The sequence below is a fragment of the Cinclus cinclus genome, chromosome 4 (assembly GCF_963662255.1).
Source record: "Cinclus cinclus chromosome 4, bCinCin1.1, whole genome shotgun sequence".
Taxonomy (NCBI): Eukaryota; Metazoa; Chordata; class Aves; order Passeriformes; family Cinclidae; genus Cinclus; species Cinclus cinclus.
In genome coordinates this window covers 54,870,704-54,942,792 of record NC_085049.1, presented here as the reverse complement: position 1 = coordinate 54,942,792, position 72,089 = coordinate 54,870,704, and the positions used below count along the sequence as shown (strand labels likewise).

General features: G+C 42.4%; 1 protein-coding gene across 1 annotated transcript; it reads left to right on the top strand.

Annotated features, from left to right (window-relative positions):
• Positions 1-18,641: 18,641 nt before the first annotated feature.
• Positions 18,642-65,118, top strand: NUAK1 (NUAK family kinase 1). Its single transcript, XM_062492109.1, has 7 exons — positions 18,642-18,935; positions 41,813-41,933; positions 52,180-52,331; positions 53,605-53,670; positions 59,480-59,599; positions 59,894-60,026; positions 61,071-65,118. The coding sequence occupies exons 1-7, from the start codon at positions 18,642-18,644 to the stop codon at positions 62,222-62,224; spliced, it is 2,040 nt and encodes a 679-aa protein (XP_062348093.1). The 3' UTR covers positions 62,225-65,118.
• The last annotated feature ends 6,971 nt before the right edge of the window (positions 65,119-72,089 follow it).

Here is a 72,089-nt window from a genome sequence, read left to right as displayed (position 1 = left end):
TCTTAGCACATCCATTGAGGATTCCACATTCTCAAGGTAGTTTTTCAGTTCTGTCTAATGTGTTTAGCATTTAAAAATAAGATATGCATGAAAAAGAGCAGCTTTTCCATTCAGAAAGGAGATATTTGTATTGCTAATAATAGCCCTAGTAAGCTTTTGTGACCTTGAGATTGATGGTAAAATAATTAAGGTTTGCCAGAGTCTGAATCCTTACATATAATTAACTGAGGTGACAATAACCTCTTGGAGCCTTGCAAAATACCTCTGTAGTTGAATGCATTCAGTGATCGAACTGCATTACAGCATCCCAAAAGAATGTCACAGCCTCTTAGTGACTGCAGTTTGGGGACACTACTGGAAAATGCCCTGTACCCCCTAAGTCACTGGTTTTAAAGCCACAGCAGCTGTAAGATAGCAGGGTGACTTCTCCTGGCCTTCTCTGGGTTCAACAGAACCTCCTTTGATTAAGTCATTGTAAACCTTCCAGAGTGTATTATCACACAAGAACATTTGGGTTATCTGGTAACAACATGGGGTAAAACTAAGCTGTGGAGCTGTAGGAAGTGAGGGTGCAAGATACAGTTGTCCTTTGTGTCACTGCTCCCTCCATCCACTGGTGTGCAGTCAGACACCAGACCACTTACCCAAAGGAGCTGAGCAACCAAAGAACAGAGAGGGACAGAGAGGAGGGATGCTCAAGCAGTGAGGCACACAGCAGAGACAGCCATCAGTCTGCATGGCTGGTGGCAATATGACACCGCTGACATTTTAATAATGTTAACTTTCAGGTGTTTCTGTATCCTCTCCCATCTCTTGTAGAATCACATCTTTCATGGGACATGATCCAAGGCCTATGGACATTGATAGATACTTCTCTGTTGACTTCCATGATCACTGGAGTAGTGTGTGTGGCACAGCAAGAGGGGAAGGTGAAGTACCAAATAGGATACCTGCTGCTTTCCAGCCTCCAGCCCCATGATATATTTTCTAGTGTTTGGGGTCCTTTATTAATTTAAAAATCTTCCCAAGGCAAAGAATATTCTCTTTGTCCTCTCAATTATTTTAGTATGGGTAAGGAATACTTATAATGAAGTTGGCAATACATATGGGTGTTATTTGTTAAATATAACCCTTAAAAATAGTTTTTGGTTCAGGTCATGGAGTAAGATCAAGGACTTTAAGCATTGCAACTTAGTGCTCCAGAAGTGCTAGTAGCTCCATAAATGCAAGACAGGAATCACATGTTTGAACTGCCTAGAATTCATGTATTTTTCCCAAAGTCCACAGAAGCCACCAAGGGAAAGGTGAGGGGTTGCACTCTCATCTGGTTCAAAGGATTACTACTGACATGTAATCTTGCTGTTGTTGTGGATGATCTGCAAGTACTTTTAGCAGAGAATTATGTGTCTCATATGACATCTTTGGAACCTGCCCCTTGCAGCACACCTGCTGACTCTTGCTTATCGTGGCTCATGAGCCAGGTCTGCCCCAAACACCAAACAGTTGGAGTAAAGGTTCAATCTATCCAAGACCCCTACAACTTTGTCCTTTGTTCAAATCCTGATTTGCTTTCACTTGCCTTCACAAAGCTCTTCAGTTTCCTTAGGTTTACTGTTTCACATTTATTAGAACTGGTATAATTACTACTTTACCTATAAAATTAATTCAGTATCAGAGCTTCTGTTTCAAATGGTTGCACAGAGCTAAATCCCTATTTGCGAAAGTATTTGAACTACAAAAAGAAGCACACCTATTAAAAAGAGTTTTCAGAGTGCTGTTTATTGTTCCTTTCATTTTTTTTCATGTCATCTTAACAAAAAGTTCTCTTCCTCCTGAAGAGCAATGAAATAAATCTAAGTTCGTACAGACTTCACAGCATGACCTACATTCAGGAATAGGTGCGCTTTCTTGCAAAAAGGGAATTAATAAAATATGTACTGTAGTGAGTGAAGCTCACTCAGTGTTTGCATTTTTTCCTGAACTGTTTAGATGCAGCCCTGATTTCAACACTTTCTGGACAAAATCTAGAGATAAATTTGTATTGGGGTGGTGGCTGAGTCTAGAGATCAGCACTTGATACCTGCAAAAAGGAATCAAGAGTGCAACATGGAAATGTCCATCATCAGGTGAATCTTGCTTGCCTCAGTATTGCTGCCTGCAAAATGGAAGAGAGTTTTGGAGGTTGCAGCTACACTGTACCTTGAGTGTGAGCCCAAACCTCCTTTATACCTAAGGCATTTGGGCAAAAGCCTGTGCTTTGGGAGTGGGGTTAACTACAGATTGGGTCAGAAGAACCCAGAGGAGCTTCTTTATTTCCTTCCCTCTCTCCCCACCTGCATTCTGGAAAGCAGAAACAGGGAATTACTATGGTTTTACACAGGCAAAGAGAGGCTTGAGGGCTCAAGCTACCAGCTAAGTCTCCCAGCAGCAAGTCAAAACTCCTAGCCAAAGTGCTGACTCCCAATTCAAAGTACTTAGGTCCCTCTGAAGTTTGTACTGAATAAAGATAAACACATCCTGAAGTGCTTTGTTTATACCACAGGGATGGGCTTGACACAGGGACCAGGTTTGAGAGAGGAGTTCTTCACTACAAATGAAAAAAATCTAGTCACTGGGTGATTTATTAGTCTCTCTTCAATGATACCTTTGTTTTAAGAGGGCTTCAGTTACCCTCTGCTGGCTGGAATTTTTCATTTATGTTGGAGAAGTATTGCTCCTTGACTTGAAAAATTACTTCCAGTGAGCAATAAATGATGTGGGCCTCATCCTGTGGCTTTGGGCATGACAGCTCACCACCGGTCACTTTGCCATGGGATCCTTGTCATTCTTTCTCTGTTTTCTTTTTCTTGCCTTATGCTGTACAGATGTTTGTAATTAACTCTTCTTTTTCTTTTTTTTCCTTTTCTTTTTTTGTTTTTTTTAGAGTTTCCTTGTTACATCTCCCTCTGTTCCAGGTTGTCAGCTATGGGTTTCCCTGTATTTGAATCCCAGACATTCCTCATCAATGTGCTTGTTGAAATGCTTTTACTGCTGGAAGAAAACCTTTTCTCACATTGTTTCCTGTTCATGTGGTAGAGTGAGTCCTTGCAGTTAAACAGAATTCCCTTTGAGGAAAGATCCTAAGGGCAGGGAAAGGCTCAACACCACCAATTAAACTGCTTTCAAAAATAACAGCAACATTTTAGGTGTAGCTGAAATTCTTGTACATTTTGATTTTATTTTCACATTTCTGACAATGAAACCTCTGTCTGGCTGTATTTCTGAGTCTCCTGTGCAGTTATCAAGGAAAAGGCTGGGTGTTTTGGCAGATCTCTAATGTAGGTTCTATCAGTACGTTTATTTAAAATGTTTTCTTTAATATGAGTCCCGGACTTGTGGTGAATCTTAATATTGCTCTGCCTTATAATAACCCTTGGTAGGGATCTTTGGGGTCTGTTTGTTCTTGCCCTGTCTTCTCCTGCTCCTTTCTACAGAAGCATTTGGCAAAAACAAATGCTGTATTTCAAGGCAGTTCAACTCCACTTACTCTTTTCAAATGAAACCGTTTGAAATGAAATTTTGAAATGAAACTGTTTTAAAGTGGGGTTTTTACTTATCAAAGCAACTCTTGCATACTTACAAACAAGAAGAAAACAGCACATTGTTACGACCTGTTACTGTGTCAGGATGTTAAATATTTGTCGGTGAGTAAGCAGCTGTATGGGACACCTTCCCAGAGCACTTGGTACAGCAGGGTGCACTGCTCTATCCCTGTCTGCTCACCCTCCTGCCCTGCCTTCACAGCAGATGGCAAAGGAAAACTGTGGCCCCCTTAGGAGCAGGTGTATTGCTGAAGCCCCTAATTCTGCAGCTTGTTTTGTTGAGATCAGAGCCCTCTCTCATCACTCTGACAGTGTAAATGCACTTTAAAGGTAAAGCAATTCCATAATAAGTCAAGAACTATTACTGAAGTTGTTGGGTAGAACAGGTCTGGCAGTGCCTGTCATTGAGCCAGACATGTTGATTAACTGCCTCTTGCTTCCCAAATGCCATTGTGTTCTCAAAGTGGGGCAGAATTTCCTGTTTGCTGCAATACATAGGGAAGCCAGCTTCTGTCGACCAAGCTTTCTGTATAAACATGTACAAGTCTTCCCAAGTCCAGTAACATTTCTAGCTGATTTGCCTGTTCAGATTTGGACAGATCTTCAACACTTTGATAATGTCTTCTGACAATGCCTAAAATTTTGATTTTTCCTTATATTCCATTACATCCTTATATAGGATAAAGAGAGTTGTGCCAGGGGACCCTTCCACAGTATTCAGCTCAGCTACTGCAATAGCAAAGAGCAGTACTCACTCCTGTAGGAGCAACCTTGTCTCTTGCTTCATGCAAGATTTAGGCTTCAGCTTTCTGCTGAGCTTTCTTCAAAGGCAGCCAGGGAGAGCAAGGTTGCCAAACCTCACTGCAACCTTAATGGAATTCAGTCATCCAATTCCTCACAGCAGCTGTGAAATCCCACTCTCAACTCCATATCTTGTTCTTTGCATAATATTCACACCCCCATGCTGCAGCCTGGCTAGTAAGTCCCAAGGTAGCACCTTGTCTTTGGTTGTCTTAAAGGGCTGCCATTTAGGTTGACGTGCCCAAAGTGAACACAGGAAACACATCAGATTAAAGAAGGAAATCAAGAGAAAATCAGATAACAACACTCATCCTCATTATCCTAAAAGAAATGAGACTAGAGAACAGAAGGAAATGAGATGTAGAGAACAGAAGGAGCAGCCACCAACTAAATAGGTCAGGTTGCCAGCATGAGGCTGTTTAGACAGAGATAGCAGGAATGGTGATCAGATATGCAAAGCTTTTGAGATGTAGATTTAAATTCCCCTGGTCAATGGCTCCAGATGTTCTCTAGTCTAGGAAGGCAGAATTTTTTCCACAGGAATCCCGATTTCTCCTCCAGGTTTCATTAAACATAAACTTTTCATGACTGCCCTTAACATGAAACACAGAAGTCTTCAAACTAACACCTGTTGCATCTATTTTTATAAGCTGTGGGACCTACCAGTTCTACAGAGGATTCAAGAATTAAGCACAGTTAGTAACCACAAAGGTTTTCTATTAACTTTATGTTTCTTTTCCTTTCAGAATTTGGGACTATATAGCCTATATGAGCTACCTGCTACTCTTCCTGTTTGACATAAACCTCTTTTTGTTTTACTTCTTTAAACTTGGTACCAGATTCTGCTCATGCTTGTGCCCTTGTAGAACCAAAATAATTCCCTGGGAACTAATGGTGGAACCCAGGTTCTCTCTAGGGTAAGTGAGAATAGGAGCTGGCCTTTGTCAATTCAAATTTACCTTTGATGCAACTTCACTGAGGGTGAAGGAGCTGCCATGAGGGTATTTTGGCCTCACTGCTCCATGACACTGAGTGTTTACTGCAAGCAGCAAATGGAGCACTGTCCAGCCAAACGTGGTGAGTGCAGGAGGTCACATACCTCTCATAAAGCTCTGGAGCTAAACTGGGTCAGTGGAGGCATGTCAGTCCACACCAGGTACAGAGGGGTCTGCGTTGTTCACATGAAGCAAGAAACACGTGCGAATGCATCCATCCAAACCTGTAACTGGAACTGACAGAGGCAAAGGGAGCTCCCTGCTCTGCTCTCTCATCAGATATCCTCGATAATAACCCCTGACAGAGAAAGCCTCTTCCTGGGCAGCTGCGGATTTAATTTTGGTCTTTGTCCAGCTCCAGCAGCTCAGATCTCTAAAGGAGTGGATTTTCTATACAATAGGGGTGGGATGCACCGAAGCGTGAGCAGGAGGCGGGACACCAGGTGTCTATGAATGAGCTAACCAGGAGCCTGAAATGCCTCCGTAGCCCTCCCCTGCCCCTTGTTCTGCCCTTGGACTGTAACACGGAGCAGCACAATGAATCACTATTAGCCCGGTGCAGCTGCGAGAGGTCAGGCCCTGCACTTTTGTACTGGCATCTTTAATTGAGGCTCCTCAGGGACTCGTTTTTTAAACCAAGGAGAGCTAATGCTCGAGCTATCGGGGAAAATTACATCAGTTAGTGAGAGGACAGGCTTTTAGGAAAGGCAGCTCTCCTACCACACCCTCTGTGTGATGCTTAGGTAGCTTTTTCTTCCTTGGTCTCTTTTAAGTAGCCTGTGTAAAGTCAACAGTGCAGATCTGTTCACCAGATCTGTTCAGCAGTAGAGATTCTGCCACTGATCTTCAGGAATGCGAAAGTTAATAAACTTAAGAAAGCTTTTGGTGGCACTTAGTGCAAAGTTAAGTCCAGAGACACAAAGTCTGACAGTAAAAGAGACGTGTACTTTTGCTAACTGTGTCATAGGGAGAGTTCAGATTATCTTCATTCTAGTCTAAGATCCTGGTTACTAAATATTAAGCCCTTTACTTAGGCTCTGATGCTTTACACTGCTGCCTGCTACCTGCACACTTCTATTTTGTACTTAGTTTTTTTGACACGACCCACGTTATTAACTGCCAGCTGTTTCTCCAGGGAAAGTCAGGTTATCCAGCCAATCCACAAGGAAGAGAAAGGATGCCTCATGCATGTGAAACCCCTCTGTCTCCAGTTTTCAGGCAATTAACAAGCAGCATTAATGAACTTCTAGGGGAGGTAGCTCTTCCTGTTTGGAATGGTGGAGTTGTGACAGTGGCAGGAGAGAAATGCTAGTGAAGGCAACATGGCAATCACTAGCATCAGGAATGGGATATGCACTGGGGAAAACCATTCACTCTAAGGAGCAGGTACTGGATGTGGGCACTGAACACCTGGTTGCTTTCTGTTTGAGAATATGCAAATCTGAAGTACATATGAAAAATCAGAGGAACAGCACCTGCAGAAAAATTACAGAAAGGAAAGGAAAGGAGACAGGCTATGAAAGTTGTCGTCCACCATCTGTGCTGAAAAGAAAACATAAAAATTTTCACCACTTATATAAATTAGTATTATTCCTACCAAAGTGGAATTACACTGGCATAAAAACAAAGAAAAGTGTGGTCTCATAAAGAACATCAGTCTCTGGATTAAATCCATTACTGGTGTAAACAAATGCATTCCACAGACCTCAAAGGATCATGCCTGCTTGTACACACAGTGAATTTGGTTCATTTCCCCCAGAGGCCTTTTTCCATTTTAAGTGTAGTGTGCACACAGATGGCCAGAGCTACAATGGGGTGTCCAGCCCTGTACTAAAACTGTCAGCCTGATTTCAGCTTGAACGTAGTGCTGTGCTCTGCTGGGATTATATTTTTAAAGTTACACGGAAACAGTATTTCAACTCCATGTGAACTTCGACTTTTAGATCCTCAAGCATCAAGATAAACATAAAAGGGCTTTTAATATTGATGGCTAGTGTTGACAGGATCCCTCCTATAGCTGTTAAAGCAATATGAGCTTGCATATCTTCATACAGATGGATATGTAGATATTATTGTTTTTATATATTCATATATGCATGCTGCTGTTTGATAGGTCATGGACACACATGCACAAATGCAAAGAATTATCAATGATTATAAGAATCCCTCAGAAATTAGACTCTGCCATGTGTTTTGCCTCAATTTATCCATCTTCCCTCAGGATCAATCTGCCCTTCTTTTCAGAAGTGCTGAATAGCCACTGCTCCTGAACACTGGCAAACATGCATAATCACCTCCTCTGAAAACCACACTGAGCTCTCACAAGCCTGCTTATGATGGGTCCTGATCTTTTGGTGCTTCTCTTCAAAAGAAAATTTTCCCTTTATTTGTCAGCAGGATTGTACTGGAGTTCAATAGCCATACCACTGGCAGCTGCTGTTTCTGAAATGGAGCTGTGCAAAACGTCACCTCAGGTCCCTTTCATCTTTGCCTGCCATGCTAAGAAATGTATTTTTGAAAAAATATCTCCATCATTAGGAATGCTTACTGCATTATGCTGCTTTTCCAAACAGTGGCACCTCAAGCATCCTTGGCTGTGTTGCAAGTTTGCAGGCAGGCAAACAGAATGGCCACTGAGCACCTGCTTTTTTAATTACAGAAGCATTAGGTGGTGCAGAAGAAGGTGGCCTTTAATTCCTCTTGGGGCTATTTTCACTTGGGCAGCCCCCCTGAAGGGCAGAGATACCTTTGGTCCCTGCCATTCCTGGTGGTAGGAGGGAGCGAATGCTGCTGTGGCACTGCAAAAGATCAGTGATGAACACAAGCCTCAGTGTCCTGCTTTTTGGCCAGAAAATGAGTGGGGATCGTCGGCTGAGACGTAATGATACCTACAACTGATGAACACAGCAATTAAAGCACGACATGTTAGCTGAGAGGAGAATTGCACCGTGTGCCTTTCTAAGGCTAATCACCACAGGCACAAAGGTTTTGCTCCCGCATTCAAACCTGCTGAAATCTGTTTTACATAGATGCAGCCTGATGGTCTGGTCCCAGGTGCAGTACTTTTAGTCTTTCCATGAGTCAAATTTGTGGGTTCAAAAAAACCCGTGACCAGGACAATGCCAGTGGCTTTGGCTCCTAAGGCAGATGCTTCTTTCGTCCTGAGGACCGTGTTGGAAGCCAGGTTTTATAGGAGACATCCCAGGCAATACCTTTGACTGGAAGTCCCTTTGCAGTGGGAAGAACCTGAGAAACCAAGATGCTCAGTTTGCAGGCCTCTCTCCATCATAGGAAAACTGAAGGCAAAGGAACCCTCCTTGAGTAGCAACCCTGAAGGCAGAGCAGCAACAACTTACAACATATGTAAGAGTTTCACTGATAACTTATCACTGGCAAAGGGCAATTTTACACCAGGAGTCTTTCATGGTGCCAGGAATCAGCCCTCATATTTATTTGTGATTGTACACCCTTCATAGTTGTTCAAACCTGATTTATAAATTCACATCTATTTTTTTTTTCCAGGAGAAGAAAAGTAAATTCTGCTAAAAAGGCAGAATTTGCCTACCACATGCCTACCCCTGATTCCTGATACAATTTCCCAGTGGAAAAAAAAATCTCAAAGAAAGACCTGTCTCTCACTCTGTGCCTGTAGCACTCCTAATACATCCCAGTCCTGGTTTTCACGGCTCAAGACATCTGCTCAGCCACACAAAAACCAGATAAGCATTAAGGTTTTGTCAGTCTTCTCCTGACAACTTTGAGTGCAAACACACCTAATATTGTCTTCACCCACACTCTGGTCAGCTTCAGTGATGCCAATCCCAATTTACATCCAGGTTTACAGACAGAAAATTTATCATAAATCATATTTACCACTTACAAGACTGTAAAATAGTTGGAAAATGTTGCTGTGAGGCACTGCTGAGGCTGGTTTCGCAGATTTTTTTCCAGTGATGCTCAACCACATGGTGGTGCTACAGAAAGGGTCTGCTTTGCTTTCTAAATCAAAGCAGGTTTCTTCTCTGTCATCAGCAGTAACCAGAGATCACATGAGATAAAGAAGTGGCAAGAAGCACCTTTCTTCCTTTCTGTTTTCTCATTTGAGTATCATCATTGCAATAGTCAGGTTGAAATCCTAAAAATCCAGCTATTTTATTTCTCCAGAGAATGTGTGTGTAAAGTTACAATTTCAGCCAATTCACTTCTTCTGTGGGACATTTGATCTACATATTTCCAATGGAGCTGAAAATTGGAGGAGAGATGGTGTCCTGGGAGAATTCACCCATCTAAAAATGAATGTGCCCACACTACACTTGTTTTTCTTGATGACCCACGTATGATTTTTCTTTTTCTCTGTCACTAATGCTGGCAGGAATCAAGCAGATTGCATGTCCAAGAGCTCACACCACAGTGACATAGAGCAGAGAATGTGTGTCACTTGGTGTAAAACCAGTGAGAGCTGGGCAATGACACCCCTTCATTTCCTTGGAATACTCCACACATATTTGTTAGGCACCAACTGGTACACAGGGATGAAAGGTGAAACTCTTTTTTATCAAAGGGCAAAAAGGTGATGAAAACCCTGACGGAAGAACGAATTGAGATTTGTGTCTAGGTTCTAAGGGAGGAAATGTCCTCAACAAGCCTGCTGCATCTGTCCCAACAAATGAGAGTGGGCTGGGGACTGAGGGAAGGGAACAGAAGGATGAGACAGAAGACTTCAGACAGTATCATGATGAGGGGGGATGCATATGGAGAGAGAAGATAAGTAATTTCCAGATGTTTTGCAGCAGCATCTGGTTTATTCTAGGCAGCATAACTGGTATCATCTTCATGAGCTCCAGTGTTGGCAAAAGCTCCTGTGTCTGGAGCCCTCAGAGAGATTAGCACGAGCTGAGGTAAAGTGAGAAGGATTTGGTCTTGCTAAAACAATGGTAAGTATGCAGAGGTCATATTGCTCCTCTAATTAAATTTGAGTACTTTTTTCATCTTACTAACAGACTTTCAAACATGGTCTTTGAAAATAACTGTCCTGTTCCATTAAAAATAAATTTGTTTCTTTCTTATAATACAATTAGTGTCAGCAAAGCATTCTGCAGATCTGAGAAGATTTATTTCTGAATAATTCTTGGGAGGCAGGAAGGAGCATACTAGTTCTTTAAGAGAGACAAAGAGACACAAGTTTAAAACAGTTTTTAGGCCCTGGGCCAGATTTTCTGATTGGCCATAGATCATGGGCGAGGTGGAGGCATCTCCTCAAACCTCTGTGGACTTGCTGGGGAGAGTGGCTCTTTCCTACAGCTAACAGTGCCCAAAATGTTGTGCACTTTGCATTGATACAGGCAAGCTGGAGGCATCGATGTGTTGCCTTGCTTCTCCCTGGGGGATTGGGACTGAATCTTAAGATCTGTGTTGTCTTTTTGGGATTGTTGAACTGTGACTGTCTGTGGTTTCAGTGCAGGCTGGAGAAGCCTGGAGGTGGCTGTCACGTGGACCAGCTAGCATCAGCTCCAAAGAAAATCACCTGTCAGAACAGCAAAAACATGTTCACCCATCCTTAAAGTCCTCCACCCCAGGTCTGACACTCACCCTGCTGTGTGCCCAGCAATGAGGACGGTGCTGGAGTCAGAGGGGCTGTCACTCTTGGATGACAATGCGCGAGGAGCTGGCATCCTCTGCTCCCCTATAACTGCTATGGGGATTTTAGAAATTTGCAATTCCCTTTGGGCTGCATGAGAAGCACAAAGGAAACACAGAGAATCACAAAACCCTCCCCCTCATGATTCCCTAGCCAGCAAAATGAAATTTTCATGCATAATGAGGCTTTGATCAAGCTTGTCACTTAGCCAATTTGCTATTGATTTAAAGAGTCCTCTCTGCTAGCAAACAGGCATAAAGAATGGGATTTTTAAAAGATCTAATAGAAAAATTATACTTAGTTCTTGGGCATCTATACACAAACAGATTAATTTTCCATTTAACTGCTCTTTGTAGCTTGCTGCCTGAGAATTCTGGGTATGTCTTTTTCCTGTGAAAGTCATGCTGGATTTTTGGTACACATCCTAAAGCCATAATATTCTAATCACTTGCCATAAAATTATTATGTTGCCATTAACATTTTTTTTATTATTTGACCTAATTTTTTTTACAAGTCATAGAAAACACTATTTTCTATCGCCAGGAAGTGGCTGCAGACAAACGAAAAGTAAACAAAATAAAGCTAAAGGAAGTTGGCAGTCTCTGTGCTGAACCTATTTTCTAATTTAGTATTGTTTTGACTTTGACAAATTAATGATCAGTGAAGGAAAAATACAGCCAGTCTTACAGCTATGAATTCCAGTATTTCAGTGGGAATTTAAAGAGAGGTGGGGAGGATGAGATGATTTCTCCATGTCAGGTTGTAACCCTAGCATGGAGTGTGTGGCAAGGGCATGGAGTCATCCAGTGCCCCCTACAACCCCTTTCCAGGAGGGGAAAGCACTGCCTTTTGAGAAGCCATCATTCAGTCCTTTCTCCCCTTTGTCATTGGAGGGCAAAGAGGTTATCAGCCAGCCTGCAGCACCTGTGGGCAAAGAGGGACTAGAGAGCCATGTTGTCATCCATTCCCTATAGATTTGTGTCCCAACAGGAGTCAGGTGGCACCCATGTGCCCACTCGATTTGAGCCGCACACCCACACTGCCAAGGGAAGTGATGCAGGTTATCAGTCAAAACATCTTGCACTTAATCTTCTTTGGTCTAAAAATTATGACTATTTAAGGAAAAAAGAGATACTTTTATCTCTGTCTTTTTAAAATTTCCTACATTATTAGAGCCTCTTTAACCTTATATTTCCAAGAAAACTGGTTATGCACCAAAGAGCAGCATGGAAAGAGTGATACAGTCTAGACACTGATCCACAGACCTCAACATAAAAAGAAATCACTTGCAAAACATACTCTTGGTTTTCTACACAAAAGCCACAACTAAGGCTATTACCTCTCTCCTTGTAGGATCAACCCAGTGGCTGTGATATCTCCACTCAATCGGACTGGGCAGGAAATCCCAGAGTCCTGGAGGGATGTATCTGCCCCATCTCATCCATGAGTCATCCAGGATGAAGGGGTCACAATGGCAAAAGGTCACGCTTCCCCATTATGTTCCCACACAAACACGTCTGAGTGAAGGCTCCCCGGCGCAGCCCCCAGCAGGATGACACCCATTCCGTCACCACCTTGGCTGCAGTTCCCCTCCCCTCTCTGCCCTGCTGCCTCCTGGCCCCAAACCACCGCAAACCAGCCCTTGACTGCACAGCTCCACCCTTTTCCCACAAGCACCACGGAACACCACCTGTGTTTACAGGACAAGAGCCTGTGGCTTCACCACCAAAAGCCAACAGGAAGACACCTCGCTTGCCGGCACCGTTGCACCAGGCGAGTTGGGGCTGGAGGAACTGAGCCATGGTGGCCGGGGATGACCACTCGTGGTGGTGCCTTGGAGGAGCTGGTGTGTATGAGATATGCTCACAGCAGTTGTTCCCGGTGTGGGAGCTGGCTGTGGGGAAAACAGGCTGGCTGCAGATCTGGCTTCCTGCACACGGCCTAATGGGCTGATGGTGGAAAGCGATGCCCTCAGTCAGTCTCTCAAAATAAGGGCAAAAAACCAGAAACGGCGGAAGGGACGGAACTGAGGGCAACAAAGGGAAGTGATGAGGGAAAGGGAGCGTGCTGCTGAATGACTCAGTTATGTTTTAAATGTCTTTTTTTGCAGTTTGCATTCTTGGAATGCACAATCCACTGACCGTTACCCAGTGCAGTTCGCTGCTCACACTGTTGCAACTTGTACATGAATTTTAATCATGAAAGGATTAATGTGAAGGGAGAGGGAGGGAGCCGGTAATTTGGATTGTATTGCTAATACATTCAATAAAATTAATATAAATTAACACCACAGAAAGAACATCTAAACTGAATGAGAAATAGGAAAGCAACAGAAGAAGGAATTGTCTGTGCTTAGTCCTTCTCAAAGTTGTGCAACAGAAAACATGCTGAACCTCAACCACTATATTTCAGTTTTGTCTTCTGTGCAGTTCGGGTTGTTTCTTCTCACTTCTCTGGTTTTGAGGGCCCCAGGGTAGCAATAACAGTGGGGAGTTTTGAGGAAATGTTGACTGTAGAAAAGAAGATTTTTTTTTTTACCATGTGACATAAGCATACAGGAACACGTGCACATGTAAACAGATTTTCAGATCTGGAGATGTACATTGAGTGGGTAGCTGCTATCCTCTGTGCTATGGATATCCCAACAAAACATACCAAGCAGCAGAAGAAATGGAACAGTATTACAGGTAAAAATTGTAACACAGTAATTCTCTAAATTCTCAGGGAAAGCCACGGAAGCAAAAGCTTGAGGCTTGGAAATAGAATTTTAAAAGGTATTTTATGGACATACAGCTCCTCTCCTATTCAAAGTCTTACAGTCTTATGAAGAACACCAGTCTCAATTCTGGATCCCCCTCCAAAAAGGCATTACAAGTATTCCTCAGTTTCTTCACTGCTCATAAAGCTCTACAATGGGTCTGGGATCCAGATTTGGAGGGCTTAATTTCACTCAAGTCTTTACTCTCCCTTCTGTATGGACATCTCAAGAATCCTAGTACCAAAGAACAAGAGGAGACATATGAATTTAGATGGATGTTGTAAGCCCTGACAGTGATTATTATTTGACTGAAGTACTGTTTTAATAGTGAACTGACATGCCTGGATGCAAACAAGACACACCTCCAAAGACCACTACTTGTCAAAGCAAAGGTTTTTTTTATATGGCTCACTACAGAGAGAATCAGCATTGCAGTCTTAATCCTGAACTTTCTTGACTCCTGCAATTTTCAAAAAGCATGCAATTACAAGGATTGGATGTGATCTGCCAGGGTAGATAATATACAGATACCTGCCACAGCAACCAGATGGATGCCAGCTGTCTCTGCCAGCACTGCTTTCTAAAGGATAATCCCTATCCTTGAGTGGAAACATTAGCATGCTTTCACTTCATCAGATCAAAAATCTGTCTCTCAGCAGGTACTTAACACAGAAGAGACAGTTCCATTGAGAGAATGTCCTCCAGTTTTGCCTGCCAGTATCTTCTAATGACTTGAAAGTCATGTCATCTTTAGTTCTGCAGTCTGGACACTGCTGAACACTAAATCTTGCTCCGGCAAATGCATACACCCATACTTAGCTTGATCATCAAACGTGAGCAGTCAAAGCAACTCAACTGACTTAACTACGGTTATGTTTTTCTCCACGTACAGATTATAGAGCTCAGAAGAGAGGACTGAAACCCAAGGGAGCAGCATATTAGTATCCAAGAAAACATGTCTGTTGCATCCAGGAATCCCTTTAGTACTCATTTCTCCTCTTTCCTCTATCTTACACTGTAGGGAACAGTCAAGGAACACATTCCAGCTCTTCAACAGCCCCCCGGGGGCCGAACTCTGTAAGGGTGGTAACAACACTGTTACACAATTCACAAACACTGGAGAATGATGACGAGCAGAAGGTCTGAGTACAGATGATACCATCTCACCAAGTTAAGTTGCCATGTGCATAATCCTTGCACAGAGAATGCCTGGCCTCGGTGGGTAAATTAAGTATTTTAGAAAATATCTCTGATATCCTATTTTGTTTTTATTTAGCTCAATACGTGGTAGGAATTAACAGCAACTCTATGAAACTCATGTCTCATTACAGAAGCTGTCAATTTTTTGAGGAGCCCTAAATATTTGACTGAGTCCTATTAAATCAGTGGGCTTTTTAATCCTGAGTGTCTCTATGCCAGATAGAAAGTAAGTTGTGCTGTTTTGAAAGTTCATGGCAAAACTAATCCTAAAAATGCACTGAATTTTATAATAATTTTTTACTGCTCTCATGTTGCAATCTTTTAAGATCATTTTCCAACCCACACTGACTTCAGGAAGGTAAGCCTACTGAAATCAATGGCTTTTTGTTGTTATTGTGATAATCCGTATAGTTTAGATTTGGTACAACATATCCTCCAATACTGTTTTGCAAATTAGAGCCTAATCCTATTTCCTTTGAAGCTGGTTAGCAGAAGTCTGATGGTTTCAATGGGAGGACAATTCCTTTTTGTGAATAAGAAAAAGCAGTTATGTAAAATAATACTGTCAGAAATTAAGAATTCCCTAGTGGTGTCTATAAACTCAGAGAACTGAAATTCTCACCAAATGTTTATCTCAGAAACAATGAAACACTACATGTTTTACATGGACTTGCTTAAAAGTGAAACATCTCTATATGTTGGGGATACATTCAAACTTTAATATTTATCATCATTTTCAATTATCATTGCTATTATATATGAGCACAGTAAGTTTCTTCTGTCCAGTTTCAATTTACATATCTGATTTACTCAATGCCCACTGGCTTCACATTTAAGAGCATGGAAATTTAAAAAGAAAAGTGGTATTTCTAATGCTCCAATCACAATCCAATATACAGCAATGATTTATGACATATTTCCTAGAAACTGATGATTCCCATGAAAATGATGATGTATGCTTCCAAGCAGCTAGAAGGGACCACTCTCGGGGATATTAACAATGCTCATGAGTACAACATAATGAAACCCATTTTCATCGTGGGCATTCATGCTTTTCTGCTATTCAAGAGGTATAAAGAACCTGAATGCAGGCTATACTGAGTTTCAGCCTGAAGGGAGCTTCCAGACTGTCTGACAACCACAGCTGGACACTGCCCTGCTGCCTCTGGGGGGCCCCAGCCAGCCCTGAGCTGCTCCTGCAGCACGGTCAGCTAGCACAGGTCAGAGCAGCACCCGGGCTGCTCTGCTCTTTGGTGGGACTAGGGCTTGCACTGGACATGCAAAACCACCAGGCAGTTGTCACTGTCATCTTGACAGACTGCTGCACCCCTGGCACCCGGCAAGACTGGGACTCTGATTTAATCTACTTAAGTGAACACAGAGGTAAACACATGCCAGGACAATTTTTCACTTCTCCTGGCAGTCAAGGGCACCCTTCATGTTCTCTGTGTTGCCTGCCCCTCTCCTAGATCCCTCCTGCCTCTTGCTGCTGCTGCACTCCCTCACCTGTGCTAGTCCCTGTTTGCAGCAGGTCTGTCCTGCATTCCTACACATGGATGTCTCTTGAGGTATCCCCTCAAACATAAGAAGAGCTATGTAAGTGTATTTCAAACTGGGAGCATGGAAATCAGCCAAGGCAGTAGCAGATGTCCCTCTGGCCCACTCCTGCATGTTCAGGTAGCCCAGGCATTGGTTTATTCTGTGCCAGCTGGGAAGAACGCAACAACACTTCAGAGCATTAAAATAAAACAACAAAAACATCCAATCTACAAATGTCATCTTGCCTCTTACAAAGAGAAGGCCACAGAATTTTTGTGCTTTCCACATTTAAAATAAAGGAAGGGGCTACAGGAAGAAAATGTGTGGTTTTCTTTAACAACAATGGAGTGAACTTTCCCTTACCTTTCCTGCTTTGGAATAGCCACTTTCTGGTGCATTCTGTGAAAGAGCTGTAAAATTTCATGCTCCCAGACTTATACCAATATCAGGCTTCCAGAGATCAAGAAGCCAGCACAGGAGATCATTCTTCTGACTGCTGCAAGATTCTTTCTGTCCTCTTCAACCCCTGTGGCATGGTGCTGGCTCCTGCCAGGAAAAGGGTACTGCATTAGGCAGACTTGCCTTAAGCCAGCTGGACACTTCTGCTGATCCTAAAGTGAAGGCGTAGTGATGTAATTACAGAGAAACTTCTGTTTTCAAGTTCAAGTCATTAAAGCTAAGGCTGCAACCTCAGGGCAGAATGTTCATGGTCTCAGGAAGAAACCTTGCAGAAGTCCAGCTTTACACACAGGCCCAGTGAGTTAGAGGAACCAAACAAGAATCTTCACTGAAGTTGGTGCCCAGGTATCACTCCATCACCTTGACACTCCAGAGTAAGTTGCCTTTGACAGACCTGAGCCTTTGCAGGATCCAGCCAGTCTGAGCACAAGGATCAGCTTCTGTGCTAACATTCCCCCATCTAACTGGAGGAATGCAGCTATTGGCTCCTGAAATTCTGTGCCTTGATATCGTTGTGACCACAAAGCAGAACTCAAGATTTCAAAAGGTCTGTGTGTTATCCTTGCAGAGCAGATGATCCCAGCTGTAACCTGCACCTTAAGAACAATCACTGGGGAAGAGACACTGAACCAGGGCTCTCACTTGAAATTGCCTTTGTGTTGGTCCAGAAGACTAGCCATAGTGGAGATTGCCAGAACGATTCCACCCCATGGAAATTTCCCATTTCTGCTACAAGCAACCATCTGCCTTCTCTGGCCATGCTCTTGGGGATGGCTTATTTTCTAAAGGGAACATCTGATTCGTCTTACCCCTGGCAACAACTTGTATGTCAGTATCGGTTTAAGTTTTGCAGCTGTCTTTGTGAAAGAAATAACCCTTACTTTAGAATGAAGAAAGCGTAAAACCGACACATTCTTTGTATTTCAAAGATTCTGCAAGCAGACACGAGGCGTTCCTCACCTCTTGGCTCAGATTTGCGAGTCCACCACAGCGGGACTGGGCCCAGGAAGGTTTCTCACCGGCAAAAACCTTGTGGAGCAGACAAACAGTGCCTGCCCATGCCAAGGACAGGCGGCACCTGGGTGTGCCTGTGTTTTTCTGCCAGCTCCACCAACATGGAAACCCTACAGGAAACCCTCGCCCGCTTGGTGAACGGGGAAAACGAGACGTTTTGTGGAAAAACTTTCCAGATCTAAATTTGGTGCAGGCTCTCTCGAGCCCTTGCCCGCCGTTCCTGCAGGTGCACACGCCAGACCCGCGGGGCCGTGCCCGGTGCTCCGCCTCGCCTCACCCCGGCCCCGCGGGGTCCAGGGGCTCATGCCGGGCCCTCGGCGGCGCGGGGCTCGGCCCCGCTGATGCGCCTCTCCAGCGGCCCGGGGGAGCCGCCGCGGAACCCCGGTCTCCCCGGCTCACAAAGCAGCGATCCCCGCAGCAGCGACCCCGCAGCCGCCGCCCTCCCGCGACCCGCGGCTCTCGGGGCGGGGCGGGCCGGGCGGAGGGGCCGTCCCACGCCGGTGCTGCCGCCGGGGAAGGGGCGGAGAGCGGGGGCGCCGCCACCGCCCCCCGGCCCGCCCCGCCCGCCGCGCCCCGTGGTGCCGGCGCGGGCGCGGGGCCGAGGCAGAGGCGGCGAGGCCGGCGGGGCGCTCACACCGCGCCCGCCGCCGCCGGGCATGGAGGGCGCCGAGGCGGCCGCCCGCGGCAGCAGCAGCCCCAGCCCCGCGCAGCCCCGCCGCGCCTCCTGCGGCCCCGGCCCGCCCGGCGGCGGCGAGGCGGCGGCGGCAGCCATGGAGGAACCGGCCGGGGCGGCTCCGTCCCCGGAGGTAACGGCGGCGAGGAAGCAGCAGGGGGTGAAACGGCATCACCACAAGCACAACCTGAAGCATCGCTACGAGCTGCAGGAGACCTTGGGCAAAGGCACCTATGGCAAAGTCAAGCGGGCCATCGAGAGGTTCTCTGGCAGAGTGGTAAGGCAACAGAGCGGCTTCTCTCTGCCTCTTTATTTTATATATACTCGTATATATAAGGTCAGATTCCAGCGCCGCTTTCGAGCAGAGCCGGCCGGGCGCATCCCCTTAGGAGCCTCGTCCTGTGTGCGGGGCTGGCGAGGCGGGGACCCGCTCAGCATCCCACCCGTGACTGCGCTCCGGGGCTTTGTTCAGAGTGCCAGCCCTGCAGAGAGACCTTCGTCTGGGAGGAGTGGTGGCGGTACTGTAGTAGCGCATTGGTACCTTTTGAAGGGATGTGATATTATTGGAAAAATAGGGTGGTTTATTGTTTTTGTTCTGTTTTTTTACATGTGAGTCCGCTGTGAATAGTTTTTTCCCCAGTGGAAATATACGTTTTGGAGAAACCTGTCATCCCCAACCAACACCGCTCACAAAGTACTGTCAGAAGGGAAGACGTTTGCTTCTCTGGTTAAAAGTGCTGTGGTTCGGTCATACTTTTGTGACCTGAACTTTGCTGACACCTAAAAAAGTTGCAGGGACTGCAACCCACCCCGTTGGCTTTTATGATCCGTTTCACCGCTCAGCGGTGCCGGCTGGCTCGAGACTTCAAGCAGCCCGGGGCTTGTCCAGCAATAACTCAGCTTCAGCATTTCCTCACTGGTGCAGCGCTCCAGCCGGGCGCAGAAATGCAATTGAAGCAATGTACACGTTAGTCAGAATTGTTGTCGTTTTTCCTTCCCAGAAATCCGTAGCTATCCACAGAGGGCAGGCAAATGCGAGGCAGGCGTTGTTGTGTTAGAGAAATAGGTGTTTTTCTACTGAGGTCTTCGTCCTGAAGTACACTAATTGAGTTTTCATTAGACTTTATCTAAAAGCAAGGCATTTCCCTCGTGACGTTACATTTATCTTTCCCTTTCGGTTGCTGGGGAGCTCAACACGCACCCGGAGGCAGAAGGATCTGTAAAACAGAAAATTAAATTTCAGATGCTATGACTTTAATAAGGAACACTTACTTTGCAACTGAATATCTTTGTCGACAGCGAGAATGAGAGTTTCAGCCAAGTTGTAGAGTCATATCATATATGCTTTCAGTTTATTAGCTCATTTGGAGGCTGGCTAAAAAGAAACCAGAGATGGACATCTCTGCACATGCTCACTCTAAGTCCATGATTTTTAAAGTTTGCTGTCTTGGCTGTTTTACAACTTCAGGCTAACAAAAGCTTCACGGTTATATTATATGTTAATTATTATTTTTAAAGTGGATTGGTTCCAAGTTGCATTATGAAATGTAGTAAATAAGCAAGTAAGTTGAAAACATCTCTTTTCAAGGAGCTGAGAAATTAACGAATGAAAAGGTAACAGTATGTTAAATGAGATTTGGCTTTGGAAAGAGCCCTCTCAGAGGAAAGGATGTGAAGTAGGTGTATGTCTCTCTTAACACGCTAGGTCTTTACATATTTTGCTAACTGTCAAGTTCTTCAGCTGCCCAGCTAAAGGATGCTTTGATGTTATGTTCTGAACTGAATTTATATGGTTAATGCCATCTTGAAATGGAGAGAGTGAAAATCAGCATACCTACGCAATCTTAAATGCAGTAAAAATGTAACATTCGCGGTATCAGCTGGTATGTAGAGGCTGAACAAGTCCTTACCAGGGTGTGAGTTTTTTACTGGAGTAATGCAAGCCTTGGCGTGTGGCACTTTGTAATTATTAACTAGTCTGCAGGTGAGTTCTGGTGTAATGTGTCTATTTGAACTGTAGCATCTGTGAATGTATGTAAAATATCCACAGTTTGTCCGCTTGCAGAATAAAAGCTAGTTGTCAGGATTCCAGCCAGATCTCAGTGAATGGAAAACACTTCTTGTTTTCTGACAATTCCCTTGTCTGGCTGTTACAGTGAACACTGATTCCTTTCTGTGAGTGAGATAAGAGAACTGCCAGGATGACTGATCAGAGGGGTAGTTTTTCTTTGTTTTTTCCACCTCTCTTTCTCTTCCCTTTCCTCTTCTCGGTTCTTACGAGTGGGCAGTATTTGCATCATTCATAAGCAAGTTGGACCAGATGCTGCTGTGTCCAGCAGGGGATGCACAGAGCAGGGGATGTGGTCGGCACTGTCTATTGCACCGTGTCTAGTGCCAATCCTGTTGCAGCCAGCAGCGAGAGTCCTAAGGGTGCTCTTGTCCAGGCTGGTTGCTTCCTATTCTGCTGCTGGTTTAGCTGATCATCTCTTTCTTTGCTCAGTGGTAAGCAGGTCTCTGAAGCTGTATGGTAACAGATTGCAAAGTTGGACCTTGTGTTCCCATTCATCAGTCTTGTCCAAGCAGTTCTCCTGTTTGGCCTTTCCTCTTCTTCTGTCTGTCAGGAATTTCTTTAGCTGTATGGCATTTAATGAAGAGGTTTGCATGATTACCCAGGCTTTTAATGTGAAGCACAAACTTTGGATTTGTCGTCATCTGTATAAGCAGAGCTCAGAAATGAAATGAACTGGCAGGTTTGGGTAAATAAAGTAAAACTAAGGTGAGAAGACAGTTGAACGCAAAGTACAGATGTGCTTTAATCCTGTGCCATTGGAAATCAGTAGCAGGATTTCTGTTGATTTGAATGAAAGTAGTATTTGGCACGTGTTAGCAGGTTACAGGTTTGTTCAAATTGTTATTCCTCTTAACTTTAGCTTTATTGTCTTTCTTTATAGCAGTGGAACGTGATCATAAAGTTTCCTGCCATAAAGCTCTGGGGTAGATTGTATGATACATTTGGTTTGTTATTGGAAACAACTTTAGCTGAATTTATGCATTAGTTACCACAGCAACTACAGACAGTATTGCATGCTGCATGCAGCAGTTAAATATTGCCCATTATATGATGTATGAGGTGCCTAATTTTGCCAGTAAGGTTTCTTCATTAGTGCTGTCTCAGTATACACATTTGTAACTTACGACATTTTAAATTAAGGCACCTGTTAGCAAGTGTGAGGATGAAGAGATGATATCTCAAGCTTGTGAAGTAACACTCATGCTGATGTTTCTGTGGGTGTTTTTTCCACTTGTCATCTTGCACATGTTAAACTAAAGAACGGAACTTTTGTTCGTGTTATGTATTTAGTGTTTGTTAGCCAAGAAGCCCACAGTTACACTTATTTCAGCCTTACTTAAGGTGTGCGTTGGCCACCTCTGGCTGATTCTGTGCATGGTGCACAAAGATGGTAAATGCTGTTGGATTCTTCATTGAGTAAATTATTCCACTGGAGTAAATACTCATTAGAATGCAAATTTAGGTTACAGATAGGTGTTTTCTGTTTGCTGTTTGCAAAAGCCAGGAAATTTTTTTCTCCCTTGGGAGGCGATGGTGGGGAAGCTGCAGGAGCCTGCCTCCCCTCAACCTTCATCTCCCTCTTTCTGCCTGAGCCACGACATCTTTTCTTCCTCTTCACCAGCAGGTGGAGGAAGCACTATTCTCCTCCAGCCATTCCTCCAGAAAGTTAATTATTTTGGGAATTGATGACAAGCAGCAGCCCAACATGAAGAACAGGCACGTGGTGCATATTTGGACTGGCACGTTATTTGTGGTGGCTGCCGTGTGTTCTTTATCTCTTTCACATAAGTGCAGGTAGAAGGATGTTGCCAAATGGAATTGATTTCTGGATCAAAATCTTGTAAAAAACCCTCAAACTTTAAAGCAACCAATCTTTTTATTTACCACTGCAGTGCAAATCTTTGCTTTGAAACAGGTCTGCTTCTTGATGAGTTTGAAGAGCTGCACAGGGTCTGAAACCTGGAACAGCAACAGATTACATGAAAGGAGGACTTTAGCTTTGCTGATTGTATTTCTCCATATCATGACAAAACCAAAACATGAATGCCAACAATGACAGCTCTGTCATGTCAGTATTTAAGGCCTTGTTGGCCACACAACCATTTGTCTGTTTGGAGTATGGTTTTTAAAGGTTCCTTTTAACAGGATAAAAGTGTGCTCGTGGGTCACTGAGGGCAGTGAAAGCCAGGTGGAATGTTTGTCCCAGTTCTCTCACATGTGCTGCTGATACCACAGAAAATGTCAGTATCCCTCTGATGCATGTGAACTTTTTTATCTTTAATTATATATTTCCATTTTTTCCTCTGAGAATTTCTTCAGTTAGAACTTGGGTAACTGCTTCATATTGGTATTTATCTTGATGGCTTGTTGTGCATCTTCTGCAGATAGTGTCCAAATCTGACACAGAATCTGTTTATTTCTTTTGAGGTTCTTTGTTGCTCTTACTAAGACATCTTCCTTTGTGGCAGACACAGGTATAAGTATCTATGTATATATGTATAATGCTGCTGTGATGTGAAGTGTCTGTACAATACTTTGCTCAGCAGATTCCTGATTCCTGAATGTGGCTTCCACAGCTCTGATAATATACTTCAATTATAGTGACAATAGCTCGCATTGCTACCCCATTTTATACAGGAGAAATTAAAAACTTGTCAATCGCAGCCAAAATCAGCAGAAGTTTCAGCTAGCTTTGAGTGCACAACCTAATACCTGATTCATCCAGACATGAAGAGTGTGTCACATCAGGGTCCTGCTGATGACACCCTCCTCCTACAGAGCTCAGCCTGTCCTGCCTCCTGGCCTCTCTCTTTACCCGGGGCTTTTGTCCCCATGTGACGTCCAGCTTCAGTCTCCATTGCTGGCCCTTTTGTACGGCGTGCCTCCTGCTTTGTTGTGCGTGCCAGCGCGGTGACCCGTGCAGGGCGTGTGGTTTTGCTCCCTATTTCCAAGCTGGCAGCTGCCAGCAGGATCTGCACAGCCTGTGGTGGCTGCTGCAGGCACCTCTCCACTCACATGGGGCCAGAGGCTCCTCAGGGCAAAAGGGGTTCTTGCAAAACAGATCACCTGGGTCTTATGCATGTGTGGATGTGTATGTATGTATGTATGTATGTATTTATTTAAGATATTCAAACTGAGTTCCTTTAGGGAGTCGTAATGGGACTAAATCTGGACAGTGTTTTCATGATGCTGAAGGCATGTTAGTGAAACTCGGGTCATCTTCTGCATGCATGGAAATTCTAGATCTGGAATGAATAGAAGTTGGAAAGAGTATATGGGCTTGAAAATAGTTTTGCTGTTAATGTGTTATTTGTTCCACCCTTAACTGTTAGATGTGTTCCGAGACCATGGTTTAAAAAAAAAAAGAGGGGGAAAAAAACCAGCAAATGGAAAAAAAAAAACCCACTGGAATTTTTTTAATGTAATTCACAGTGAATATTGTGGACTTACTACCATAGGAGTTACTATCTGATTGTATGAAATTGTTGCAGTTTTCATATAAACACTTGAATAATTGAAATGCCAAAGAAGATCTTAACATTGAGGGGTGCAGACAGAAATAACAGATTACAGCATGAAGGTCATCAGGAAAAAGGCACTAGAACTGAATACTAGTTTTCTGCACTGAGAATTTCTGTTGGAGAAGCAGATTTGTTCAGGGGAGTATGGGTCAGTAGAATGAAAGTCTGAATTAATGAGTAGCCAGTAAGGGGTCATCTGAATATGTCAGTTTGTCAAATCTTTTACTAAATTAAAGAACAGCTTGTTCTTTGGGCTTTGAGTGAAGATCAAGTGATCTTTCAATGATGTTGCACTTCCTTACAGGTGAAGAAATTAAAAGTTTGCAAGAGACTGTTGCCTTATGTTTTCCTGTGTTGGATTGAACAATTTTGGGCAAATAATTAACTTCCCTGTGTCTCAGTGTATTCCTTTCTGGAAGGGTTAATATGAGCAAGTTAGACTAATGAACAGGGCACATTTTGGCTTAATGCATGCCTAATGTGATTCCCTCTACATGTGAAATTTCACAACAAAATTTGAGCCAATGTTTTTAATGCAGCTTTCAGCTAAAAACACTATAAAATGCCGAAGTGTTTTTACAAATGGTTTCACAGCACCATGTGCTAGAGAACACAGGAGAATGGAAATTGCTGGTACAAAGTCTTTCATTTGATATTGCTAAAATGTACTGCATTTTTTTAGTGTCATGTGTTCTAAAAATTATTATTATTTTTTTAGGAACCACAATGTGGATTTGCCATGTGGAGACAGTTATTGTATATATTTTAGTTCGGGGTCATACATGTTGAATAAAATCGTGTGGAATGTGCAGTTCTTGTGAACAGTTGTTTATTCCTTACAGAACTCAAATTGTAGTTAGTCTGTGTTTTGTCTGGTAAATAAGTAACCAGAGAGTCTGTGCTGGAGTGAGGAATTGGGAGGAGGCATGCAGTGGTCACAGCAGTGCCAAGGAAGAATGACAAATGTGTAGGTTGAAGACCAGCCCTGGATATATCAGCCTTGAACACCAGCAGGTGAATATGTGTACAGTCATGGTTATCCAAATGTAGAGCATATGGGACACGTTTCCAAAACCTGCATACCAGGCATTTGGAAACTGATTTATGAGCTTTGGTTTGACACAGGCATCTGCCTGGTTCTAGTCTCTCCCTCTTGTACCAAGCTAATGTACCCTGTATCTACATGAACTGGGATGCTGATGTCAAAGCACCTCATCTTGCTGTGTAACCATGCTCCTCTCAGCAGGACACTGTTCTCTTTATTGTTGTCTTGTGTATTTTCCTGTAAAAAGTGTGATCAAACAATGTTTTCTACCACAGCTCTGAGTGGTTCTCTGAAGCCAGGGATGCAGGTTTGCCTTCAGGCTTGGGGTGGGATAGGAGCTCACAGCATGGACAGCAAAAGCCAGTGGTGGCTCCTCAGTGTGCTGGCCAGAGCCTCAGCAGCTCCTGACCTGGGTAAGGCTGGAGGCTGCTGCCAGTGCCCAGCTCGTGTGTTCTGTGTTGATGGTTTGCATGTTGGCATGGGAATCTCTGACCCACAAGAGAATCTCGTCCTTGCCTCCTCCATAAGTCAGGATTTGTCCCTAAATTGCCCAGGTGTGCTCCAGACACTTTGTAGAAAAACCTCTTGTCATTAGCACCGATGGGGTCGATGTACTTAGGATAGTTGATATGTCAGAGGAAATGTCTCAGATGAAAAGGTCTCCAACTAAATATGTAAATTATATTTGTCAGCGTTTCCCTCAAATATCTTCCAGCAGATGTGAGTACCATGTGTGTCCATTTAATAAACTAAACTCAAAATAATTTCCACTTTGTTAGATATATGGGGAATAGCTGGGGAGGGCAGGGAGCGAACTACAAAGCAAGGTAAAAACTGCATATGTGTGTTGTTATATTTGATGACCAATTCATTAAAGCCATAAGTGTATCCAGGCTTTCAATAGTGTTCTCCTGCTGTTGCTTCCTGTACTCCCTGGCTACAAAATCAGTCTCTATGGCTCTCATTTGTCTTACCCACATGAAAGGCTTCAAGCATCTGCAAGTTATGATTTGAGAAGTATCTGCTTTTAAACAGAATATATTTATCACCGTGTCTTCACAGGCAGCATAGTACGTTGTATAAATTAGGGGATCCTAGACCTTTGAACACTTGGAGGCTGGGTAAGGTGCTTTCTGTGTGTACTGTGTCTGGCTATACCCATCAAGCATCCTGGACCCACACCAAAAATGCCAGATGTTCAGTAGACTTGGAGGCCCTCTTGTAACCTTTGCTGTGTGCTGCAAAGCAAGGTTGTAGCCATCCCTTGACCTTCCATGATTCTAGTACTCTCTTTTGAGCTCCGTAATTTTTGTATTTTAAACTACAGACCATGGGGCAATCCTCAGTTCAGTCTGTTATTGCATGGTACAAACTCATTGTGTCCCTCAGCTCTCCAAAGACAGATGGGACTTGCTTAGCTCTGATGGATTATGAGCTTAAAGCTGCCAGTGGTCCATGATGTGATAGATGGAAGTCCTGGGTCTTGCTCAAGTATGGACTTTTCCAGGCTCTATCCTTACCAACGTAGGTGATAATAAAATATTTTAATGGGTGGTTCCTTTCACTTAAAAAAAAAACAAAAAACCAAAAAAAACAAAAACGAGTCACAGAGCAACTGTGGGACGAGGCTGGCATGTGTGACACCATCCTGGCCAGTTGTAGGTGAATGCGAAAATCACAAAATAAATCCACGTCTTGTTTTTGTAAGTATTAAGAAGACAGCAGCTGAGGTTGCTGAGTTTAATATGCTCCTAATGTAACTGTTAATTTCTGGATTGCTCCTCAGCCCTCCCTTCTCACTGTCAGCATTTCCCACGTCAGCTCAGCTGGTGCCTGGGAGCCCTTGCTGCTGGGTCCCTGGGATGCCAGCCTGGTGAACGGGAGGGTCTGCTGCACTTTGTGTGGGGCTGGCTGCCTCTGTGATGAAGCATCATCGGGCTTGGCAGGCTGTGCTTTCCCTGTTGCCTCTCCTTCCTGGGTAGCCTTGGCCTGTGGTGATCTCAGAGCCCCTCTGGCGCAGCGGGACCACTTAAGGCTGGAGCAGTGTCTTTGTTCTGAGGTCTGGTGGCTTGAGGGACTTGCAATTATCCCAATGTCTGGCTGGGCCGTGGAGCTGAGTCAGTGTGTTTGGCCCTGAGCAGCAGCCTCAGAATAACGACACTAGTTAAGGGACATTAGGCTTAAAAAAATAGTAATTTATTGTTCCTGCAAAAAGATACCAAGTTCAGAGACTAAATTTAGCTAGTCCTTGGTAGATCAGAAAAATTGGGGTCCTGCTGGTGGAGATCTCAAAGCCTTCATATCATGTTTCTTTTGCGCAATAAGGCATTTGATCTCTGTTGATATTTCTAATCTCTATTAAAGATATTTCTAATCTCTATTAAATGCCTGATAATGAAAGATAGCTCCCTTTATTTGTGCTACAAGTGTTACTTTAAAAATGAGTGTGAATATGTTTTTAATCACAGAAGATAGCAATGAGGGTTGGCTAGAAATATCTTTTTGAGCTGTGTGGTAGCTAAACTAATGCTCCTTTTTGTTAAATGGCACTTTGTTGTTGACACAAAAAGGTTAAGTCCTTTGCACACAAGTCTGATGGGGAAGACAGCAAAGCATTTTTTAAAGAAACAGCAGAAAAGGGACATGTTCAGAGCTGTCACTTATTTGCATATTTCTGCTACTCTGCACAAATCAAACTTTACGGCTTCCCCAGCAGTGTGCAGCTCAGGAAGGAGGAGTGAAGGTGCCTGGAGATGCCTGGGGACACCTGGTGCAGCAGATTCAGCAGGCTGTTGTTTTGGTGTGAGGAAATACAATGGTCTTTGGGAGAAGAGGGGAGAGCACAACCTTCCCATCTGGTTCGTGTTCTAATGCCATGTGGCATGGAACCTGGAAAATTCCTGTAAATACCTGCTGGAGGCAATGCAGGCTTAGCTGATTTGTGTAGGGATGTAACTCGGAGATGCTCACATTGCCGTCTTGGGAAGATACCATTTTAATCGGGACTGTATGTGAGGAGTAGCATCCTTCATGCTTCTTCCTTTGTCGTGTTTTTTTATTCTCTTCAGGGTATCAAAATGAGGTGAAGGAATTAAATGGTGATCTGTGGGTTTAAGCTTCAACTCCTGTAGGGGCCAGTTGTTACAACCATGCTTTGGGCATCTAGGAGGTGAGTGGTTTCCCTGAGGTTCATCTGGAAAGTCTGTGGTGGAGCCACGGGGAGAGCCGAGGTCAGCCACAGCTCCAGCATTGTGCTGAGCCATTCCTTGTGGGGGTATAAACAGCTCAGGAAAATTGCTCTTAAAATGAATGTCCTCCTCCATGGCTTTAGTCATGCTTTGAAGGGATGGTGCCAATTTTTCAAATTTTCAAATTGTCTTTTGTGCCTTGGAGACAGCTCATCACTGTTGAGTGCCACTTGATACAACTCTATTGCCATTGTGTCAGCACAACCTGGCAGGAATGAGGGCCTTTAGCTGGACTGTGCAGTGCATTTCATCCAGGCTGGAGACTAGCCATCCTTTTCAGCTACAGGGTTTTTTTCTGTGTAGTTTGAGAGTTTTCTACCTGTGTTTCAGTAAAACAAAGCATTCTCCCTTTCTGTCTGGCATTTAATTATGCAAATGTGGTCTAAGGGAACCTGTGATAGGCCTCGTCTTGGGCTCTGCATTGCTCACAAGGAATTTATCAGGGAGAAGGATTTCATGCTGTACTTCAACCTCCTTCGAGCCTTTCTTGGATGAAAGGAAAACTCTTCAACTGTGAGCGTAACTGGTTATCATTATTGGATGTCACTCACTGAGCATAAAACGAAAATATTTCATCCCCTGTGATGTACGTGGGTAAAATGCTGCTCTCAGTTGCGTTAACGCTTGTAAGATGAAGAGTAGAGTTTGGCCCTTTGTTTCAATTGAAATATTTGTTTAACACAGGCAAGGACTAAACAATATACTTGAAAGCGATTTGTGTTATTGTCTGTAGAGCAGAGCTTGTATTTTATGAACTGGCTGATCATAAAGACAGCATAAATCATGTAAAGCAGTCTCATTTGCTTTTTCTTTCTTTCTCTTTTTTTTTTTTTTTTCTTTTTGCAGATGGGGCTTGTAGAGTAGAGTTGCAGTCAAATGTCTGCTCCAGGATATTTTAGTTGAACTGTGCAAGTCCATTAAACAAATGTAATGGATTTTTGGAAAGAAGCACTGCGTGTTTCAAACCAAATGTTTTACATAGAGAACATCTGGTTAGTTCTGGGTGTTTGTATGTAGAGCACATCAGACAGCAGCCGTAGTGAGTTCAGCTGGGAGGTTGCCTGGGATGTAGTTGTAGGATATGACAGTTCAGTTGTTATGGGGAATAATTCCTATGAAGTATTGCCATAAACTGAATGTTTGGCACAAACAGCTATATCTTTGTTTTACTGCACACCCAAGTTATTCTTCTTATCTGCCCAGCAAAACTCTAGACGCTGTTTAAATAACTCAGTAAAATCTGGCACCTTGGAGCTGTATTAAAGCATGCCCAAGGAAGGGAAATGAAGCTTGCTGTGTTTTTAGGGAAGCACTATGGATTCCTGCCACGGGCAGTGCAGTGCGAGTGAGTGATGAATGCAATATGCACGAATGGTTTGTGGGGTTGAGCTGGAAGTGATCGGTGTTCCACTGGTGTTGTGTGATGTTGCTTTGAGCAATGTGAATATGCAAAACTGCTGAAATGCATATAATTAGCCTGACATTAGAGTTTATTGGTGCTACTGGAAGAACTTTAACCTGGGTAAATTAATAAGTCTACTTTTACTTCACAGCACTGGAAGTAATATATTTCCAGGAAGTGTAGGAAATGTAGAAAAATGTCTTATTTGGGAGTTGGTTCTTAAATTATTTCTGCAGTTTGACTGAGGAATGTGTGGCTCAAATGAGATTAAAGTTGTAATTTCCAGAGTCTCAATGCAGCTTCCCCTTTCAGGATTGTTTAACTTTTAGTTAAACAAAGTGGGTTAGGCAGTCTTTTGGTCCAGTCCCTTGTGGACAGCAATTCACATTATGCAGCACTGCTTTAATAGTCCTGTTTGCTCTGACATGATTTGTGGACTTGCTGAGATGAGTTTCTGGACCGAGCAGCATGAATGGGAATTGCTCCTCACTCTGAGGAAGGGGGTATGTCCAAGTCTGTGTGAAGGTCACTGGCAGTGTGTAGTGGGGAAGCCTGGGCTGCTGTTGTTACACTACCTAACATCTTAGCTTCTGGCAAGGGGATCCCAGAAACATGAGTTCTAACTCTCTCTTGTTCAACTGACTCCAGGCAGAGCACATGCCAAAAAAGGTGTTTGTGGATGTTGAAGAAGGGGGCAACAGTCCTGGAGCTCGAAGGGTCTGCGGGAGTTCTTGGACAAAAGCTTTCCGTGCTGAAAAATAATTGCTTTGTGCTTTTTCCCCTCCAAAGTTAAGACTCCTCATAACTACTTAGAACAACTGCCTGCAGTTGTGAACTCCTCTTCTAGCAGGGAAAGCTGGAATTATGCATTTAAGGCTGCAGAATTGCTGGATCACCGCCACTTAATTGTAGGAAAGTGTAATTCGTTCTTCACCCTCTCACATCCATTCCCAGCCCAACTGGCTGCAGGGAGCGAGAGTGTTGCTGTTCCTGTGTTACTCTCTCCACTGAGCCATTAGTGTGGCCCTGCTAATTTACTTTCAATAAACAGAAGGGAACAACAGGAGGTTCCTCTACCTTCGGGGGTATAAATATTTCTCAGAAATCAGAGACGGATGGGGAAGAAATCTTAGCAAACTCCTTTCCTCCCGCTGTAGTAATTCCACCCCATTCAGTCATAAATTCTAAGATGGTCCTTTCCCAGGAGGGACCATTAAATAGGTAATGTCCAGGCAGAACAATGTAATACTGAAGCAGTGTGTTAACAAAAACAAATTTAATATTGAAAGTGATCTGTAAGCCCTGGAGCAAAATAATTTGGGTGAGGCTTTGATACACGATTGCCAATCTTTTTGTTGTCCAAGAGTATTTTTCCAGATAGGATGTGGGTTTATGGTCTGCTAGATTCCCAACAGGAAATGGCATTCATATTTTGATCCACCTTAGATCAGTTTAGGAAAGTACACTTGATACAGGTGCTTCTGATAGTTCTGTGTCATTAACCCTTCCTTCTTTGCTGTTTAAACATAAACTATGACTCTCCATCATGTAATTACTGTGGCCCACCATCTCTGCACAATGAATCTTTGCTCATCAATGTTAATCAAAAAGCTTGAAGTCTATAAATTCAGCTTTAAAAATCTCTCCACACTTAAAAATTTCATTCTGTTAATTAGGAATTGGAGGTGGTTGAATGGTATGGTATTGAGTTTTAGTGAGTGTTGTGGTGCATGAAAGTACAGACATTACTTTTAAAAAGTACTCTTCCCAAGCTTTTTCCTTGTGCTGTTGTAATTCTCATGGTGAAACAGCACTGCTTTTTTTTTTTTTTTCCTGAAGGACTGTAGAACAGGAGAGTAAAATCAAAAGATCCACATAATACCAGCTGACTTCACATTTGTGGTGGAAGAGGCATTGTAAAGATGTGCAAAGCTCTCAGTGGTTCTGAGATTTCTCTGAACTCGCAGAAACTTCAGTGGAAAAGAGAGAATAAGCCGAGTTACATTTATTTATCCACAACTTTCTCAAGCAGAACGCACCAATGAATGAAAATCCACTGTGAGTTAGCTTCTTGGGAAAAAACTGGTTCTAAGAGTTCAAACAATGTCTAAGCCTCTTCCTTGTTTAATGTGAATTCCAGCCTTGCTGTACTACTGATGTAGTACCTTTCACCTGAACCTGTAAAATCACTTTAGAGACTCTGGTAACTGCTGAGGTTACCATTATTTAGCAGCACATTGTAACAGTTTGCAGCAGTTGCTTAGAGGGTGTGAATAACCCCATTTCCAATTTAAATTATTGGAGGAATTACAGGAGACTGTGTAATTTACAAACTGGAACTAGATCCAGGCACCAGATACCTGTCTTCTTAAGAAAATCATAAAGGGTTTTTTGTAATGACATAGCCAAGATCTTGGTTTTGTGTTTCATCCCCAAACTGATGCCTTGAACAGTGTGCACTCTTGCTTTGGAGGATTACTTCAGAGTGGTTCACTGCTTATTCACAATGAAAAAACAACGTTGAGTTAAAGTCCCTCTCTGCTGCCTCAGGTTAGCATTTTGCATTACATCAGCAGCTGTGGTAGCTGTGAGATCAAGCCCCAAAATTACTGTGAAATCTATCTTCCAGTTTTTGGACAGTGGATCTGTAATACCCATGTAACACTGAGAACAGTAAACTTGGGGCTTGTGAATTCTTTCACTCCTCTTTATCCTGACTTGCCAGTAATTTAATTAGTGCTAAACAGTCTGCACACAGACTTGCAGAAGTTAAAAGACTGACTGACACAGGATTTGCTTTCAGTGACTTTTCCTCTTTTGCACATGTGCTTGATGGAGCTATGCTGTGTTTGGAAGTTGATCAATAATGATTGCACAATTCTAACCTCATGTAAACTATGATATAAACAGACATGATAGAAATGGATGCTACCAGTTTCTTTCCTACTTAAAAGTTAGCTTTTTTTTTTCTGCTTCCCCCCCTTCCCCTCCCCCCCTTCCATTTTTTTCTTTTCCTTTTTTTGTTCCAACAAAATTGTAACCTGGAAGAAAAGCAATTAGACTTTGTGAAATCCCAACTCAGTGTAGCATTTGGCTTTGGTAAATGTGGAAGCCAAAAATAAACATCTGCTTGGCAACTTCACTAGAAGTTAATGTAAGAACTGTAAATGCAGTTTTCATCTTTTGAGTGAATGTGGCATTCAGTGCTGGGTAATGTTATTAAGGAGAATGATCCATAGTTGAGGCTGTCAATTATTTTTTTTTTTATTTTTAAATTACAGTTATGAACATCCATTGCCTTGGGGGAATCTCCTACCCCAGTTTCTTTCCTGATCTAATTTCTTATGTGCCAGAGCATGATCTTTTCTTGAAAATTTGAAGGTATTTAGTTGAATGGGAGTTTCCAAAGTCTAGTTATTAGACTTTGGAAAGGAGATGGTCTTCCATTGATCTGTGCATGATATGGAGGATATGGAGTTACATTTAGAAGTGTATCAGAGAAAATGTAAGCAGTCCCACTCTTTTTTTTCCAGGATGGTGAAGTCTGCATGATAGAGACTCTCCCAGGATGCCAGACCAGCCTTGGGCTCCAGTCCTGACAGGACACAGCTGCAAACATTTTTAATAACCTGGTCATATCAGATCTTTGCTTCTCAACAAATCTTCTGCAACCTCTGCTCCTACCACAGCAAATTTGTTTTACTGTGGATCAAGGAGGATTGAAGTGGATGCAGATTTGTGGTAGCATGCTGTTGGGACAGTGGGGAGGGTTGAGAAGGGGTAGCTTGAGGCATCACTATGGGAGATGCATCATTATTGGTTGGGATGGTGGTTATTTGTAGGATCTTTCTTCTAGAACTGAACAGTGCTATGACTTAGGGCTCCAGTAATGTGATGTAAAAATCTTTTGGGAAGGGAGAAGGTTTTTACTATATTTCTGACATAGGTGACTTGAGGCAAAGATTGTCAGCATTAAGTGAACAAAGATCTGCCAGGGAAATTTGTCAGAGAATGCATGGTGTAAATATGCCAGGCTTTTTATACATAGCTGAGGGTAGTGGGTACCAGACAATGAAGGGATGCAAATTTCCCAGTAAGGCAGCAGTTACTCAGGAAATGTGCTCGCAAATCCTGATAACAAGCACCATATGCGGGGGCAAGGAAAGAAGTGGAGGAAGGGTGTTGTATGTTCCTCCTGGCACCCACTTTATATATGTACAGTATAAATGTATTCATCTGGTACCATCTACTGCTCATTAAAACTTGATTCCACAAACATCATTCTCTGTGGATAAAGGGGGAACCAGAGAGAATATATAATCCTCTTGCTGAGTGTTTGTGAATAGTTAATTCCTCTTCTACACTTGGTGAATCATCATTTATGATATGATAGCAGCAAATGTGTCCAGCAGAACCAGAAAAGGGAAATTAAACCTGAGGTAATCATACCTTCATTCTCCCAGAGACAGTAGCACATTGTGCCTCAGCTTATGCAAACAGAATTTTGATTTAACATTTATCACACTGACTCGGGACTTCCAGTGCTTGGCACAGGAATGAGTTTCTCTACAAGTAGTGACATCAGCTTCGGTTTTTAGAAATATAATCTGTCTGGTACATTGTGAAAAGGGGAATGGAACAGGGAGATGCTGATATATGCTATATGCTGGTACCATGCATAGTGAAGCAGCTTTACCTCATACAAGCACATGGACCTGAGAGGTGCATCGAGACACGTGCATCCTTGCCCTTTATGTGTGCAGCTGCTGGCTTGCAACAACAATAACAGTGTTTTGTCCTTGGTAATGTGCATGACATGAGCAAACATGTGATGGAACAAAGTGGAGCAGAAGCTGAGATTTAAATCAGCAAAGACTCACTTAGGTGCAAATGGCACCGGTTACTGCTTTGAACAACTCCCCCGATTACTGCATAGTTTGCCAATGTATCAAACAATAGATTTGGGCTGCTGATAAATAATTAATAAGGATTTTGTTGAGTCCTTGTCTCCCAGGCAGTATCACCATGGAGATGATCTGGCTTTTAGGATGTGAAAATTAACAATCTCCAAAACAATGGCATTGTGTCAACCTTACTCTTTCCCTGAAAGGGAGAGCTCTCAGAGATGTGTTAGCAGATTGCACAAGGCCAGGCACTAATTTTGCTTATACTCAGAGTGGCCTTTTGTCAGCTTTTCAGTGACTGCATGAAATGTTTTGTGTGACAGTGCAGAAGCTCGTTCTTAGAATCACACGTCCTGTATGATGCTGTTTAGTACTGCATCTGGCTCAGGGCTGGAATCTCAAGATAACTTTTTTTGTGGACACAGTGGACACAGCAAAGGTATAATCATGTGGTAAGAAGCTTACAAAAAGAAGTCCTCATGAGAATACCTTTTCAGAACCCTTTGGATGCTTCATTTCTCCATGGGAGTATCTGTTCCTTCTTCCCACCTGGAAGGTCCAGAGGCCAGTTAGACAGTTATTCAGCCTACCCCTTGCCTTTCCTTTTTCTCCTTTGTGCAGCCTCTGGAAGTGGCATTTCTATACAACTGCATTATCAGCATCCCCCTCCTTATCATTTGATTGCAACCACCTCAGGGACCACATCATTTTGTAGCTTTGTTTCTTTTACTCTTGGCTTGGTGATGTCTGGGCCAAGAGCCATAGGCAGAGACTCCCCTGGAAAAAATATTATATGATGCCAGACTTTATATTCTTTCTTACTTGGCTCTGGAGAAAGAACAATGTACCTTTTCTCTCCCCACCCCCCAACATCCTCTGCACTCCCTTTCTCTTCCTCCCCTGGTTGATCAACCTATTCTTTACCTCCACACCCCATTGGCACTTGGCACATTGCACTTCCCACCTTCGAGTCTCAAAGAAAGGAAGCAGAGCTGTGAAACTGGCTGGGCTCACCCACTTCCCATTGCTGGGTGGGAATGGATTCAGTTCACAGCTTTCAGAAAGGAGAGGTTTATGTGTATTTAACCTTCCTCTCCCTCTTCACCCAAAGAAAATAATTTTTAATAATTTTCTTTAAGCATCTTTTTTAACATATCACTCAGTGGGAGCAAGCTGGTTTCCCTTTTTCAGGGAACTTCCTTCTCTGTCCTGATGCTCATTTTTTGACTCTCCACAACACTATTGCAAGAGCCCACTGGAATTTGTTCAAGCACGGGTGGTATGTGCAAGTGCTGGAACCAGCTTAAAAGTCACAGCCTCTCTTGGTGGAAAAAAACAGTTCATATCTCACTATGGTCCTAAAAATAGCCTTGGTAGATAATAGAGAGTGGAAGATTGTTTTCAATGGGTCTGAATGTACTGCATGCAGAAATTGCTGGGGAAGGGTCAGTGGTTTGTGGTATTTAAGTAGTCAGACTCAGCTGCTTAAAAATCTGTGACACCACACTATGGCTAGTTCTACCTTTATTTATATTCACACAACTCAGCTGGAAACAAGGCAAACTTAGGTTCATTAGACTAAAACAAACGCATGAACTAACTTCCTGAAATCAAGTGAAACAGATTTTCACTTTGATGAAAATACCGCCTTTTTTTTTTTTTCTCAGCTGTAAATGTTGATGCCAGTAGTGACTCAGCAGACAAGGAGATTTGATATGGAAATGGGCACCTACTGCCTGCCATGCCCTCTGCCCAGATACTTAGACCTGGAGATACTTTTCTGTACACAGTGATCTTGATCAAGCTCTGTAAAAATAAATTCTACCCGTTTTGCTCTGCTAAGCAGCCAAGAAGCTTGAAAAGGAAGACAGGCATTTCTCTCAAAGATATGACTGAATGTACCGAAACCTTTGCAACTGTCATACTTTTGAAGTATTCATAGTTCAATTCCAGTTATTTGTGTGAAACAAAAGCAAAGAAGCATGAAGTGTGTTGGAAAATACTTCATAATCTCTCTACACCAGTTCAGAGAGTGAGTATAAATCCTCTTTCCAGCAAATGGAAACGAGTAATTTATTGCAGCCTTGAAGAAAGCAATTTATTTTTCTACGCTTCCTGCCCAGCACACTCTGCAAGCTGACTCACAGAGGGATGGGAAGCCAAAAGCTGTGCTCCCTCTTTTCTATCTGTTTCTGGAAGGCAGAGCAGCAGTGAAGCTGGGGCTGTGCTTGTGCAGAGCAGTTTGGAAGTGCCTGGCAATATTAGATGCTCACAACCCCTGCCTGTGCCATAGATTTTGGAGAGGGTATTCTTTTTACCTCCTTCTGAGCAGAGGCTGGTACCAGAACTGGTGGTATAGGTGGAGGCAGTTTCATCCCATCTTTGATGGTCTTTTTTTCCCCTCTCCCCACGTGTGGGACCCATGGAGCCATCAGAGCTGCAGAAGATACTGGGGATGGTTTTGGTGCACACAGCCAGTAATGATTCCCAGAGGGAAACATCACATGGCTTAGTTTTGAGCTGTGACCTTGGTGCTTATGCATGTATTTAACTCTGCATGTGTGAGCTGTCCCACAAAAGTCAATGGCCTTCTCACATGTGTGAAGTTAGGCATGTGCTAAAGTGTTTTGCCAGATTGGATACTATGTCTATAGGGGCTTTGGGTGAACTTGAACCTGTTTTGTTGGGGTAAGAGGCTTTAGATTTCATTATTAGGAATCTGATATGTTACTCTCTCGGAGTGCAAGATCGTGGAGTTATCTGAAATTCTCATTAAGACAAGAAGCTAGGAAAAATACAAATTCCTCCACTAGTGACGTTACTAAAGATGCTATAATTAAATCATCTAAACCCAGTAAAATATATTGGGAAAGTGTGGTAGAGGTATAAGTACAGTGTTTTGATGGTACCAGAGGGACTAACAGCACTTTCTCTTCAGATATTAAGCTGGAATATTTGGAGTAGTAGTGTAGCTGATGTAAAAAAGCGTGTTGCTTTTTCTGTACTCTTGATTCATAGGCTGTGACCCTTAATAAATTTTGATGTTGCTCACAGTGAAGCTGCTGCTTTCAGAGAAAGCAAGAAAGCAGGCTAGAAAGAAATAAAAGAACCTTAAGAATGAACAAACAAGTTCTTTCATAAGGTATTTCTCAACTGACATTATTTCCTATTATGCTGGAGTTATTCAGGTTCATCATGCAGCAGTCCTGTAAGTGGGGTTTAGAAAAATTGAGCCAGCTCTGTCTGGTGTTAAAAGCCTAAGTGCTCTTTGAAAATATATTTTCTGGAATATATTTTTGAAATAAATAAATTTCATTCAAGAAGTTACATTATTGGTATTTTAGAAAATACCTGGAAGACCGGCTTGTTTTATGGTCTGATACCATAATATACAGCTAGGGGTCTTATTTTGCTCAGAGATAAGAAAACAATGAAACATGTAATAAAATACCTTGAATGCAATTGTGATTTAATGTTTCCATTAAATCCTGAATAAAGCCCAACTGGACTGCTTTCTTGTTTGTGTTGTTTTTTTTCATATCAGTGGACTTGAGCCCAGGTATTCTTGCTGACGTGGTCTGAGCAAGCTGGTGCAGGTAAAAGATTTGACTGACAGAAATCCATTTCCTAGAAGGGAAGAGCTGGAATGAATGCTGTCCTGCTCCACTAATCCTGCTCTGGGATGCTCCCTCTGGGCAGTGACAGTCTGCTGACACCAATCACTCACTGTTTGGCCGTTTGGACCAGGTCACCAGCAAGGCTGTGCATGGCTGGTAGCTTTTGAAGTGTGGAACCTATCCACTTGGGGATTGTGCAGGCCACCAGGCAGATGGCATGGGGAGAAAAGTATTCGTTGAGATGCCTTTGAACCTTTCACTTTCCTGACACCCTTTTTGAGAAGAAAAATAGCAATTGAACATGGGGAAAGGTGTCAGAAACCATCCTTCAATAAGGAGATGGCTTATTGAATAAGGCACTTCTGTGGTGTGTTGGACAGTTTGGGAGGAAGAGGCAGGCAGAAATCTCTGAGATGCTGCTGTCCTTGTTTCCTCTAGGAGTCATGTCACCTTTCTGTTTTGATTTCCTCATCTCCTGAAAGTGGATAAATTGTGCTGCTTCACCGCTTGCATATCAAGGTTTAAAAATGAATGGCTACAGGTTATGTGCTGTGCAAATAGACAGTGATACTACTTTGTTAGTGCATGCCATTAAACCTCTTGTACATGCAAGTGCTTGTGCTGGTCATGTACAAGGGGCACTGCCTCCCACACAGTGCTCTTGGCTGTTTTCAGGATTGCAGGGGATGGGCTGACCATGGCCAGGGGGGTGCTTAGAGCTGCCCTGGCTCCACTGACACCACTGGAGTAAAAGTCATTTCATACCTGCCAATTGTCTTTCCTTATTTCCAAGTGCTGGTCACTGTGATCTGAAGGAGCTGAGTGAGGGAAGAGAAAGTCTCGGATGTTAAAACCCAAGAGAGGATTTCAGCATGTAGTCTTTCCTTATATTGGGATGAGACGTTGCAGCCTGGATGTCACTGACAAAATCCCAAGTACTTTGGCTGGGCTGTTGAATTCTACTCCTGCAACTGGGAAGTGATGGTTTCAGGAGAGCTCAAATACCATCTTTGAAATTTGGGTAGACTTTTAGGAATAGCCTTTATAAATTAAGGTGCCTTAATTTTCAGCATGGGTTGTGAGACTGTAAACTCTCTGGTCCTGTTAAAAGATATGTTCCCAGGCAACACATCTGTTTGCATTAGAATATTGATCCCAACATATATTTACAAAGTGCCACCACACTTTTCAATTAGGTTTGTATTTTGTATCTAAAAATGTGGTTTTGTATATACAATTATTCCACAGAGGCCAGTTGCAGTCATTATGGGTAGATGTGCAAAAGTCCTGTCTGTCAAGCACACAATCAAGTTATCAGGAGATTGGCATGTCCTTTGGGCTGCTGTTATTACTTTACCAGCCATGAATGGGGAAGAATTTTCTCCCTGTTGCATATTTGACAATGAAACCCTTCTTAAATTCTTCCTCAGAGCCAAGTACAAGGCTGTCTTTTAATAAAAAAAAATTGTTTTTGCCTATGTCTATATTTATTTCTTGCAGGAATGCACATACTGCTCCAAGAGCCACCCACATCCTTCTGTATACAGGGTATATTTGCATTTGCAGTCAGTCCCAGTGCAAACGTGGGAAGAGGAAAAATCCAATGTCATCTTTAGAGCTGGTTGTCTTTTCCATCTCTAGAATTACTTGGAGGTTATCTTGGTCACTAATTCAATTAAGATCTGTTGTATTACCTTTTCTAGAAATATGTGCCATGTAAATAAGAGTATAGCTATGTTGTTACTTTTAAAATCTCTATTCCAAATGTTTGGGTCAAGAGGAAAAAAAAATTGTTTTGGTTTTAACATGTAAATCATTTTGTCGCTTAACTTCTTTTTGTTCTGCTGTCCCAAAGTAGGGGAGCACTTGAGCAAGAGCCTAATTTTAAGCACATGCAGCAATCTTTGGGAATTCAAGGGGATGGGGCATGTATTTAATGCTTTTTTGAACAATGTTGTTTTTCAGAGTTGAAGGCTTTGTAGGAAACCTGATCCTTTAAACTGGCTCCTGTTTATGTACATTTCAATTTTATAATATTGTAAGTTTTTCTCTTCTATCTTCAATATCCTCAATGCTACATCATATAATGAAAACAATACTGGTCATGCCATTTGCAATTACTGAAGTAGGCAGTGAATTTTTTTTTTCTGGACTAATTGAGGAAATAATGTAGATCATAGATTTACAAATATTTTCCCGGGAGAAGTCCACAGTAGTTGGCTGCAAAGAGTGACACAAATTTGGTTTACCCATAGAAGGGTGGTCATCTCAGCAGGTCAGTGATGTTTTTCAAAGACATATTGTTGATTTTAAGATATCAGATAATTTATTCCCTGAACTCTAGCTTAAAAAAACAATGCAGGGTAAATATTGAGTATAATAAAGGCCATGCTGCCATTCAGTATGCACAATGCCCTCACCTTCCCTCTCCCACCAGCTTCTCTGCATTGTTGCCTTCTGCATTTCTCACAGGGCATGATATGACCTCCGTGATTATTTATGGGGGTGTTCAGATAAGTCCATTTTTCACAGGCAACACGCATGCACACATTCACAAGGACTGTTATAATTTGAATTTATATTGCAAGTTCAGCTATCACTTCCTCTGTTCCCACCCTGCTTTTTGGAAAGATACCCGATCACATGATATTCTTGTAAAAAAGCTTGCTGATTGAGGAAGGATGCAGGAAGGATATGGTTTTGCAGTGATTGCATAAGTGTTGTGTAGGACCTGAAGCCTTGGGTTAATATGAGGGCAAGTTTAGATGTGAATTTCAAAGATTAATTTCTTCTGATTTTTGAATAAGTCATAACTCCTGAACAGTTTTCCTGCTTTAGAGAACCATGGACTAACCTGTGTTAATGGGATCCTTTAGGTATTAACATGATATCAATGCATAATCAGCACACTGGATTTCCTGCCTCTGTTCCATCAGAGAGCTCAAAGTTTTTTCAGAGAAATTGTCTCAAAAGTTTCTTTTCGAAATTCTTTTCTTCCTAGCAAATGTACTTCCCATCAAAATCTCTTGGGGAGTTTTGCCATTTGCGTAAGGAGAGTTCTTGGGCTAGCACAGAGATCTTTCCAAAAGATGCTGTGTTCCCCCTCAGTGAAGTCCGAAGACCTGAAGAGCCCAAAACCTCATGTCACCCATTACTGTAATGAGAGTGTACTTACTGCTATACAGTGAGGGAGCTGGAGCACAGAGGTTTGTATTTTAAAGGTTTGTTTTGGTCATTCCATGTTCTGCCAACATCTAACATCTGTATTTATTTTTTGAACTCTTCTTAGTGGATTAGATGCATCTGTTCAGTTCCAAGAATAATGCTTGATTTCCTGAATTTATAGGTTGCAATAAAATCCATTCGTAAGGACAAAATTAAGGATGAACAAGATATGGTTCACATCAGACGGGAGATTGAGATCATGTCATCCCTCAGCCACCCTCATATCATCACCATATATGAAGGTTAGTGAATGTGATTTTTCTCTCTGACTGCTCTGTTACGTTCTTGCAGAACTGATGTTCATGAAGGGGCACCAAACCAACCCCTACTCCTTGTGTAACCCATCCCTTACCAGCAAGACTGCCTTGATCACTGCCTTCCCTCTGAGCTACTAGTTTTTCACAGATGCATAAACCTTTGCTTGGAAGAGCTTCTTCTTGTGTGAGTTCACTGTGTCAATCACAGGTGGGAGATGGTTGCATGTATCACCTCATGTCCTTGCTCCCATTGCACAGTTCAGTTTCGTTTCACCCTCACTCATGAACCAGCCTGATGTCTGTTTCTGTTCCTAGACTGGGAACAGAAATAGTCCTCATTTGCTTTATTTTCCCTGGACTGCACAGGACTGCTCTTATCTGCTCTAGGACTTTGGTCCTCCCTTACCTGCCAGTTTAAGTTGCTAGTTCTGTCAATGCAGCTTTTCCCCCTGAATCCCAGCATCCTCTTCCTGTCCACCTCTGCACACTTTCCTGTCAGTCTGGTGGCTGGCTTCCCATCCTCCTCCTCTACCTCCTTTCTTTCTGGGACACGGCTAGGAAGATTTGCCAGTTTGTTTATGTCCCAGCACTAGCTGGGCAGGTCAGGCCATGTACATGCTAAAAGACCCCAGCAAAAAGGTCTGTTGCTGCATGGAGGGAGGCTGCTTATTGGACCTGGGATGTGGATTCCAGTGGTTCAGAGGGACCTGGGTCAGGCAGCCTTGTCCCTGCAGATTACCCCTTTTCCTCTGTGAAGAACAGGGAGCCTGAATGTAGTCCTACACATTTCCATAGCCGTGAGGTAAATGCAGGTGATGAGATGTGTATGGCAGCTCTGCTCTGAGAGTTGATATGACTGATTAAAACAAGGGCTGTCTTGGCGTACTGTTACACTATCACATGTTGAGTTATTCAAAAGCATGTTCTTGTACTTGAAAAGAGATGAGTATCTGTCTTTTTATTGAATAAACTCATAAAAGGATCTGGAAACAGAAAAGGGGAGGGATGCTGTGTCAGCATGTGGGTTGCAAATGGAACAAAAGTTACTTCAAATGTGGATGGGAACTCAGGAAGAAAAAATATTAAGCATGCTGTGGTTCTTTGACCAATTGCCCTTCTCATCCTTACTTTAAATAGTTTTTACTGAGTTAAAATATTTGTAAAAGTGAAAAAGATTGCGTCATTTTTAGGAAGCAGACACCAAGTCCTGTGGAAGCAAAACTTCCTTCCCTGGCCCTGTGGAGGGAGGAGTAGTGCTTCTGCAGCAGAGCCAGTTGAGCTCCATGGTGGAGAATTCATCTTGTCTGAGGAGGATGAGCACCTATGTCAGGTTCTGGTGTGTTTTTCAAGTAGTCAGAGTCAGCATTTGGCCTGTAGCAGCCGATGCTGTAACTTAGATATGGTAGCACTGGGAAGATATGTGGTTGTGCTGCTGAATCCAGAGGGGCTGGCCAGAGGTGAGGGTGTGTCCTCAGGGGTCCTTGAGTGTGTGCTTCTCTTGAAACTGAAGAGCGCTTGTTGTGAAGTTAAGGGAATATATCAAGGACTGAAGTATTTGTCTCCTCTCAAAGTTGGATTTTAAACACATAGCTATTTCTCTTGAGTGATGCATGAAGAGTGATAATATTGCTATCCCCTGACACAAAATGTTGAAGTCACTAAATCCTGAGAGATGGGCTTAATCTCACCAAAATTAAGCAATCCAACATTTCTGCAGTTGGTGGATGCTAAAAATCTAGCATCCCTCTCTAGTCAAGAGAGTTCAGCATCTTCACAGGGTGGTTGGCTTCCTCCTGGGAGACTTTTTTTTAGATAAGTGGGATAAGTGATACATTGGAGGCTCCTGTTGGAGTCTAGCTGACTAACTTAGATCAGATGCTTAACTTTAAAACTGAAGCCACTCTAGAGATATTTTACTCCTATCTCACATATTTTTACTGTAGGTTTTCAGACGGCCACTGCACATCTGACAGCTCTCTCTGTAGGTGCCAGGTTGCACAGATATATGTAGCATGGACAATGCTGAATGCCCCTGTAACAATCTTTGAAAGCTCTTTGTACTGCATTTGCAAACATGTGTTTTCCTTAAGTAGGATCTTGTTTAGGTATCCTTTTGACCTTCCCGCTAATAGCAATTAACCTCTGAATTTGTCTACTTGATGTAAACACAACCTTATCTTTTTTATTGATACCAAACAAATTCAGATGTATGTAAACCAAGCTTTCCAGTTTAGTGGTACTTCTTTGTAACCTAATCATAAGGCATGTGCCTTGCCCATTACTGCCAGGGCAGATGTACAGTTGTGACTAAAGAAATTCCATCCTCTCAGCAGGGCTGTAATTGGCAATCTGTCGAGTGTGGCTGTGAAGGAAGTGCTCCTTTAAGTGACTTTAAACTCCTTGAAAGGGACTGGATAAGCAAAGTCGGCTTTGCTGGCAGTGTTCTGACTTCAGCACATAAATTTTAATTTATAGAATAATGCCTCTGTCCATTCATCTGTCTGTCTCTCCCCTGCCCCTCGCCCTTCCTTTACGCTATTGCTTTTTTGCCTTGAAAACTCCAGGATTTTATAATAAAGCCTTTGAGAGCTAACATATTTTTCCAGGGGTAGCTTGAGTGCAAAATCTACCTCATCTGGCAATACTTTACAAAAGTTAAACCAGGGAAGGAACATTCTGCAAACATTTAAACACATGTTGGGCCAATCATGAGGGTGAAGTTACACTTGGTACATTTAGGAGTGAGCTCTTGAGTGTTTGCAGTGTGAAATACAGTTGTCTATGTGAGTGTTTCTGTGCTGAAAGAGTTGTCTTTGGTCAGCGTAACCGTACAGAAAAGTCTCCTCTTTTGCAAAATTCACTTAAAGGTGAACGGGCTATTAGCTAACATGTCTGTATAAATAGTTTACTGAAGATCTTCCCTGGAGAATGACTAAACATTAAGATCAAAATTTGGTGCCAGTGGAACATGATGGCTCTAACGTAAATGAGTAAATGAAGGAAAGTGTGTGCTGAGGTGCTCTGCTGAGCTGGGGCCAGAATGCTTATAAGAGTGCTGCACCCTTTGCATTAACAAGGCACAAAATATGGATCTCCCACATAAGATGCACTTCTTACTTTTTGTTTCTAGGTTGCATTTTTGGTACTCTTAAGAAAAAACAAAGAGATTCTCTATCATGTCTCTGCCAGTCCACAATGGCTTGAACTAGGTTGCATGCTTAATCAGGAGACTGGTTCAGCCCTACTTTCAAACCCCAAAGGCAATGGGAGATAATGTGACAGAGTGTAACAGCAGTGGCATAGTATTCCAGGATACTCACTGCACTTGCTAAATACATGTTCAATCTCACATTTTGTGCCAGGCTTCATGCAACAAAGCATAAACACACTTGGTGTTTTACACACATGTAGGCCTGTCTCCTGTGTGGGAAGCTGTGTCAGTCAAGTCAGAAACCATATCATCAGCAAAAACAGCTGCCTGGTAAGAAATCTGCCTGTGTGGCAGCTGTGATGGTGTGTGGACATGAGCCATTGCTGAGGAGCTGCACCCCTGCAGCTGCATGTGCCCCAGGGTGGGACAGCAGCCAGGGGCCAGGGTGGCACAACAGTCACCTATCAGGCTGTGACAGTCCAGAGCAATCCCAGCTCTGTCCCAGCCTTTGCTATCTCCTGGTTTTTGGACATAATCAAAACAAACTTCAGTGCCTAATGACCCCACCGCTTCTGTGTGCAAAACACCTGAAAAAGCCACAAGTCCCTTCAAACATCACGCGGATGACTGGGCTTTGATCAAGAATGTTGGAAGTTGGAAAGTTGAAATTAATCTTTTTTTTGGCCCGGAGAAAGTACTTCAGCAGTGATACTGTTTGACCACATTTCTAATTGATTTCCTCCAATTATGTAGGCTTTTGACCTTGGAGTGCTTTATTCTCATTGTTTTCAGTTGATAACATCCAAGAACATCAAGTAATATTTCAAGTGGCTGGAGATACTAATGAAACAAGAGTAAACAAACTTAACTCTTTAGTTACCATACCCCAGCTTTATGCATTTCCTGTCATTCAGGGCAATCACCTAAACAGCACTTCATTGGACATGACATATACTCAAATGTTTGAGATCATGGGTGGGTACAGTTTAAATGTCAAACTGATTGCCAGCAGCAATGAAATTGCTTTGCATCTTCCCATTTACACAGTCCTGCCATAGCAATGTAAATATTTGCTTCTCTGAAGTTCCTCAGCAGTTTAAGTCATAATTTAAATAAAGGGGAGTTAACACTTGTATTCTTTGTCAAAACAAAGACAATTAGTGTAACATGTTATTGTAGCCAAATTAGCAACTGTCATTTTGCCTTCCTTTTAAAGAGCAAACCATCATAACCTGCATATCCTCAGTTTTGTTCTGTGAGAAACAACCTCACCAAGGATAATAGTTCCCATTCTGATTTAATCTCCTCACTGGGGAGTAAATTATAGCATGCTATCTGATTTAAAAAGATTATTGCAGGATCTTAACTACATTCCTTTAATTTAAAAGGAGATGCAATTTGGCTGAATAAGGCCATAATTCAGGAAAAAATTTAACACAAGCTTTGCATTAAAACACATACTCTATATCTTGATATCTTCAATTATAATTAAGCATATGCATAAGTTTATGTGTATGCATATAAGTGGTTTTCTCATTGTACCTGGGATATTTTCATGTCTGCTACATGCTCTGTTAAAAGCAGTAATAAAATACTACTATTGCTACTAAAAAAAACAACTAAATAAAAATTATGCCAAGGGGCTGTAAAACAATCAAAAACACCAGAGCTGAATCAGGCTGAATTTCTAAGGTAAAAGACAGTTTTCAGTACTCGTGTGACTTTTTGAAGAATAATTCAAGGCTTATTACACAAGTGAGGTAATTGGGTCATACATGAATTTTCTGAATGAAAAGGTTATTCTAGTCCTCATCTCCAAAATTAAAAACAAACTCGCTGGTTCTTTTGATTTGGCTGACCTTTAATAAAAGAGCATTTTGTTGCAGTGGAAAGGTACTTCTGTCTGCGGCTGTTAGAAGAGTAATAAAAATACCACTGAATGGAAAGACACCAGATGGAAGGAATGTCAACATACTGGAACTAATTTAGGAGATTGCTCTGATAGAGAGCAAAGGCATGAGGAGAATTCAAATGGTTCCAGTGCAAAGAGATTGGCCACCCCTCTTAAACTAACAAACTAAAATCCTTACCCCAGGGTTACATGTAAACCAAATGGAATCAGCCCACAAGGAGGTAGTCCTCTGGGGGGCTGCGGGGAGGAATCCATCCCCCTCAGCACTCACTCTGACTTTAGTATTCTATGAGCTTGGAGGAAGGGCAAAAGCCTCCTGCATTTTTTTCTATTTTGGTAGTAAGTCAGTCCAAAGTGAACTGTCCTAATAGAAAAGTGTATAATGTACTATTAAATCTTTCTGACTGATGTTTGCAAAACCATGCCCATCTGGGCATTCAGAAATTTTAGGCTGAAGCACATTTTAGCAGTGGATGAATGTAGTGAGTATGTTCATTTGGTGTCAGACTTGTCCCATGAGTTTCAGAGGAGGTGACTTTGGTGTAGCTAGAGGGAAGAATTTGGCAGTAGGTTTGAAAAGAAGAGTGCTGATGAACAAGAGGTCAACCAGCACTATTTGGAAAATGGAGGGCTGTAGATATAAGCTGTGTTCATAAACTCACAGCCTCTAAATATAAATAAGTGGAGAGATTATATGCAAGAACTATTACTATAGTAGAACAACCTGCAAAAGAGGGACAGATTGTTCATGTTACAAAATGCACTTTGTCTCAAATATGTCTTTGATAGCGAGAAGTGAAATTCTTTCCCAGTTTCACATCTATGTTGTTCAAGGAGCTTTGAAGTCAGCAGATTTGGTTTCAATTATGAGCTTGTAGGTACAGATTTTTTGTCTGTCACTTTCAAAAAAGAAACTAACATATTAAAGTTCAGGGTGGGGTTTAAAGAAAATTAAGAAATCTTTGAACACTGTATCTTAAGCACTCTTCGCTGTTTGGGTTTCCAAGGCTTTTGGGGTGACTAGACCAAGCCCAAGCAAGCTTGTAGCCCCCTGGAAAATGCTGCTTCTCCACATTGCTGTGGCAAATGTCCTAGACCTTTCCTCATCTCACAGGGATACAATCATGTTGTTCCTCACACCTTGAGGTTCATGCTGTTCCTGCTCCTGGTTCCTGATGTGCTCTCACACTGCTGTCCCTGCTTCCTCCCCTGTGGCCACATAAAGTGCAGTCACCTCCAGTCAGTCCTTCAACTGGCAGGCTCTGTCTGCTGAGTAGTAGTAGTGATTTTCAAGCACTACTCTGCAGCAGCACTTGACCACTGTGGCTGAGGAGTGCAGCAGCCCTCCTGCCACATCAAGGTCTTGGTGCCACTCTGAGAGTAACTCAGCTTGCAGAGTGGTGAAAATAAACACGGTGGCTCAGAAATAAATGATGCACAGCCACTAGCAAGCATTTCTCCTACTGCTGTCCCCTCTAATAGGTGAAGGTTGTGCTTCTAAGCAACTCCCCTATCTTGATTCTTAATTGTGACAGGCCATCTCCCCTGCTATCCATTGTGGGTGCTGGTACTGGCAGTTCTCCACTTATCTAAATTAGCTAGCCATTTGCAGAGTACTGATGGTTTGAAAAATGCTATAGCAGTCCCACCTTACTTGTAAGTGGCCTCCTTCCCTTGACCTTGCTCAGGGCTGAGGAGCAGGCTTGTATGACATGGCTGTCCCAGAAGTAGTAAGATTTGGGAGGTTCCTGGGGTTCAGCATCCTGCCAAAGCCATGCTTCTCTGTTGGCAGTAGGTGCAGCCAGGTTTCAGGCACAATTCTAGTTGGGGGTGAGTTTCAGAATGAATATGCAGTAGGATGACAGGTAATAAATCATCTGCAGCAAAAACAAAGAGTGAACCAAGCAGTCCCAGAAGCTATATGAAGGCAACCCATCCGTCATCAGCCCACAGGTTACAGCCCAGGTGCTAATAGGGCAGTGTATTTATTACCTCATTATTCTTTGCAATAAGTCAATCCAGCCTTTAATTAATGCCCTTCTCTCTTCCACCAGCCACTGGCCACAAAGCTTTCTTGAGCATATGTTTATAAAACTACATGCTGTGCTCAGAAGAGAAATTCAGAAGTGCCTGTGCGAAACCTGCCTGACATCCTAAATACTACTGTGAAAATTCATGGTGTACTTGGCTGATGGCGTGAGACTTGCCAGAGTACCACCTTGTCATTTGCCTGATATCTTGACCACTGAATTCCTCTTTAAGACTGTGTATATGTATATACATAAATCCTACTGCCTTTCCTACTTTCCTCTTCCTTCATCCTCAGCTCTCATTTTAGATTTTTTTGCTGCTGTTCAGTTCCCTCTCTGCAGGAAATAGCTGTATGCCCACTTACGAAGTTCAGCTGATATGGTGGAGGTGCTCTGACACGAAATAATGCAGTTGTAAAAGAATACCTCCCTATTCACCTTTGCTCCTGGATGAAGAAACAAAATGCTATTTAATTCTGTAATTGTTCAGCTATTGTGATGGTGAGGAGGCCCCTGTAATGTCACCCAAGTTCAAGGATAGTTTCCTCCTCAAAATTCTCCCTTATGAAGAAGAATGTGCCAGTAAACTGAAAGCCAAATATGAGTTTCTGGAACAGTTCTGTTCTCATTGATTCTAGTGTGGCTTTGTGACAAAAATTTGAAGTTTGGAACAGGGATTTATGCTTTCCTAAATTCAGCTTGATGGTATTGTCTCAGTTTCCTAAAGGGTGTAAGAGAAAATTTAAAATGGAAAGTTCCTTTGAATGCACACATTCCTCCAAACCAAATGCTTTCCACCTCATTTCTGTAGAAATGTTGGAAAGTACATTGGGATCAGGACTTGTATTAATATGGCAAATTTGAGTCCAAATTAATTAGATTTTAGAATTTAAAACTTCAGAGCACCAAGGATGATTTGAGAAAACTCTTAGGACTAAGTAACAAAGGCAAAACTTTCATAAAAACACATTCTGGAAGAACGCTCTATTGTGGCAGGGTTGTTACTGCTATTATTGTCGTCAGCAGCACTGAACACCTGGTGGGGCATCAGCTTTCTGGAGAGTGGGGCAAGAAGAGCCAAGGGCAAACATGCCTCTTAGCTGAGGGTGATCCTCATTTGGAACTGCTTGGATGTGCATTCCCATGAAAGTGCATTCAGATCATTTGTGCCATGTGGCAACTTCACCTATGTGTGTGTGATGCAGCAACGCCTAACTCATGGAATCAGCTGGGGTTTGGGGGAAATTTTGTTGGTGATAGTGTTTTTATGTGGTTTATGTGTTCTTTTAAAATTCAGATTTCTTATATAAGAGCATTTTCAGTGATTTGGCTCAGCTTACTAAAATGATTTCTTTTTTGCCTTCTTAAACAAGCCTGTACCAAACGAGCCTTTCTGAGCTTAGAGAAGTGAATGTGCACATTGCTGTTTTATTGGTAACACATCACAGCACTTCCCTGTATGACATGGGGCATGTTCAGTTTTTCCCAGACAGTATTAGTCTGTCATTCTTGGAGAGGATACTATATGTATAATCCATCCAGAGACGGCTTTTCCAGTTTCCGAAGTTTATTGCTAATGAGGATGCACATAGGATGTAATCGCTGGCAGAGGCCTCTGCTTCGGGGTACAGTGAGGCCAGCAGACAAGTAAGCAGCCAATTTTATCTGGCTGTTTGCTCTCCCTTTTATCAGAGCTGTTTGGCTAGGGTTCAAGGGTGTTAGAGTGAGCTGCAGAGGCTTTGGCTTGTAGATTTGAGTGACAAGGTGTGAGAGGACATGAGACAAAGCCTAAGAGAAATAAATATCTGTGTGTTGAGAGAGGCAGCTCTGCATTTTACTGCAAAAGCTGAAGCTTAATTCTGGTTTTTTTGTTTTTTTTTTTTTTAATCACCAAGGACTACTGGCTGAACTTTGATAAAGAGAAATAGGATGGTATCATTATAGTAGGGCTGGTCCAAACTAGCATCTGTTTGTAATAAACCCTTTAACCTCATTAATTTGTATACGCCTTTTTGCCAGTGTGACCAGTGCTGCCACAGATAAAAAAAGAAAAGGAAAATCACCATGTTTTCTTATAGCAATGGTTACTTATGGCAGGTGCAGGAAGTTTCCAGTGGGTTGCAATGGATTTCTGGAGACAGAAGAGAAGAACTATTTAGCAGCCAGGAGATTACAACAATTGCAGACTATTAACAGCCTGCTTTATTAGATTAAATATTAGTTATCTGCCAGTGACAGTGAAGTCCTTGACAGCATGTGACACAGCTGATGTACTCTCAGTCCCAAAGAAGTTGGGCTGTGATGTGTATGAGATGGATTTTCCTTGCTCTGCTTATGCTGGCGTTGTGCACTGCTGCCGGCTCCGCGCTAGCAACAGAGGATTACAGCATGCAGTCTGTGACATGCACTGGGATGTGGGTAGGGGCAGGAGATAAGGAAACTTGAGGAAGAGCTGGTTGCATGAGATGGGGTACAGAGCCACACTGACAAGAGCTGTACGGCTCTGGAGGCGCTGCTGCCACAGCAGGTGAGGTGTCTGTGCCCTCTATGCTGTCACACAGAGTTGGGATGGAGGAGGACACATCTATCAGTTCACTTGTTGGATTTTGGTGGTAGGTGAAAGCCAACCAACAGTCATTTAAGCCAGATTGCAATTCTGTATCAGTCACCGAAGACAAAAATTTATTACAGCTTCTATGAACCCTTTCCAAATGATATGGGCTCCTGTTTGCTTCTGTCCTCTGGCCCAAATTGAGCTACTTGTGTGAGAAATTCCATGCTGGAGCAGGAACTGGTATTCATGTGTTGCTAGCCCAAGTGTCCACCTCACCTCAGTAGGAAAAGCTGACTTTGCCACCTTGTGACCTCATAGTATTTGAGGCAAAGAGGTTCATGTAGCATATGAAAGAGACAATAACCTCAACTTCCTTCTCTTGGTCTGAGATGTTGTAATCTTCCTCTGATAAAAAGTAGCTTTGGAACTTGCTTTTTGCAGTGGGATTGTTGTTACATCTTTCCAGCCCACAGTGGTGGTCTAGGATGTGATCAGACATCCTGAGTCTTCTTTACTCTTTGAAGCATCAATTTTCAAATTATTGAATCAACTGTGGGTTTTTTTTTTTCTTTTCTTCTGTGCAGTGTTTGAAAATAAAGATAAGATTGTGATCATCATGGAGTATGCGAGTAAAGGAGAGTTGTATGATTACATCAGTGAGAGGCGGCGATTAAGCGAAAGAGAGACAAGACACTTCTTCCGACAAATAGTCTCTGCTGTGCATTACTGCCACAAGGTGAGCAAAGGATTTCATAGTAAAAAATGCTGTTTCAAGGCTGATGACTGGCATATGTTTCAAACATGTCTGAGGCAACAGCATTCATTATTAAGTATCAGAGCATGTGATTTTATCAGTACAACAGGAGATCTTCATTAAAAGTGCTACATGGAGCTAGTGTCTTTTTTTAAGGATTAATGATGTTTTCCTGTGTTATGGCAGATACCAGACACACCCTTACTTTAGACCTACCTTGCATTTTTGCCTTTAAAATAATTCTCCTGACATTAAAAACTCAAAAATTACGCTATCAACTAGAGAAAGCATCCCATATAACCTCTACAGCATTAATATTAATGCATTTAAAAAAATGTTAGTTTGTGATTTGAATATGCTAGTAAACAACTTTAGAATAGGAGATAGAATATATGAAAGAAAAAGCCAAGAGAAAGCTATGAGGTTCATGCATGAGCTGTAGTACATACTCATATTGGAGAGGTAAAAGTAACTTTACCAGATGTAGCAGGAAAGATACCATTTGCTAATAACCTTATCCATCATGGTACCCCCTTGGAATGACAAGTCAAGCAATTCATCATGGACCTTTTATCCTTGTTTATGAAACAGCTACATAGAGCCAAAATTAGTGTGAAGCTAAAGGCAATGAGCAGCTAACACAATTTTAATTTGAATTCTTAAAACACATAAGTTTCTATTTGAATTCTGATAATAAAGGGGGTTTCTCAAAGTCCTCACTGCATAATGCTGTAAAGCAGCAATACCATTCATGATGCAGTTAATTTTCCCAAGTTTCTATAAAGAAGGCTCTGACCTAGACCGAGTCTGTTTGCTTCCATCCCTAACATTCACAATCCTTTGGGATTATAACTCCCCCGAGCCACGTGGCTGCTCACTGGAGGAATGAGGGCTTTTGTAGGGGCTAACGTCATTGACAGATACTGCTTTCTGGTGCCTGGGAAGAATATCCTGCTTTCACACAGTGGGAGCAGGATCCAGGATGAAATTAAGTTCCGAAAAGGCACCCCCAGCCCTCCACCCCACACTCCCCTGCTGTTTTAGAGGCTTTGTGGGAGGACAGATTCCAGTCATTCTTCCCTTAACCACACACCAAGTGACTAATACAGCCTGCCTGCCACTAGTCACTGGGCTGTGAGTGTTATGACAGTGAAATCAGCCCTGAAATGTAGATGCAAAGACCACCCTGCCAGCTCACCTTTAATTTTCACAATATTTTCTCATGCTCTTCCATGTTTTTTCTTCCTTCTTTCAGAACGGTGTTGTCCACAGGGACCTAAAATTGGAAAACATTCTTCTTGATGACAATTTTAATATTAAGGTAGGATACTTTTTCTCAGCTTCTCAAAGTGGATTTGCATGTTTTATAACATTTTTACCGAAGGTATTAGAGCCATTGTTATGGTAACGGCTACTAAGCAACAGCATCTGGCGAGAGGCTCAGAGGTTTGGAGGCTGGGGGAAGACACCACTGATTCCCAGTAATACACAGTAAATGAAGCTTTGCATACTTTGGAGGAGAAAGCCCTGTCCTGCCATGCAAAGACCGTGATTCCCAATGCAGTATCTACCCACTGAGAGAAAACAGCAGAGCATTTTGTGCAATTGGGCATATTGTACAAATGATATTACTGCTGGCTGCTTCTGGGGCTAGGGAAAAACTCTTCTGGTCTACAGGGTTCAAGTGCCTCCTGCAGAACAGTCTGAATGTTCTTTTGATCATGGCTGGAAAATAAGCAAATAGAGTTTCAAAATAAACCTAGTAAAGCACATGTGCTTCATTAGGAAATGGCCTTGGAACTTCAGACACAAACGTATACTTTGGATAGTGATGTCAGTGATGTCATTTCCATGCCATTTCTCCCCAGTGAAAGCATGGGAATGACCTCTTTTCCTGTCTTCTTCTTCTTCTATTGTTTATAGCTGTAGCACAAAGTTAAATAATGCAGAGATTTAATTTCCAGAGCAATTTCCTATATATATCCTATCTATATTCCTCTATAAAATAAAGTGTAATTTCCAGGTGGCTGAACCTGTTTCACTTTCAACTTTGGTCCTCCTTGGGTAGCTGCATGTAAGAGTGGCTGGATGTGCTCATCCATGGGCAAGCTAGCAGAGGGAGGAACACCAAAGAGTTTCTGCTGATGCTTGAGCATCCTTCTTTAAAAAGTAATCAAGGAACTACTTGCATAGCCCAGTACCTAAATACCCCGTGTCTTCCTTTTTGTCTCCCCTGAAAGCCCTGGGGCTGCAATCACTTCCTTCTGTGCTTCACACTGGAGAGATTGTCTTCATTTCGAGCTGATGTGCAATGGAAATGGAAAGTAACATGTGGTAGCTGCCATCTGTGTAACGCCGATGACAGAAGCTAACTTGGATCAACTAGTGGATTAAAGGCGCATAAATATGTGGTTTCCAAAAATAGTCTTTTACGGAAGACCCATCCAATGCAATATTTGTATGTTTTGCTGTTAGCATCCAGCATTGGAGCAGACCTCCCCTCTCCTGTTCCTACAGGGACACTGTCTGCAGCAGCCAGAGCTGTTCTCAGGAGTGCTGAAAACAAAAAGTGGCCTTTCTAGGACATAGTATACGAATCAGGCTTCCGCTGGCAGGATGACCTTTCTTTCCACATTACACGCTAAGCTATCTTCCCAGCTAATCAGAGAATTCTTGAGAGAAAAGAGGAATTTGTGGAATTTGCTAGCTGTGGAGGGCTGGATCTCTGCACTGTGGTCCTCATATGCAAAACCAATCACTTCCTCAAGCCTCTGGGGAGCTGAGCTTTGTCAGACAGCTACGCTCCTGCCCCTCTCGCCTTTATGGGAGTCATTCTCCTGTGGGTGGAGCAGAAGGATGGGGCAAGGACAGGTAGCTTTGTTTGGTCCACACTTGGAGCTGACCCAGGGGCTTCAGAACCACAGATGTATTTCAGTTGCCATAGTGAGTGGCACTGCTGTGGAAGAAATTCAGGTATCTCTACCTCCTCAGATTCCTTCCAGTCATTTGGACATCTTTTTCTTGAGCGTTTCCCTTTCCTGGCTTGCATTGTGTTTAAACTGCTGTAGGTATTTTTCATATCTCCAGCTTTTCCTCAGCTACATCTCTTCAATGTTAAGGCCTCTGAGCAGGCAAGGCTGCCTTGGCATGGGCAGGTGGCTTCTTTGCTGTCCCTAGTCACTAGCCCTGCAGAGGGTCTCATGAAACTGAAAACCGGACTGAACTTGGGAAGCTACTGGTATTTCATACATCTTACAGTCAATAGTGTTTGAATTTGAATTGCTTGAAGAGGTGACTTTTGGTATGGTTTTCCTTCTTCTCTGTGCTCTCTTTTTTTAAACCTTGTGACTAAGGTCAGCTTTGAATACTTGATGTTAAGCATGCAGCCACAATTTTCCTGATGCTGAAGATTTGAATATGTTGCTGTGGTTTCTGTGTTACTTGCACAGAATTGTACTTCCCACTTCTTCTTTGTGTCACTAAACAGTAACCATTGGCAAGGAAACACATATGGAACTGTAAATTATTTATTAGGAGTAAATGTATCAAGTCCTCATTCTGAGAGTATTTACATGTGGTTTGTTCAGGCAGAAAAAAAATGCAGCAGTTTGGGGTTTGGTATTGACTGAAGGCTTCAAATACTCAGGGGAAGGCATTTTGTAGAAGTGGATTTATAGTCTTATCAGTACTTTCCTAGCATTTATATTTCATTCAGTGGATTGCAAACACAAAATTAGCAGTTTGATTTTAAGAATGAGAAAATTAAAGGAATGTCTTTGTTCTTGGGTGCAATGTGCAATTAAATACATATTTCTGATGAAGCCAGTGATCTATGCATTATGATTTACAAAAACATGTCATAATAATGTGAAGAAAAAATAAGGTGTTGTAAAAATGGATCCCTGCATAGCAGTTTAAACAATACTTTTAAAGCAGGAAATAAAGAGGACAAGTAATCCATTAGAAATTACTATCCGAGATAAAAGGGCCCCAGACCTTTTTACTTGTTACTACATTAACTTGGAAACCATTCTTAAGCTTTTGATAATTAAATGAAGGTGATAAAGGAGTGTATGGAGACATAAGAAGGGGGTTTTTTTTGTTTTTAAGAGTTGTGATGGTGAGTAAAAATCTCTGGAAGCAGAGTCATGTGTTAGAATACAGCAACAAGAAAACACCAGTGTTTGGAAGCAACAAAAAAATTACACAGTTTGAAGAGTCCTGCATATCCTCAGGCCGCAGGTGGAATGCAAGGAGAGGGAAAAGGTGATCCAATCTGTGGTGCATTATTAGTTTTCTCATGGACTTGTGTGCAGTACTACTTCCTGCAGACTCTTATTGAAAATCGCTAAATGCAGCAGTCATAAATGAACTCAAATGAGCTTTAAACACTTGAGAGACTGAGCATCCGTGTTCACAGTAGGGATGAGAACAGTTCCTGGGCTGGGAATTGCAGCTAAAAGAGATGTCTAGCAGAGGTTGACGTAAATGGTATGATCAACCCCAAAGTGAAAGAAGAGTAGAACAATGCAAGTATAACAGTAACATAATCCTGCTAACTGCACATTCTCTTGGGCTGGTAAGGGGACACCAATCAGACTAACCACTAGAAAACCCACGAGGGTTTCGTATATACAGACTAAGTGCATGGAATTGGGATTTACTTTGCTGGAAGTCTCACCAACTGCACGTACATTTCATTTGCTTAAGAGACCTAATTATTTCTCTATCTGCAGGGAGACAGATTCTTAAGGGGGATAAAACTGACAGTTTCCATGAGTGTGAACTTTGTGGAATTTATATTTCACACTTCAACAATAACTTACATCTGGTTTATCATAGCTAACAGTAAATATGAAACATACACTTCTGAAGCAAGAGGAATAAAAGTCCACTTTTCTGCTCCTCCCAATTTAGGAAGTTCTTTTGACTTGATGCCTTAGTTCCATTTAAGTGCCAAGAACATGAAGTAATGTTGGCTTCTATTAATCTTGTTTTGGGGGGCATGACAGTTTTAATGGGAAAAGCTGATAAACATCAGTCTGTGAGCATGGGAGTGGACTGTAACATAAATACTCTTTTCCTGAATGGTCAAAATGAAAACATGAATGCCCAAGTCTGAAAGTTTCTTAGCGTGAACAATGGTATGTGTATGCCTATATATATATATATATATTTATTTATGCACATCCAAATGTATTTTGTGCATTCCATGGTGTTAAGGGAATGTGTTTTCATAAGGAATCACACTGCAGTGTTTGTCCTTGTCTTAGCTGCATCCTGAACTAAAATAAAAATTAATGACCAGCACAAATTTTTAACACTGAAATGATCCCATTCGTCCCCTGATTGACAGGGCACACTTCATAAGGCTTAAAATGAACTTCCTGCAAGCCAGGCAGGGTGACTTGATAAGAAAGTGGAGTTCAAGGCAATTAAGTGCAATCTGAGCCATGAGAATATGTTTGCAGACTGCAATTCTACCCCAGCTGTTTTCAATGACATTCCAACCATACAATGAAGATTTTACAAACCACATTTATTTAAGGGTTGAATTTTCTGCTGTGGGTTGATAATATGCTGTCTGAGGGACTGAGTGAATTCAGTCTATGAATGAGCATGGTGAGATGAATTAAAAGTAATGAGCAAAAATCAGCTGCTCTTTGAGCAGGGTGAATACAGATTGCCAGTGAAACACCTGCACAAGCAGAGCACCAAAATAGGGAAGAGTGAAGCATGAAATCTTATATCTGACTTGTGACTTTAAAAATTGCGTAAAAAGGATATATTAAAAAGTTTGTATTTCTAATGTGAAAGTATCTAACAACTATATATCTATTTATATCTGTTCAGAAAGGATATATATGTTCCTGTTGTGCTGTCAACTGTGTCATTTTTTAGTGTAGCTGTATCAATTGAGGTAGTAGAGACAAAGACTTTGCCTCTTCCCAAGAGTTCACTGAACATTGTAATTCAACAGGTATTAGAGGCATTGATGATACACATTTTAGAAAGCCAAGAGTGAATGATGGTGCTGGCAAATCCTTTTCTTTCCCACTCACTTTGTGGTTTTTTTAAATTTTCTCTTGTGAAAATTCTTGGCGTTAATTTCTTTCTGGTAGAAAAGACATGGATAAGGTGAAGAAAACCCAGGGAAAACTCCTGTCTTTTATATCTAGAATATGCCTGTGCTTTATGTCTTTTATGTAGGCATTATGTTGATTGTGGGCAGTAATACAAGTATCTCTGGGAAGCAGAAACATTTGGGTTTTAAACAAGATGAAAATGAGATGTGTTGCCTTGTGCTAGAGAAACAAAGAAAATGCAGAGTTTGTGGGAGTATTTAGTGTTGCTGTCCTCAGCCTTTGTTTTGTAAGAACAAGAACAGAGAATTGAAGTAAACAAAATATTTGGACCTGATCCTGCAATTCCTACATGGGCAAAATTCCCAACAGTCCCCAGGGAAGTTTTGTTTGTGTTGGGAAAGCCAGATTTGGGCCCATTGTTTCCAGTTAGGAACCAGACTTGTGTTTATTATCTCATGATAGACATCTCATGGGCTTAACAGCTCAGATTCCTCAGCCCCGTGTCCCTGAATCTGGAGGAGTGAGTGACTGCCTCACTTTGACCCTTATTCCAGATGATTTCAAAAATCATGTTCTTCAGCAATGCTTAGCTTCCTGCAACACTCCTGCCTCCCTCCTCCTGTTGTAAAAGGTGGTGGCTTTCGGCTTGCTTGTGTTTGATAAGAAGGGTGGTACTTTCTGCTTGCTTTCCTCTGGTATTAATGACTATGCAAGATGAAGAACAGACAGTGGGCATCAGGCTTCCCAGTATGAGATTGTCTGTGCAAGCATGTGCAATTCATCCAGGATAAAACTACCAGCTGATGGTTGTGCAGTTGGTAGCCTGTCTATGAATGGACCCAAAGCATCCTTGTTCCTAATCAGGAGGACTTAACCTGGGAGCCCTTCTTCTCTGAGGGACCTTTGGAGAGAAAAGTAAAATCCACATCGAGTTCCTTGCCCTATGGTAGAGACAAATATAGCTAAGTCTTTCCTGATAAAGGATTTTTTGTTACTTGAAGAAATCATTAATATTACAAACACCTTGTGCAATTCTGTTTGCAGATTGCTGATTTTGGACTCTCCAACCTTTATCACAAAGACAAGTTTCTGCAGACCTTTTGTGGAAGCCCACTGTATGCTTCCCCTGAAATAGTTAATGGACGGCCTTACAGAGGCCCAGAGGTAAGAAGGGTCAGTTTTTCTGTGGTGGTATGGGGATGTCTTTGAAGATAATGTTCTTGAGGGGTAGTCTTAATGCGCATCTTACTGTACATGTGAGTTCACTTGGGCCTGTCCCATATTTGAAGCTGCTTCACTTTTGGTTACATTGCCTGTGGGTGGTTAGTGAGATGTTAGATATAAGTTTGCCAGCAGTAGGTGCAGCTGGACATGATGCTGCTCTTGTGGTGCTAATGGCATGCAGAAGAGCAGGGATTAACTTTCTTGGGCTTCACACGTGTTGTGTCTGTATTTCAGGTTGACAGCTGGGCCCTCGGTGTATTGCTTTACACTCTGGTTTATGGAACGATGCCCTTTGATGGCTTCGATCATAAAAATCTCATCAGGCAGATCAGCAGTGGAGAATATCGTGAGCCAACACAGACCTCAGGTATGAAAAAGGAGGGTACCGAGCTGACAGCAATTCAGAATGGAACATTTTGTTTGGCCCCTTCCAACATGGTACAGTGTCACATTAGAACAATGTACACCAAAAAAACCCCTCCTTCTCCTACTGAGTTCATCTGCTATAAACTCCCATCTGGGTACAGCACTTTCCAAAAGACCTTTTGAAATTAAAGTTTTGTAGCAGATAGATGTTGTTGTTTTGGGGAGCTGTAATGGGGTCTTTTAAGTAGTGGCAGTGGAAAGTCTGTTAGCTATTGCAGGTTGAATAGTTCAGACGAGCTACAACATACTGGTACAGTTCAGTCCTCTCACTACACTATGGGCTGTCTCAAGCAGAGAGAAGGTGAATGGTCAGAGCAACACAGTCTTTTATTAAAGAAGGCAGGCCAAAATCTGAATTACTGCTACTGTTCACATTGGCTTCTAGGATAGCACATTAGGCAGTCACCTGACAGAAAAGTAGCAGCTAAGTCTAGCTCATTGACTCCTTCCAGCCTTAAATATCTATGCAAATATTATATTTAAATTAATATTTATGTTGTATCAGTTGTTTGCCATTCCTTTCAATTTTCTATCTTCTCGCTCTCTGTATGAAAATAAACCTTTACAATACACAGGAGACTACATTGTTTATGGAAAAAGTAAATACAGAAGCAATAATGTGTAGATCATTTAAAATATCTCAATTCTGTTTTATTTTCCTCTAAGTTTTGTCATTAGAGTCAATAGGTTGGTGACTTCCTTCAGTAATATGGAACTATTCACTCTCTAATACAGTACAAACATTAATTTATTGGGAAGCCCAGTGTACATTTTCCAGAGTGAATCATATTCTTCTGATAAAAAGTAGTGCTCAGGGGCATTTTTCCATCAATGACTGATGGTCAAAGCCTTGTTCCCTTTCAATTTCTCTGTAGTATGGAGCATTATTTTTGCTCATTTGATTGTCTTCACACTTTCAATTTAAACTGACAAACCTAAGAATGCCCATGTTCTAAAAGTGTTATATGCCATTCTTCATCTGTAGATGCTCGTGGTCTTATCAGATGGATGCTGATGGTGAACCCTGAACGCCGAGCAACCATTGAAGACATTGCCAACCACTGGTGGGTTAACTGGGGCTACAAGAGCAGTGTCTGTGACTGTGATGCCATGAGGGACTCTGAGTCCCCACTGCTGGCAAGGTTCATTGATTGGCATCACCGTTCTACTGGCCTCCAACCGGAGACTGATACCAAAATCAAGTGCCTTTCTAAGCCTAAAGGTCCTGAAGTCACACTAGAGAGACAAAGGTCTCTGAAAAAATCAAAAAAGGAAAATGACATTGCACAGTCCATCCAGGAAGGAGGAGCTGAAAATGCAACCAAACCGACCTCCAAGAGACCCAAAGGCATCCTGAAGAAAAGGAGCAACAGTGAGCATCGCTCTCACAGCGCAGGTTTCATTGAAGGAGTTGTCAGCCCAGTGCTACCCTCTGCTTTTAAGCTGGAGCAAGAGTTGTGTAGGACTGGCGTGGCCATTAAAAGTGTTGTAGAGGGAGAGGTAGCTGGCAAATATGGCACTAAGCAGTCTTCACTAATGCCAAAAAAAGGAATCTTAAAGAAGACACAGCAGAGGGAGTCCGGCTATTACTCCTCTCCAGAAAGAAGTGAATCTTCTGAACTCTTGGACAATAATGATGAGACAGTAAACAGTGACACTTCTCCAGGGGTCACAGAGCCATCTAGAAATGGTTCTTACATCCATTCCTGCAGGCGTAAGGGCATCTTGAAACATAACAGCAAGTATTCTACCAACAGCACTGAACCTGCTTTGATTAGCCCTGACACACCGACGCTGGAGGCCATGGAAGAAATGGTCTTGCCTGGGGACGCATTACCTCGAAGTTACAGTCGCCCTTCAAGTGTAATTAGTGATGACAGTATTTTGTCCAGTGACTCATTTGATTTGCTGGATTTGCAAGAGAACAGGCCAAACAGGCAGAGAATTCGGAGCTGTGTCTCTGCTGAAAATTTCCTCCAAATCCAAGACTTTGAAGGACTTCAGAACCGCCCACGGCCACAGTATCTAAAGCGTTACCGCAACCGTCTGGGGGACAGCAGTTTTTCTCTTCTCACAGACATGGATGATGTGACTCAGGTCTACAAGAAAGCCCTAGAGATCTGCAACAAGCTCAATTAGCAGAGGGAAGATGGAAAAGGGAGGGAAGGGAGTTATTCTGTGTACCTTTATGATGGAGTAAGCCAGGTCACTGATTTGCTGACAATGGTAGGTTTTGATTCAGAGTAGCTGACTGTACCTACTTAGCTGAACTCCGAGTAAAGTTGCCTCAAAGCCATCTCACACTTCTCTAATTTTGTCCTCAAAATATTACCTACGTGACTAGAGAAAAACCTTTGGTCTTTGTATCTGTGATGAAAGCACATCAGGAGCTAGCAGACAAAAGCATCGAGATTTGATGGCTTGAAGTCAAAGCTAGACAGAATTAAAACTGGAAGTGAGTGACACATTTCAAGAGGTTTGTAAGTAATATTAGATAAGCTTTATTAAGAGAAGAGCTGAATTCTTCAGGTCAGATTTGGATGCCTTTTAGAACAAAAGGCTTCATCTCCCTCTGAAGTTATTTGTCTGAGTACAGTGATTGCACAGTGGGAATCTTTGGCTTGCATTATGGAGGACACCAGGCTAGGTGGTCAGTATGGTCCCTTCCACCAGAGTGACCTGGGAGGTTCTGAACATGTTCTAAGATAATTTGAGAGATTTGCCCCAGTTTGTGGACAAGCAATGGAGCAGGCATTCATATCTGGACCTCCCACAGTGTCCAGAGCCATTGCTCTTCAGTGAGTAGAAAGTTCTAAAATTGTTTCCAACTACCAACAAAAATAGAGCCACAGAAATTATAATGGCAACTAGAAGCAATAGATGTTATCAGCAGCTAAATGACCTTTTGAGGCATTTCAACCCATATGTTCAATCTGTTAACTCTTTCAAAATGGCCAGCCAGATGAATGCCCAGACAAAGATGGATCTGACAAAGGGTCTCAAGGGTTAACTGACCCTCCAATCTAGAGTTCAGTCACTGTCAGCAAATGGAGCCACCTTGCTGCTAGCTTGTAGTATTTGGGGGTGACATTAGTTTGCAACCAGAATGTTAGGTAAGGAAAAGGTTGTAGAATGTAGGAAATGGATAGAGGTCAGAAAGTTAGTGGGAAGATGCCTTTCAGCAGATGAAAATGTTTCTAGTTTGGTGGTAATGAAGCAGAAAGAATTGAGTGATGAAATGATAATGGTAGATTTCATAAGTTAGCATAAAGTTGTGGGCCTGCCTCTATCTAGTGTAGCTGGTACTGAGTGTGCAATGATACCAGTTTGAAAAAAAAAGGATATGTGTTTGTATTCTCAGACATAGCCAGCTATCCAGACCGAAGGCTTCACTCCCATAAAGGTACCACATGGGTCTACTGGATTACCTGAATGTAAGCCTGTGTCAGAAAGGTACTGTGTGTTTGACAGGCCTGGGCAAACTGGAATCTTCAGGCCCGTTTCAGTCTCATTTCCATGAGCACATAGCCCGTGGCTTCCTTGGAGGTGCACTGGTGTGATCAAATCACAGTTTTCAGCCAATGATGTCAAATGATCCACAGCTGCAAAGTTGGTATCCACACTCATACCCAGAGCAGAGGGACATGGGGCAAGTTCTGGTCTCACTCCTGCCCTGTAACTGGAACTGAAAGCAGAGTTTGACCCACTGTGTCCCAAATCCTAGAGATGGTGCAGAAACTGAATAGAGTTCCTCTGGGGATTCCTTGGGAATCGGGGATAAGTCCATATATTATTGGCATCTGGGACAGGGAATTATTTCACTTGCAGATTCCTCTTATTCAGTGTGTCATGGTACTTAAATCTGCTGGTTCCTCCTAAAAATTAAGTGGGCTACCTAGCATAAAGATGAACCAGCTTGAGTTTCTTAAATCAGTTAATCTGCCTCTCTGGAGAATCTTTACTTTTTACTTATTCACCTACACTGGACCAAATTTGACTCTGAAATAAATGGTGTCAATGCCATGAAATTTCTGAGAGACTACTCTCAGGTGGTCAAGTGAAATGTGGCTCACTGTCATTTGCTCAGGAAGGGCAACTGCAGGTCACTTCTCTACAGATGTGTACCTCTCTGTATGATATTCAGATGTCTCATCTTCTCTCACGAGCCCTGCATGTGCTCTTTTACCCCATCCCAAACCAGCACCCCTTTTTGCAGTGTGTTGAATTAACAGGTTTGCTGCGGTGCATTTTAAAACAACTCAACGTAGTCTCCATGGCCTTTCTGAAACAAGGGGGGATGTGCCTTGCAGCCACAGCTTTTAACTCATGCCCTGGGGTGTATCCTCAGCTGGTGTGAGTCAGTGCTGTCCTGTTGAGGCTGGAGCATCACACCTTCCCTGCACATCCGGCACTAAACCTTGAGTAGATTTATAGAGGTTTCAGGAGGAAGGGAAGGGAGCTCAGCCAGCTGTGGCAGGGAAGTGAGGAGCATTCTCACAGCTCCTGTCTCCAAGGCTTTTGCCCAGGCCTGCTTCCTTGTGTACAAATGTGAATGAGTGAGTGAGTGCTTGCTGCCAAACTGGAAATGTTATGTAGGGATTTACTGGCATGTTACTGGCATGTTACATGTTTACTGGCATGTTATCATTCCTAGAAGAGAAGAAAAAAAAACAAACTTGACTGCACATTGTTACTATTAGTGTTGTGATTCTTATTTAATTTTTTTTTTTGTAATACAAAGTCAACTTTTTTATTTGAATTTGTCTTTTTTTTATTTATTGGTCTGAAAGCCATTTCAAAGTTATAATAATATATTTGGTGTAATTTAATTGGTGCAACATTATTTTACAGCTCCGGCCAAAATTGTTTGGTGTTATTTTTTTTGGGTTTTTTTGGTTTTTTCTCCCAATCCTTGGTTGGTTTGAGCTCTATGAGGCACACAGGGAAAAACGCTGGATAATCACCCAAAGTGTTTGTATTTTTAATCTGATACTGTTTTTTATTAAATAAAATGAAATTAATGTAACTGTGAAGAGTCTCTCTCTTCGCTTTTTCTTTTTCATTGTACATCAGCATGAGCCAATGCCAAATGGTAATGAACTTGTCATGCAGAAATACAGCAGCATCTCAGCACTTTGTACCAAGTTGTTTATGCAAACCTCCTTGGCTCATTTGTGCATTTGAATATAATGTGGGTGGCCACAGAGACTCCCTTGCTGTGAAGCATTTGGCACTGCAAAGCACGCAGAGCTTTCAGCTTTACAAAAGTTTGGTGGAGATCAGCTGTCTGGGGGTTTTCTGTTCAAGATAAATGAGGTTTGTGGGCCAGGTGTGCTGTAGGTGAGACAGAGCTGGCTGAGCAGACATAGCACGACTCATTTGTAGCTCAGAGACAGATGGTCATGGTCCTTTCTCCTCCCCGTCTGGGAAAGGGGCAGTTTATTGACAATGTTTTTGTTGGTAGAATTCAGTGGGTTTGAGCAGTAATTTGATCGAAAAAGGCTGATGGCCATTCACTGCTGTCGAGTGTGTGTTGATTTGGTCAGATGGCTTTGAACACACAGCGTAATCAGCTGGTGAGAGGGAAAAAAGGAGAGTCAGTTTTCATTTTTTTTGAATCCCCATGATCACCAGAAGGCTTTAGATTGTTTTTCTTGGAAAACAGGTGGGCATCATAAGGGAAGCTGGGTGTTAGGTATGCTGTGTGTGCTGGGGACTTGTTAAAATAAAGGAAATGGTTGGCACTGTCCTCTTATTGGCTCTGAGCGAGACACCATTAAGCTTCACCCTTGATGCAGCCAGCCAAGGTATGTGTGGTGTATATTCTGCTTTTTTAAATTACAGGCAGTTTGGATTAGGGTCCAATGTTTGGATATTATGAAGAAAGAAAAAGGCTTTAATTGTTCTAATTCATTTTCTCTCTCTTGAGCTGTTTAAAACAAGAATCCATGGCTCTATCTGCTAGATTACAACCACTTAAAACCCAGTGGGAATAAAGGGAAGAAGCCAGTGATGCAGAAGATTAAGCAGGCGTTACATTACAAAAGGAATGATTATCTGCTGTGTGCTAATTGAGTCAGGAATTATGAGGTGTATAGTCAAAGTCAGCACGCCTGTTCTTGCACCTGAGGTGAGTGAGGTCTAATTGTGCTGGCAGTGGAAATTATACTGCAAGTCTCTTCTGTAAGAGCAATTATGAAACAACTTTGTTTGTTTGTTTGTTTGTTTGTTTGTTTTTTAACACACTAGTTATAAAGAAAAGCTGAGGGCAAACTATTTGTCTTATTTTTAAAATAATGGCTTTCAGAAAGTTCTGGATGGCTGGGCATGCTGCACATTTGTGGCAAGCTCTGAGGAGTACATGTTTGTACAGCTCTGAGAGTGCACAGCTCTGGGGTGGGGTGGGAGCTAGAGATTTAATTTTCCTGTTTATTACAGAAGATAAGTGCAGAGCAATATGCCTTAGCTGAAGTCACATAGTAAATCTGTAAACAGACCTGGTCTTCTTTTATGTTTACTGCATAGGCATTCCAGTGGTTCTCAGAAATTGGAGAGATTTTATGGTTTGGGTAAGAAAGGAGCAAGGAAGCAAGAGAGGAGCATTTTTAGTTACTGCAGACAAATGAATTTGCAGATAAATTTGTTACTGACTCCATAAGTATATGCAGTAAAACTTTGCAATTATAGCTGCAGTTATAGCTACAGGGTAAGTCATAACCAGCCTAATGAAGGGAGTTGTATGATACTCATGTAAATTTGGTATATATAAGAAGCTTATCAGTTTGATTCGACATTTATCTCAGTGATTCACAGCTCATTTTAATGAGCTGCTTCTGGAGACAAATCTGCAGGAATGCTTTTGTTGAGCCAATAGAAACTCCGATGCTTGCTAGCATCAGCCCAAGGTCTCTTGTACCTGTTTGAGGGTTACTCATTTCAGGGTTTCAGCTGGAAGTTTTACCACAGCAGAGAACAAGCTGAATTTCCACTGCATTACTGGTATTTGGAGTTCAACTAGAGCCTTTATTTATTGTCCGGTGGAGCTGTTTTTTCCTCCTTGCCAAACCAAGCCATCTTTCTCATAAAAGACTGAGTAATTTAGCTGGAGAAGCAACTTTTTTGGAAAGATGATCTGAGCATTTTGTTTCTGGCTTTCTCTATTCCTTACTCCCCACCCCATATTTCCTGGAATTTTATCAGTGCAGAAAACCCTTTAATTTGCATGTCATCTGGCCATAGAGAGCCCTGAACTTTTAAGGAAATTATATTTATTTGCACCAATGTTTAATTGTTCCTTAGAAAAGCATTTTACATGACAATTTTCTGAATCTTCAGAAGACTCCTCATCCTAACTCAAGTTCATGCTGAGAATTGCACCAGGCTCAGGGCCACGATGGAGTTACGTAGGTGACTGCTATCAAAATAAGGAAATCAGCTGTGGGTGCTAGCTATAGGTGCACTTCTGGGTCAGGACATCACCCAGCTCCTTCATTCAGCAAATCATCTTGACTGCCAGTGTGAATTCAGGTTTTTTTGACACTGAGAACCTCTGAAAATCCATGCCTGATCTGTCTCAAAATGAGCACCCTGCACTGAAGCCTTTGCTGTCAGAGACCATGTGGGAATGTTGGCATCAACCTGCCTTGACATTTTCTTTTTTGCCCTTTCTCCTTTCACTTTATCCTATTTACTTAACACAAATAAAGCATCTCTCTCTCTCTCTCTCTCTCTCTCTCTCTCTCTCTCTCTCTCTCTCTCTCTCAATCTCTCTCAATCTCTCTCACATATTCCAAATCCTGCTTGCTGCCCCGTTTAGCTTTGCTCCATAGACTGCATAAATCTCCTGTCAGGAAGGTGGGTTGAACTTTGCTCCCAAGGTCCTTTGGCAGCTCCAACCCTGGCTGTGGCATAGCTCGGCCTCGGAGGCCACTGGGATCCATCTCTGCAGTGGTGACTCCAGCACTGATCCTTTGCAGCAGGCAGCTTTTCTTCCAGGATGCAGAAACTGTGGATGGGACCCTGTGCTAACAGCAGGGAGCTCTCTGAAAGAGGCATCAAGCAGTGGGACAATTACAAAGCTGGGCTGCCAGGACAAACAGGTTAGACTGACCAGATATATATCTCTGGAAGTTTTTGGTGAGATTATACCCTTCCCAGCAGGAATCCACTAAGAAAACTGCGGTCCTTTCATAGGCTGGGGAGATGCTAATGCATTTAGAAATACGAGGAAGGAATAACTGTAGAAGGACTGTCTGAAAAGCTGTGGAGGAGGGAGAATTTTTCTTGTGGCTCTGCAATACACAGTTTATTAAGAAACCCTTCCAAATTTCAGCCTCAGAGATAATAGGACATGACATACTTTAAATAGAACCAAAGGGAAAACAAATTCATAACAGATGTTAGAAAATATGTAAATATATATTTGTATTTACATATAAAGCCCTAGCCCTTGCCTGCCAGGCAAGATTGCTAGGACCAGAGTGTGTGTCATCATCCCAGCTGCACTGGGAATTGTCAAAAATATTTCTCTAAATGTTTCTTCAAACTCTGTTGTTCTCTTTAGCTGCACGTCCCACAGCTTAATGATTTAATCAGAAGATTTCTTGAGACAAGGGATCTGCTGCCTGAGAAGAGATCTTTGCTAAATTCCCATACAACTCAGTGCTACAAGGAATGTTCAGTTAGCTCCAGCCCTTAGAAGCCCCAAGGTAGTTAAGCCCTCTGCATTCCCAGGACAAAATTGTGTCAGAGTGGAAAGAGGCAATGGGTAACAGTCAAGTATTACATCCCCAGATACTGCAAACTGATGGTGACCCAACCTGGACAAGCATCCAGCCTTAAAAACCAAATTTCTGTCACTGTGAAACTGTGACTGGATTGAGTGAGAATGGCATCCAGTCCCACATGCTCACCATTTGATCTCTCCATATGAGGAATTCTGTATTTTCAAAACTAGTGTTAGAAATACCTGTTTGTGAGAAGCCAATTTCAGCTGCCCACACCTGAATTTTTGAAACCAATGGCCACAGTCTGCTCTCTGTGACCTCAGCCTGAGCTGTGGTCCCATGTGCTTACACAGATAAGGCTTACTGGACCTCAAGCTGGACATTTCAAAATAGAGATACTCTGAAATCTTGAGCCTTTCCTTAGCTGTCTGGGGTCTTTCAAAACACTGACACACCAGGGCATTGTAAAATTTTGGGGAAATTGAACAATTCTTCAGCTGAATAGGAATTTTATCATTAGAGGTGATTTTTTTAGGAAAACAAAATGTTTTTAATTTCTCAGGAGTGTATTACTGAATACTGCATAGAAGACTGGAAGCTTCAGCCCCTTAGAAAAACAAGACACTTGAAAAGCTTTCAACAGCCCCAGAACTTGAGCATTACTGTTCAATAAACCTGTCCTTTCCTAAGAGAAATGATGCTTTGGTCAAGTGTCTAATGTGGTCTCATCCCAGGGTATCCCACCAGTCTAGCCTGGGTAGGCATGGAAATTGTCCTGTTTTGACATTAATAGAGAAGACAAAAAAAATCCCAGATAAGCACGTGAACAACATCACCTGGCCTATGAAGAAATAACTGCAGTTGCTTTTTTACTAGAGCCAGAATGTTGTTTCCTGAAAAGTTCCAAATTATTATCCTGATCTAGCAATGACTTAGGCAGGCAACTCCAGAACAAACAAAACTACTGATGATTACAGAAAACGTGGCAGAGTAGGGGGAGCATTTCATCTTGGTGAGAGAATAGAGGGACAATCTTCTCTTGCACTGGGTATGAGTGAATAAATTATTTTCCTCCTACTGTTTCATGCTGCAATTGGAGCAGATTTACTGGAGCTTCCCTCGTTCCCTCGTTTTCCCGGGACAAGCACAAGTAGTTAGGTTTGCTCACAAGAGATGCAGATTTGTCCCTTGTCACCATTTGCAGCAGGAGAGTAGTTGCACAGAGAATGGGACCCTGCTGGCTGACAGGCTGAGGGAGAGCTCTTAGAGCCCCGCCCGGGAGCCCTGGGAGGAAGACAACTTTAGCGTGAGAGAGGGAGCAGAGTGCTTAATGGGCTTTAATGGGCTGCCAGGGACAGCTTTTGTTGAAGTTCTGCCCTGCAAACAAAGGAAGATTTGCATGTTTTCCCCTCTGACCTCAACACGCTCCCCAGCACCTGCAAAATCACCCTTGCCACAGAGGGCCTCTCTAAAAATACTTCAGAAAATACGCGTGTTGTGAGCAGAACCGATTGCTTCAAACAGCAGAAAAGCCTTTCTTGTCAACACACTCACTAAACTTTAATTAAAACTGTATTCTTCCACCACGAAGTTATCTTGCTTTTCTTCTGGCAAAGCTGGTACTACTGAGACAGGAATTACTACATTAGTTTATCTGCCTTCTGCCTTTAAACCTTTTCTTCTGAAGAAGCCTTAGTCAAAAGCTCAAACAAGGTCCCCCAGTTATAGAAACTAAGCTCAAGTCAGTTTGAGGGATGGAACAAAAGCAACATCACTTTTGACCAGCATGAGCATTCCATGTCTAGTGCCAAATTCCCAGAAATACTGAGAGACCGTACTGACTAACTGCCCACTAAATGGAAGTGTGTTGGAAGCATCAGAAGGCTCTAGATTAATTTAGTCCCCTGCCCTGCTATATACACTCCTCACCACACACAAACACTTGGTTGACTGGTTTTTGAGAGGACAGTACAAAGCCTGTAAAGCTCAAAGGAGAGGTTTGGGTTTTCACCACTAAAGCATCCATATTGTCCTTCACATGCATGTGAATAGAAAGCCTTTGTTCAGATTAAGCCAAGAAGAAATAAACTGTTGCTGGAAGGTCATTTCAGCACGCTTTGAGGGGTGAAGAATAACTAGAAAAAATAACCAAACGTGGTCTTCTTACCAGTGATTACAAATACTGTCTTTCATCAGAACAGGCAAGGTTTTGTTAGAAATATCTATTTTTGTGTTGGACTAATTCATTGTAGGTGCAGGCTAGAGGTTGTATAAAAGCTTTAGCTATCACAGTTCCTGAGTGTTCCACTTGAGGCACCCTGGGGAGGTTTGATTTTTAGAGAATGAGTGGTTCCTACGAGGACACAGCAAATGTAGGTGCTCAATCTGCCTTGCAGGTCCTGGTAGTTGCTTCTTTGAGTGGTGCCTGTCAGCATTCAGGAAATTATGAGTTCAGCTAGTTGTTAGCAGAGGAACAATGCTCATTAATCTGTTCTCTGTTGATATCTGGAGGCTTTGCTTGGATTTCATACTCCACCATAAAGTAAATCTACCACCAGGTTGGTAAGCAGCCATGTTAAGTCCATCTTCCAGCAAAGCACCACCACTTTTATTAAGAGCAGTTTTGCTACAATTAATTAATTCATTTTAAAGGGAGGGTAGGGAGAGGACCCATTTGAAATGTCACATTTCAAATGCAATTCTGCCAGTATTTCCTGTAATTTAGTCTTTTTTAATGAAATCTTTCCCCTTATCTCTCTTATCTCTCTCATATGAACCCTGATTCACTAAATTACTCCTATAAATAACTTTCACATGTTTAAAGGTAGGCCTACCTATTGTTTGCTGACTCAGGTCCATGGCTTTCTATCTGACAGTGAAATGCTACCCAGGAAAATCCCCAAAGGTCAGTTTTCAATATTATTTTTTGACATGAACTCAAAGAGGTTGGCAAAAATGCTTCAAGTAGTGGTTTTCCTGAAAAAATTGAGCAATATTATATATCTGTATTTCTGCAAATATGAAGCTTTGGTACAAACCACAGCTTGCCTGGCTATGTCCTGTTTTCTTCTTCTATTTCGAGTATTTATTTCTGCAGATAAATGGCTTGCAGTAGTCCGTCATACAAATGGTCATTAACAAACCAAAGCTGGAATTTTCAAAAACGGTCAGCAGAAGCCCAGCTCTACTCTTGTTCAAGTTTCTAGCAAAAACCCTAGAGATGTTGTTTTTCTTTTTCTACGGATAGCCCCTCATATGCCTATCCTATACCCAGAAGA

Bases quoted from the DNA above. Each gene is read 5' to 3' on its own strand.
- NUAK1 (XM_062492109.1), top strand. From the start codon at position 18,642: ATGGAGGGCGCCGAGGCGGCCGCCCGCGGCAGCAGCAGCCCCAGCCCC. The intron at 53,671-59,479 runs GTAGGATACTTT...TTCTGTTTGCAG, and splicing joins ATGACAATTTTAATATTAAG to ATTGCTGATTTTGGACTCTC. The intron at 60,027-61,070 runs GTATGAAAAAGG...CTTCATCTGTAG, and splicing joins TGAGCCAACACAGACCTCAG to ATGCTCGTGGTCTTATCAGA.